General features: G+C 40.9%; 1 protein-coding gene across 1 annotated transcript; it reads right to left on the bottom strand.

Moving 5' to 3' along the window:
* Positions 1–36,426: 36,426 nt before the first annotated feature.
* Positions 36,427–59,658, bottom strand: LOC309555686 (uncharacterized protein; the record flags this gene model as incomplete). Its single annotated transcript, XM_082257726.1, has 6 exons — positions 36,427–41,910; positions 48,751–48,932; positions 51,726–51,929; positions 53,787–53,947; positions 56,488–56,647; positions 59,601–59,658. 6 exons carry the CDS (start codon positions 59,656–59,658, stop codon positions 36,427–36,429), a joined length of 6,249 nt encoding a protein of 2,082 aa, XP_082113852.1.
* Positions 59,659–72,089: the final 12,431 nt, after the last annotated feature.

The raw sequence follows: 72,089 nt of genomic DNA, 5'->3' as shown, positions 1-72,089 counted from the left end.
TGCGGTCCTCGGTTACCTGGACGACCTTTTGTTAAGGTCGAGCTCGTGTGTAACTTTGACGAGCAATCTGGCTGTGACAGTTCAGGTGGACCATCAATTTTCAGAAGTCGGCACTGACTCCCTCAGCTCGTCTTCAGTACCTGGCAATGGTCCTGGACTCTGCTCAGGCACGAGTTTTTCTTCCAGAGGACAAACTCTGGACCTTGCGGGATGAGATCAGGGCCCTCAGGGACAACTATCTCTCCTCTTTGCGGACCTGCATGCGGTCTCTGGATCTGATGGTTTCGGCCTTTGAAGCCGTCCCGTTTGCTCAATTTCACACCAGAACTCTGCAAGCGGAGATCCTGGCCAGGTGGGACACAACGCCTCAGTCCTTGGACAGGAGGAATTCTCTGAGTCGCCAAGTACGGTCGGATCTCTTGTGGTAGCTCCGGTCGCTGTCCTTGACGAAGGACCAGATCTTCCGGCCTCTGCTGTGGACGATACTCACCACGGATGCCAGCCTGTCAGGCTGGGGAGGAGTTCTGGGCCCGGTTTGTGCCCAGGGGACGTGGTCGGCGGTGGAGGCTTCCTTGCCGATAAACGTCTTGGATCTCCGAGCAATCAAGCTTTGTCTGTTCCGTTGGTCGTCTCAGCTTCAGGGGTGTCCGGTCCGTGTACAGACGGACAATGCCATGGCTGTGGCTTATATCAATCACCAAGGGGGCAACAAGAGTGCCCAGGCGGCCAAGGAAGTGGCCGAGATCCTGTCTTGGGCCGAATCGCACGTTCCGGCGATCTCGGCTGTTCACATTCCGGGTTTGGAGTCCACAGACTTTGGACCAGGGAGAATGGTCCCTGCATCCGGAGGTATTTCACCTCCTGTGTACCCAGTGGGGGACTCCAGACGTGGATCTGTTTGCGTCCCGTCTCAACAAAAAGGTGGAAAGGTTCATGACCAAAACTCGCGATCCTCTGACGGATGCCACGGATGCGTTGGTGGTGCCATGGCACCGTTATCGGCTGCTGTATGCCTTCCGTCCGATTCAACTGTTGTCCAGGTTCCTCCGCAGTTTGGCATCGGAAAGGATACCAGTCATTCTGCTGGCCCCGGACTGGCCACGTCGGTCCTGGTACGCAGACATCGTTCAGATGGTTGTCAAGCCTCCCTGGCGGCTTCCGCTGCAAGATGATCTTCTGTCTCAAGGGCTGATCTTCCATCCTGCTTTACAGTCTCTGGGTTTAACGGCGTGGCTGCTGAAAGCCAGGTCTTGAGGGATAGGGGTCTTCCACAGGCTTTCATCCCTACCTTATTAAAGGCTTGTAAAGCTACCTCTAGGAAGATTTATCATCGCACCTGGAAAACGTATATCACCTGGTGCGAATCACATGAGTTTCATCCTCGCTCCTTCTCAGTGGGGAAGGTTTTGGCCTTCCTACAGGAAGGCGTGGATCAGCGTTTGGCGCTGAACACAGTCAAGGGTCAGTTGTCGACCTTGGCCGTCTTTTTTTCAACGTCCCTTGACGTTGAATTCCTTGATTTGCACCTTCATTCAAGGGGTGCGGCATCTGGCTCCCCCGATGAGGGCTCCCTTGCCTCCCTGGTATCTGAATTTGGTTTTGTCTGTGTTACAATGACCCCCATTTGAGAACATCAGAGAGATTCCTCTGCCTGTGTTGTCCCAGAAAGTTGCTTTTCTGGTGGCCATCACGTCTGCTCGCAGAGTGTCTGAATTGGAGGCTTTGTTTTGCCGTTCTCCTTATCTGGCGCTTCATAGAGATAAAGTGTTTCTGCGACCCAATCAGTCCTTTCTTCCCAAGGAACTTGCCTTGCATTCCTTGGATGTAGTCTGGGCGGTCAGAGTTTACCTGTCTGCCACGGAATCTGTTCGGCATTCTGATTCCCTTGTTCTTCCTGAAGAACCTCGGAAGGGATCGGCCGCCTCTGCGGCAACCATTTCTAAGTGGAGCAGACTGACAATTGTTCAGGCCTATTCTATCAAGGGTCAGGTTCCTCCCGGTATTCTACCAGAGCCGTCAGCGCCTCTTGGCCTTTTCGCCATCAGGCTTCGGTGGCTCAGGTGTGCAAGGCGGCGACTTGGTCGTCCATGGACACTTTCACAAAATTCTACAACATTGAGGTTTTGGCATCCACGGATGCTTTCTTTGGCCACAAAGTTTTGAGTGTGGCAGTTGTTTGAGGGGACATAATTTTTCTGTCCTTTCTTCTTGGGGTGTTTTTTGTTGTTTCTGGGTTTTTTCCCTTTTTTTGTGGGCTCAGGTAGTTGCTGGTCCGGTTGTTTGCGTTACATTCTGAGTTGGTTGCGTTTTTTCCCACCCCCTCATACCTGCACTGCTTTGGGACGTCCCATTAGTGAAGGCTAATGTCATCAGGCGGCGACTGTCAGAGGACGTAAGAGAAAATAGAATTTTTGTAAGAACTTACCATAAAATTCTTTTCTCTGAGTCCTCTGACAGTCGCCGCCCCCACTCCTCTGGTTTTTGGATCTGGGGGTTATTGCCTTCCGGTACTGCTTGCTACAAACTAAGGTAATATGAGATCAGGTTCAGGATGGCCCCCTAGAGGCGTGCCGAGGTATAAAGGTTTTTGTATTAACCTAATATTTAATAATCCGCCTAGCCTTGCTCCTGCAGAGGGCGCCATTACCCATTAGTGAAGGCTAATATCATCGGGCAGCGACTGTCAGAGGACTCAGAGAAAATAATTTTACGTTAAGTTCTTACAAAAATTATATTTTTTACATTTTTTTTATTGGATGTCTTTTTCAAAATTCAGTCTTTTGTTTATAGCACAAAAAATAAAAATCGTAGAGGTGATCAAATACCACAGAAAGAAAGCTCTATTTGTTGGAAAAAAAGGACATCAATTTTATTTGGGTACAGCTTCGCCTGACCGCGAAATGGTTAGTTAAAAAAACGCAGTGCCGTATCGCAAAAAATGGCCTGGTCATGAAGGGGGTTAAACCTACTGGAGCTGAAGTGGTTAAAGAAGAATATTATTAAAATAACGGGGGACTGCTTAGAAACCAGCAAATGTTGCGACAATAAATAATGTATAGTGTATATGGTGCAGAAGTGTGTAAGGCAGAATGCAGAGGTGAGGAACATGTGATGCACAGAGTGCAGCAGTCAATGTCAGGATACATTACAAACAGGGGCCCAGGGTGTGTAATGCGAGTGCTGTAGTCAGTGGCGGGTTTAGGAGTACATGACACACAGAGAGCAGAGTCCAGGAGTACAGAATGCAGGGGACAAGAGTATGTAATGAAAAGTATTCAGAGTCAAAAGTACAAAGCAAAAAGAGTGTAGGAGTCAGGGGTGTGTAATACACAGTGGAGGGGTAAGGGTAGGGAGAATTCCTCCCACGAGCCATACTCTCCCCCACTTTATCCTCTCAGCAAAGATCCCCACTCCCTCCCCGCCAAAAATAAAATCCAGCAATGGGTTTGAAAGCTCAGAGTCTTCACGTGCCATATATGGATTACCTGCTTGGCCTGAGATTTGTTTAACGGTTGCCTTGGTTGAGTCCCTCTGGCAGTGTGTTGCTCCTATGGGGTCAAAGCCTGTTTGTCCGGACATAGCCTTGGTAACTGGTTGCTGAATTTGCCTTCATGGCCCTGGTTGTGGTGTGCTCCCAGGGAATGGCAGAGTACTATCTGTGCCTTGCCATGATCCGGATGCTATTGCTACAGCTCCAGGTGCACTGGGGGACCCAGATCAGGAAACCAGACCTAGGTGGCCTTTGATGTGCGGAGCAAGTCCTAGAAACCATGCAAGTTACATTGTTATGACAAGACACTTTGGTGTCGGGGTTCAGGTATTGTCACATGACTCCAGGGCAAAGTTTACAAAGTGTACAGATAACCTGTGGTACCCCAGCATTGGGGTATCTGCTGGTTTGAGGGACTTGGAGTAATAAATGCTGTACACCTCAGAGGATCTGGCCAGCAGGACACCCAGCCAGTTGCTTGACCCCAGCGGTGGGATACCAAGTCAGTCATCTGACCCAGGCAGTGGGACACTTTGCTTATTGATGGATCTTTTTAACAGGGCATCTCACTTAGAATCCGGCACTTCTTCAGCCTACAAGGAACTTTTCTCTGGACTTGTTTAACCACTTAAGGACCGCCCACCGCAGTTTTACTGTGGCAGGCAGCCCCTCCTGCGCGAACCAATGTAGGAATACGTCGGTCCCGCGGATGCAGCTAGGGGGCAAGCGCGCCGGCGGCGGCGCGATCCCGCCCCCACTCAGCAGCGGGAACTCAGATACACGGGGCTGGCGGCTCAGATTGCTGCCAGGCACCCGCGATCGCTCCCCGCTAAGAGAGAAGAACGGTGGGCTGTTGTAAACACTGCTGACCGTTCTTCTCTCTGGAATGAGCACAGAGTGCCTGTGATTTTTCTATATAGGATTACAGGTCTCTGTGATCGTTTCACCAGCCCAACCCACATACAGTTAGAATCACTCCCCTACGCTCACATTTAACCCCTTGATCACCCACTGTGTTAACCCCTTCCCTGCCAGTGTCATTATTACAGTAACAGTGCATATTTTTAGCACTGATTACTGTAGTAATGTCACTGGTCCCCCAAAAGTGTAAAAAATGTCAGTTAGGGGTCTGATCTGTCCGCCTCAATGTTGCAGTCCCGCTAAAAATCGCAGATTGCTGCCATTACTATTTGATATAAATGATATAACTCTTTACCGTAGCTAGTAGATGCAATAACTTTTGCGCAAACCAATCAAAATACGCTTATTGCGTTTTTTTTTTTTACCAAAAATATGTAGCAGAAAACAAATTGGCCTAAAATGTTAAAACATTTTGATTTTTCATTTTTTTTTTTTGGGGGGGGGGGGGGATGTTATATAGCAGAATGTTATATAGAATGTTATATAGCAGAATGTGTTTTTTTTTTTTTTCAGTATTGTCGCTCTTTCTTTGTTTATAGCGCAAAAAAAAATAAAAAAATCGCAGAGGTGATGAAATCCAACCAAAAAAAAAGCTCTATTTGTGGGGAAAAAAAGGAGATCCATTTTATTTAGGTACAGCGTCACACGACTGCGCAATTGTCCGTGAAAGTAACGCAGTGCCGAATCACAAAAAATGGCCGTTATTAAGGGGATAAATCCTTCCAGGCCAGAAGTGGTTAATAGATGATTATCTTTTATGGACTAGTTCAGCTATGGCTGTGTGGAGCGCCCTTGGGGGGGGGGGGGAACTGTCAGGAAAGGTCGCACCTGCTGGTGACACTTTGGCTCCCAGATCTATAGGCTGCAGTTCCACTGTCCAGCAGCAGGTGTCTCTCAGCAGCCAGAAGCTCATATCATTTCATGTAATCAGTCATCACATGATGCTCGTTGCAGAAAGTATATCTGTGCTTCTCCTGTTGCTTTGGTGTTCTGTCTCCATGTGCCCCTGACCTGCGTTCTTGTGTTCCTGCATCCCATTCCTGACCCTGCAGCCTGATCCCTTTCTGCCTGCTTTCTCCGTCTCCTGTTACCTTCTCCCTGTCCCGTCTTGCTCCCAGCTCCCTCTGCTTGATCTCCCGTGTATCACCCTGGCTCTGTTATGATTACGCTTCACAGTCCCTGCTTTCTGTATATACTTGGTTTGGGCAGTTGTTCATTGTGTGTCACTATATTTTTGGTTCTCTGGTTTGATTTACACAGTTTTTTGGTATATTGAAGATGTGATTGTATTTATGTAATAAACTTATATTTAAATAAATTATATTATTTTACACTTTACATGTGCCTGATTTTTTTTCTGTGGCAGTCCACACATTTCTGGTCACACTTGTTCCTGACACCCCCTCCCAAATCCTCTTTCCCCCAAATCCCCCTCACTAGCACATGTCCGATTCCCAGTTCCATCACAAACCCTCCCAACTAAATCCACCCTCCCAGTACAAACCCTCGCTCCCCTCTAAACACAAATCCTCTCCCCCTTCTAATAAAAATCCATACTTTTAACCGTCCTGGTTTTGGTGGGACTTTCCAAAGATTTAAACAAAATCCAGGGACCCCATGAATCCGGCTCTGAGTCCTGGAACCCAATTTCCGGCACTTTGCTCCACCGTCTTGCCTGTATGTGTGTGTGTAAGAAGAATCAGACTCAGAAGAGTCTGACTTTTTTTTCCTTTTAATTATCCTTTGTCTGGAGGTTTATGAAAAGCTCAGTGTCTATATTCTTTCTGCAAAAAAGCATATACTGTATATGTAGCAAGATTTCCAGGCATTGGGCCTGAGGTGGGTCTGGCATTGTTACCGGTAATACCTTCAGCCCATTTAAGCTGAATACCCAAGTGTGAAAGTTGAGACAATAACCATTCCGGCATCTTTGGTTTGTTTTGTTTATTTGATAATGGGGATGGGAGAAGGGAATGAGTTGGATACTCCTCTGGCTCAACTAGGTATAACTGGGACACTTTGCAGAAAAATGGCTGTTAGCGCTTTCTTGACGCCAGCTGGATGACGACCCACGCTTTCTGGCGCTTGAAAAAATGCTGTCTTGCTGAACTGTGCTAGAACTTGACTTGTTAACTCAAAAGATCCAGGACTGTAGGGAAACTTGACTCTTGACACTCTGTTTAGCTCAAAAGCCCTGTGAACAGCTCCCTCTAGCCCTTCATTGACTGAGGTAGCTCCTTGTAACTGCTTGTGCTGCTGCAACTCTCAACACTGTACACTGCACACTGCACGCTGTACACATTAGCTCTTCAGGGCCCAACCTCTGGCGCCCCCTTTACTCTTCAGGGTCCTCTCTCTAGGCACCCCCTCTACACTCCAGGGTCCTCTCACTAGGCACCACCTATACACTTCAGGGTCCTCTCACTAGGACTCTGACACTTCAGGGTCACACTGGCACCCCCTTTACTGCTAGCTAGCTCCTGGATCCCTTGGACCTTCACCGGAGTGGTCCCCTCTCAGCTAGGCAAACCCAAGGGCAGTTACAGTGCTCACGAACTTGGAATGCTTTCCTGAAACTGGACCCCCTCTACTCCGCTGGTCCTCGGCACACTGGATCCTCTCTGCAGCTCAGCTCAGCTCTCTGTCCCCTCAGACAAGCCACCTGGGACACCCAATCCTTCTGACAGGAAGAGAGACAGCCGTACTCTCCCTCCTGGGACTTTGCTTCCCGCCAAAGACGCTGCCTCGTGTGCTCCCCTCAAACTTATACCCACTCCCAGAATCCTGTGCAGCAGAATCTGCCTTTCTGGGGTAGATACAAGCCTGAATGTGCCACTGATTGGGTTTCCTCCACTGCCCAATGAGAACCCTTTCATGGAGCCAGTGGGGAGACTCCCCACCCTCAATAGCAACACTTGGGAGACATGACAGCCCAGCTGAAAATTATGGCCCTGCTGTAAGGCAGCCAAGGCCCACTATACTTTTGCCTAGCACCTACCTTGTAGGGTGCTACATATATATAATACAGAGTCTGAATTTTTTAAATGATCCTTTGTCTGGAGAAGTATGCATAGTTCAGTATCTGTTTTCTGTGTGCAGAAATACATATACAATATAAAGGTATGATTTTCTTTTCGTAAATGATGCTTTGTCTGGAGATTTATGCGTCTATGAGGCTTTCTCCTGTGGCACAGTAATTAGGATTTAATTTGTGGGTACAAAATCTTTGGCATATGTGTCCAGCATATTGTATATTACAAGTAGGGTGAACATACCTGGGTTCGGTTTAAGGCAGAGTGGGTGAACGTTGCTAATGTTCAGTGCTAAATTTCAACCCAGTTGAAGCCAATAGAAGTCAAATGTTAAAAATAATAAAATTACCATTTTTTTGGCAAATAGGCAAGGGATTGTCAAAAAAATGGCATGGGGGGCTGCGTTGGGGAACATGTACCAAAACAACAGAAAATTTTGCTTTCTAATTTAGTCTGGTGGGGAGCAGCAATTTTGATAGTGCTAAAAGGCAACATTAAAAATGCAAAATTCCTTAAATACCTTAATCTGTCTGTGAAGTGGTACATCTGTATTATGTATACAACCTACTAGACCAAAACTGACATATAGAAAGAAAAAAAATGCAGATTAAATTACTGGTAAATGAGCTTTAGCTCCAGGGGATTTCATTCATCTTTACTACACCCTTTTCCTCGATGAGAGTCTGGTAAAAATGTTAAAGGAGATGTACAGCTAATGGGCCATACACACTATAAGATTTTCTGAAGACTTTTTCCTTTAGACTTACCAAAACCAGATAATATGAGGTCAAACCTAAAAACTTTCAATTTGTATGCAATCTGGCAGGCCCTTGCACTACTGTACATAGAGAAGGTAAATCTGAAGGAAAAAGTCTTCAGAAAATCTTATAGTGTGTATGGCCCTTAAAGCTTGTTTGGCTGTACATCTTCTATGGATCAAAGGAGTGCAGTTGGTTCTGCACTCCTGTGACCTGTTTTCAGCAGAGTGCGGGCTGAAGTCTGCTCTCTGCTGACGTCACAGAAGTCAGTCCTGGCACTGGCACCGGGTCATCGCGACCATGTCGGGATCCACCAGGTGCCTGGATTCCTGCATAAAGAAAAAAAGTGTCCTTCCCCAGAATCCATACCAGCCTGGCCCTGGAAAGGGGGGGGGGAGTAGAATAATGATGTGGTGCATTAACTAATGTATTTGAGAATTGAGTAAACACACATACCTGTAGATACTTAAAATTATTTATATTGTAGAAATTGAATAACTACAGAAGTAAGGCAGTTTACAGGAATAGTACTACATATGTTGTAGGTCATGCACTTCTTCGGGCAGAAGAGGGCACTGTTTATCCACAAGGAACTTTCCAATAGTAATATATCAGGCACCTACAGACCACAGTATTAAAACAAATGATCAGCCTTATCCTAAAAATTATGAATTCTGCATATTATAAACACAAATAAAGTATCATCTCAACTAGTGCAAAAACATCGAAGTGCAAACGGATAATAAATAAAGTGCATCGGTGCCTCAAAAATTAATAAATGACAAAAATACTGACAAAGGTGCAATCTGAAACTGTGTTAACCATAAAACATAATGACAAACAATTAATATCAACCTAAAGTTCAAAAGTAAAAATCGCTATACTTACCTATTCTGCAGCCAATCCGGTCTGGTCCCAGGCCCAGCATCAGCTGTCAGCGGCGGCTTCTCTGTGTAGGCTGTGCAGGAGAGACAGCCGACAATGACACCCCCATAGTAACTCTGTGGGTGACCTCACTTCCCAGCCATTTCATAGTCATTGTCAGTACTCTCCTGCACACAGCTTCCGCCGATGAAAACCGTAATGGATCGGCTGCAGAATAGGCAAGTACAGGGTTTTTAGCCTTATAGGGTTGGATAGATTAGGTTTAGAATGTGGCAGGTTGTTAAGAGTTATTAAGTTTGTGTCTGGACTTACGCTTTAAAGTGTAACTCCACTTTTGTTGAGAAAAAAACATTCCCCTCTGGGTGATCTCTGCACATTGCAGGGATTTTAACAAACTTTTCTGCAGATTCCTACCTTGTGTTATTCTGAAGAAATCCCTGTGTGTTTCTCTGTGCCCCTGTGCAGTGAGTGAGAGTGTGAGTGAGTCTAATGGGGGTGGTTTCATAATTATCAATCAGCTGTGCACCAGCAGGACACTAATGAGGAGATCTGCTGGCTCAGAATCCCTTTAGACATGTTCCTATTGGGAGTATCTCACCAAAAATGAAATTTTTGGGGCAGGCGATGCCTGAAATATGACTTGTATCTTAGTGCAGACTTCTGGGAAAATTAGTGAGCCAATCACACAAGCAGGAAATTATTTTTCTGGGGTGTGGTCAGTATACATTCTTTGTACAGAAAAAACTGCAGGTAGCCATATTGCATTGAATTTTGCAGAAAATTACAGCGGCTGCAGATTGAAAGGGAAAGGTAATTTTTAATATCATTCAATTACAATATGACTTGTGTCGCAATTGTATACCCTATATTATTTTTTCTTTATTTGCTTTTTTTCCCCCACGAAAATAAGCACAAAGACACCTTCCTTGTAATTCTGTTACTGTTATTGTGACAAGAGGAGGGAACAAGAGGATGTCAAAGTCCTGGGATGTTTCTGTAGTGTTTGTGACTTTTATGTCAAGTCAATGATGAGAACATCAAAAACCTGGTTAATAGATAAGTTCACCTTTGGAAACATGTTACATGTTTCACCCGATTTTAGGGCAGAAAATGTAACATGTTCCCAGTGCTGCAGCTGCCACTCGCTGCTCGTTCTCTCTGTGGCAGCAGTACGGAGAGAAGTTCCCTGTACTAGTTGTCACTTTTTTAAAACCGAGCTCTGTGTATGAATGAATTACAAGTCCAAACACCCTTTGCGGCTGTCAGCTTGTAGTTTTCAATGAATTATCACGATTCTTCCTGTCAGAATGTATTGCTTCCTGGTATGAGGTACGAGCAAGCAGATACACTGACAGGTCTGCAGGAGACCTACATGGCATCAGCAATCTGTTTAACCTGCAGAAAAATGTGCATTTAACATTTTTCTTTTTTTTCTTTTGAACATATCCTTTAAGGTTGTCTTCTGTATTTAGGTTGACTTTTGCATCTTGGGTGTCATATGCAGCTCTGGTCTTTGTTTTTATTTGCTTCTTTTGTGGAAATGTTGCAGAAATCTCAAGTTTTTCATATACATCTGCAGCATAATTAAATATTTCCTGGACATCTACAGTATATTACACATTTTTTGAAAGGTGCGTCTAAAGCCATCAATCATTTGAGATGCCTATAGTATGAAAATCCTTTTGGCCTGGATAGCTTGGTTTCTCAACCATCCTGACTCAAGATTCTGTTGCACACAAACAGTGTACACAAAAATGATAAATAACCTACAGCAGAAGACTTTCAGCTGTAGACACAGATTCAAACTTTGACAAGTTTTCTGTAATGTCCGTAAGAGCTTCACATACTGTACATTGGTGATCTATGTAAATAAAGCCTTAATTGAACTTGCTCTTGAAGACCATTGAGTATTTGCATGACCCTTCAGAGTTGTTTTTACAAGTTTTGTTAGTGCTTCCCAGCAGGATGTGGAATTGGAGAAAAAACTTAACATGGGACAGGAGGATGCATGTGTATCATAAATATATGAAAAATTCACTAAAGAAAGAAACACACACACAGAATTTTTTTGGCATAGAAATGGCCGCGGCATTTTATTGGTTTAATATTAAATTAAAACTTTATTCAACCAAAATCCACATTGAAAATCTATCAAACCAAAATATAAAAATATATCTATCTATCTTAGTCACAGAACTCAAGCGAAATCTAATCCAGATTTATACAACAACCAAAGTCCCACAAGCCGGAACTAGTTGCAAACTAGAGCTGGCCCACCCAAACCCACAGCCATTTCTATGCAACTCTGAAGGCCCAGATTAAATATGTCCAGATCTATCTCTGAGAAATGGACTCCATCCTGCCTATAAAGGCCAGGAAAACCCCCTTCAAGGTCAACGTGATGAAAAGAATAACCACCAATTGATGGCATAAACTTGGCAATAGAGTGATTAGTTCTCTTTCTAATTTTCTCAAGAGGTTTAAACTCAGGAGAGGAAAACCATTTAAGTCGTGGAACTATTTCAGAAAATATTATCACTGAATTAGGGAAAAACAGCTCAAATTGGTAGAAATCTTTTTTAATTCAAAATAATAACTCTAAAGATTTTAAATTTCCGATGTCATTTCCACCTAAATGTAATACCATAATGGATGGTGATGGGCAGACGTGAGATAACCTGGAAATTAAACAATGAAGATTAACCCAACGCAAACCTCGAATCCCTTTCCAGAAAACATGAAATTGATCATCTTGTTTAGGTAATTTTTCAGAATAACAGCGTTGAGATGCCCGTTTGCGAGCCCAGTGAATGAAAGAATATTTAACAATCCAAACTGAAAACTCGACACCTAGGAAATTAAACATATAAATTAGGTCTGATATACAAATTAAATCTATGTGATTCCCATCTCCCCAATCTTTTAATAATGGATTCCTCTCTAAACCTAATGTGGCTGCTTCAGTGGCAGCTCCTATCCCAAAGGAGTGTGTGGTAATTCTCAACTTGATAAGACCTAAATGCTTCAAACAACGCTTCAGCACAAAGGAAAATTTAAATATTGTCACTGCCGAACAATCCAGAAGAACAAAGAAATTCTGTAGACTACTAGGCCTATAGGATAAATATTTTGAAACAACTAAATAGGGACAAATGTCAGGATCGCCACAAGCAGCCAGATGAAACCAATGTCCCTTAGACAACTGATAAGTTTTAGACTGCCTAATATAAACCTCAACATTTTCCATGCCTAAAATAACATCATTAAACCTAAGACCCGATTCATGGGTTCTACTATCAGCCACTAATTCAGATACACGAAGAGCAACGAAAAAACACAAAACAAAAGCTGCAGAAAAAAGCAGAGCTTCATATTCTGAATAGAAGACGGCGGAAGAGGCCAAGCAAAGCATCTTCAATAGTTCTAGAGAGATGAGCCTACGTGTATCTGGAAGTCATTCTTTTATAGCCTTTCAAAGCTTGCCTAACTGAGAAAAAAACTATTGCAACCTGAATAATTTTGTATTTTAAGAAAAAAGGAAACTCCTGCTATAATTTTGTTAATATGGTTATAAGAAAATTGAGAATTCATTAAAGAACACAAAAAGACTATTTGTTCCTAAGGAGACCATACAGGTAAGCCCATCTCGCCACAGAACAAGACCCATTCCTGCCTTGCGGCTGAGTAGTCAGCCCATGTATGAGGCGCAACTGAACATTTTATAGCAGCAAAAAACTGGATCTAAATTAAATTCCACAGGTGACTCGAGCAATGTGATCCCACCAAATCTGCGTTCTCTGAAACGAGCGATCTGGAAGCGAGATAAAGAGTCAGCAATACAGTTTGTTGCTCCAGGAACATACTTGAATTTTATCCAAATGTTTAATTTTAAACACAAGAATACCAGATAACGAAGTAGTTTTATTACTGAAATAGATTTTGCCGATAAGCAATTTATTGCGTACAAAACTCCCTTATTATCTGAATGCACCAAAATTCTTTTGTCCCTGAAATGAACACCCCAGAGCTCCAAAGCAACAATGATTGGGAAAAGTTCTAATAAAACTTTTTTTTTTTTTGCTGCTTTAGTTTCTACCCATGATGCAGACCATGAACCACAGCACCAGTGGGTATCCCATACAGCTGCAAAACCTCTAGATCCCGCTGCATCTGTAAATAATTTAAGATCCGCAGAAAATATCCAATAGCTCTGAAAGAAAGAACGACCATTATAGTCTTCTAAAAAACGCGCCCATACTAAAAGATCTTCTTTCAACTCAATGGTCATTCTAATATGTGAAAATGGAGATTTCAAACCGGAAATGGCCAACAACAATAGTCTTGAAAAAATTCTCCCTATAGGCATAATGCGTGATGCCAATAGTCCCAGCAAGGACTGAAGTTCCTTCAAAAGGTTTTAAAGCGATTTTAACTGCCGGCAACTGAAACTCACTCAAAACTGTATTATTGAGATTCCTAAAAATTCAATAGAAGTACTTGGAAAAACTGTCTTATCGTTGGCTAAAGGGATTCCAAAATACCTACAAATAAGAAAAAATAACTTTAATAACAGGAAACAAAGGTTAGAATCAGGGGGACCCATGAAGAGAAAATCATCTAAATAATGTAAGACTCCTTGAAACCCGATTCGTGAACGACTACCCATTGTAAAAAGTAGCAAATGCGCATGAAAGGGAGCAACCCATAGGTAAAAAATGATCGGAAAAATAAAAACCCTCAAAATAAAAACCCAGCGAATTAAACGACTCAGGCTATATAGGCAGGAGTCTAAAAGCGGACTGGATATCCACCTTTGCCAACAGAGCTCCTGAACCATATTGCTTAATCAAGCAAATGGCATTATCAAAAGTAGCATACGTTACCGATGATAATGCTGGATCTATCTCATCGTTTAGAGAACTTCCGTGAGGGAATGACAAATGATGTATAATGGGAAAAGCATTTGGTTCCTTCTTGGGCACTAAACCTAAAGGAGAAACACGAAAATTAACAAATTGAGGAGACAAAAAAGGACCTGCTTCTCGCCCAGCCACAATCTTTTCTCTAGCGATATGAGCAAAATGATCCACTGACTTTAAATTTTTTTCCAACTTACAACCTTTATCTGTAAATACTGGAAGCTTAAAACCTAAAGAAAAAACATTAATTACTGACTGCGCTTTCTCCTTGTTTGGATATAGCAGCAGCCAAGGGTACATTTTTTCCAGCCTCACTGAAGTGCAGGATTTTTGAAAAAATATCCCATGCCGATTGATTATGCTGACTTACTTTCTTAAAACACTTTGACAAGGGATGATTCCCGGAACAATATGAGCACTCATGCTTGTATCTGCAGGCAGAGGCTCATTTACACTGGGCCTCATTAAAAGCATAACAAATTCCTTTACGGTAAGCTGAAGTATTAGCGGTAACGTTTAACTGCTTCATAGGTGTATATCTCTGAGAAAGAATCAAGTTCAACCAAAGACCAACGTCTTTCATCCCCCATTTTGAATTAGGATATACTGATAGTTTTTGACTAAAACATTTGTCATAATGAAACCATCCTAAACCACCAAAATTTTTATAAGCCTCCAAAATATGTTCTAGATGTTGAAACAAGCAGCTACATCTTTCTGGGAATTTTTCTTCCATTACCGCAGAAAAAATGCAAAAGGCTTGCAACCAATTATGGAATGACCTATAAATTGGATGCTGTCGGTTATCATCTGCCGCATCATCAGATTTCTTCTCACTTTTAAAAGCAAATTCTTTTGACGAAGGTAATAAGGAAAGAAGATCAATAAATTCACCCTTCCAAATTTTGTCTTTCACTGCATTAGCTAGATGATAACCCAATGGCGACACATCACAAGGTAAAACTTATTTTAAACAAGTTTCAGGAACAGCATTAACTAACTGGTTAAATTTGGGATTCAATTCTATGATAGGTAAATTAGAAACAATAGGAGAAACATTACTTACCACTGTAGCAGTTTGTGTGTTAATAGGTGACCAAACATTAACAGGACACAGAACATTTAAAGGAACACTACTAGGAACAGAAGTGTTAGTAAAATTTAAAGATTTTGCAAATATAGATAAGGAGTCTATTAAATTATGTTAAACATTAACCTGTGACAACTCACCAAGGTTAGTCGGTAGCTTAGTGTTCAGTCCCAACACTACTGGGGAAACCTCATGCTGTACTAACAATCTATCTGCCTTCTGCAGCAGCATCTAGCGATATATATCTGCATAAATGCCTGCTGCTCCGGTTGCCTGGCAACCCTCAATGCTGATGGTCTCCCAGCCCTGTCCCGCCTTTCTCCTCTAGGCGGCGGGGACGGGGAGAGGATTCGCCGCCTCTTCGGGCATCTTCGGCTTTCCCTCGGCCTTTCCATGATGTCTTCCGGCTCCTCCTCCACTGGGCGGCTACTTTCCTCTTGACGCGAAGAGGCTGGCCTCTCAGGAGGCAGGCTCTGCTGTATCCTCCGAGATGCCACACTCTGGTTCTCCGGAGTCCGAAGTGGCGGCACGGTGCTCAGCGCTGCGGGTGGCTCTACATCCTGCATGGCTTCTTCTGGTAGGCGAACCCCTTCTTCTTCAGCTCTTCCCCGTGGTGTTCCTTCTTCTTCCCGCTCTAGGCACCTCCGGAGCCACTATTCGCCTCCCGCTTCAGCCGCCTTCTCCAGGACCTTCCGTACCAGGGTCTTCATGACTGGAAAACTGCAGGCGAGCTCTATATTATAGCTCTAAAGAGGAGCTCGCCAGGCAGCTACCAGTCAACAGTGAAGCCCCCTGAACGGACCCCCATTTATATAGGGGTACAGAAAGTTCCAGGCTGAGCTCTAAAAGGGCCCATAACCCCGTAATTTTATTACATTTTCTTTTCAAAAACTACCTTTGTGGCATCCCCAGTCCCATGTTTGATGACCCCAATTCTTGTGCCCTCTTTCCATTCTTTGAACAGTCCCAAAAACTTCTGGACACACAGAAACTGTTTGTACGCCTGCCAGATTTATGCTATGGGCTGCACATGGAACATTTCTTGCATATTGATTTTGATTCATAATTTTTGCCTGCACAACACTGTATTTGCCAGCCATGTTAGCTGCATTATCATAGCCCTGACCCCCTGCATCCTTAGGGTCGATTTTGTTGGTTTTAAATATATTAATAATTTCTGAGGCTAGCCCACTTCCATGTTTCTCTTTGGTTTGAATCTATAAATCTCTCTGTATGGAAAAAAAAATACAGTATTTGAGGCTTTTTTAATAAATCAACCATGTACAATCACTATGGCACTCATGTACCACTAGGCACATTTTTGGTAAACCAAGTGCCATTGAAGGTGCCAACCTTCTTATGGTTTCCATTTTCCAAAATCACCATCTTTTCATTTATTTTGGCCCTTTTCATTCATATTACACCTGATCTTATCCCGTCACTTCTCCTGGGACATGGTGTAGTACTTTGTTATTGAAACTATGGTTATGCATTCCCTTATGTGCTGCAACTAGATGTGTCCCCATTGACCAGACCTGGTGAGGAGGAGACAAAGGATTGGAAAACAACCTATTTGTGGTGCCTCTGACCCCTGTAGGGGTTCAGTCCTCTGGTAAGTGCGCATATGAGGGGGTAGCATGAATAGATTCACCCCCTTTTCTTCATTAGTGATTAATACTGCACCTCTCTGTTCATGCACGAGTCACTTTGCAATTGGGATCACTTATATGGACTTATGAACTTTTTTATGTCACTTATGGAACTATTTGCTGACTGATTCCCCTTTTTTTATATTGGTTTCAATACAGCATTTTTTTTTTTTTTTTTTGCACTTTATGCACTTAGAGCACTTTTGAGTACTATAATACTGTTTACATGTACATTGATGCACGGAGTATAAGAGATATTTAGATTTGCCCAATATCACACAATTGTTGTTTGTATTAGCATGTTTGCACTTTATTCATTTCTTGCACCGTATGTAATACTTTTTTTCACGTATGAGGAGTGATAATTATTTTAGCATCTACATTTAAAGAGATAGTGCACCTTTTGGACTTTTTACTTTATCATTTTTTTCTTTGAGGACTCCACATAGTAAAGAGGCAGCGCCACCTATACCTCTTTCCCTACACTTACATGAGAATGGATTGTTTGCATCATTTGGGATATAACCTACAGCTTTAAACAAAGTATCTTCTAAAGAGGGCTCACTTTTCTGCTGCTTGGGCTTCATACAACTAGTTGTCACTCTCTTCTCCTTTGCAAAAAGTCGTCTCTAAACTTTTCTCATGCTCACCATCATTTTCTCACGCAATCTTCTCTTGATCTAAGGCAATAATGTTAATATTTGTGGTTGAAGTATCGACAGGTGCAGAATTTTTGCTGGCAATTTCTTCTAAAGTGGTGGTATTCTGAGAAGCGTTGATTTTACTTTGTTTCAGCCATTTCTGCCACTGCTGAGATAACTTTGTGGCTTCCTCTTCTACTAATTTTCTTCATTTTTGGAATTCTGCTCCTGGAATTTGTGTGAAATAGTATTTAAAAAAAAATCTATTTTTTTTCTATTGCAAGGCTTGCTAGACAGGGTTGTGCTAACATGTGGTCACATCCCTTTTTCCCCCAATGGATTATACATACTGTATGTACAAGCTATTGGGATCTGAGCACAGGTACAGTATATCCAATTTCTGTTGCACTGCAGGTCAACAATCATACCTGAAGCTAGTAGAGCTCCCTCAATTTGTGCCTGTTTGTTCCATGTTGGCTTGTGTCCACTATAGGATTTGCATTTTTTAGGGCAGGTTAGGGACTGGTCAAAGAGGGCAGTGTACAGTATTAGCACTGATCATTGTATTAGCGTCACTATTGATGTCAGCGTCAGTTATTGTGCCTCTCAGCCAGCGTCAGCTAGCGCCAGATTTTCAGCCACACTATCACAGTTCCACTACATGTTACTGATCACTGCCATTACAGTATAGTGTTGATAGCTGCAAAAAATTTGAGTATATAGCGTATATACTATACTGTAGATTGTAGACACTGTAACTTTTGCACAATCCAATTAATATACACTTTTTGGGATTTCTTTTACCAAAGACATGTAGCAGAATACATTTTGGCCTAAATTTGTGTAGAAATTAGATTAAAAAAAATAAATAAATATTGGATATGTTTTATAACAAAAAAAAAAAAGATTTATCATTTATATTGCAAAAAATAAAAAACCTAGTGGTGAGCAAATACCATGGAAAAAAAAGCTCTATTTGTGTGAAAAAAAAATGATAAAAATTTAATTGGCGTAAAGTGCTGCATGACTACGCAATTGGCAGTAAAAGTAGTACAGTGCCGAACAGCAAAAAATGCTCTGATCATGAAGGGGGTAAAACCTTCCAGAGCTCAAGTGGTTAATTTATTCATGCACGTGCACTTTAGCATGGCACTTAGTTTTGCTGGAGGAATTGTACAGTGATGAGTATTTATTAGGGAGGACTTGGAACAGGTTGTTTTAGATATTTGGTGAGGGGAGTGATTGGTTTTAGCACTGCATTTAATTTCTAGGTTTATAGTTAAAAGTTTCGGGGGGATATTCAGTGTGCAGCAGCTGGTATCAATTATGGGGTCTAAAAAATGCGTAGTTTTGTATGTATGGCCAGCTTAAGTAACCTATCCCACATTTAGAATTTGTGCTTGAAAGTGTGAGGAACTGAGCTTGCACAGCTTACCTTAGCTGAATATATCTAAAGAACATCATGTTCGTTAGATTGAAGTTGAATTTAAAAGTTTTGAATGTCAGAAGTATGTTATTCATTATTATAGTTTCCGTTTTTTTATTACACGTCTGAACCACAAGTGTGGCTCCGGTATCATTCTAGGATGAGGTAGAAAGGGATTTACCTCAAAGGGGGTATAAGAGGAGGTGTTCATTGAGCTCCTGTCTTGCTAGTTTTCAAATAGTGAGAGTGGTTCTCATAGGGAGTATAATATCAGGGTGCAAGCATGGACATTAAAATGCTAAGTTACTAGAATAGAAGATCAACACAGTAATTTCTAAGCTGACTGCTAAAATGTTTGTTGGGTGTGTGAACCACCATATTTCTGCAACTAAGACCACTGCTCAGTAGTACATTTGGAGGCTGGAAAGGGCACTTGGGCTTTAGTTGTCGTAATATTGGGGCAAGTTTAATGTCAATGCGTATGATCTTGAGTAATGTTTACTCCTAGGTATGTACAGTGTGTGTATATATATATATATAATTTATATATATATATATATATATATATATATATATATATATATATATATATATATATTGTGGGAGATTAGCTCGGTGGCGGGTATGGATGACCCCTTGGGGGGTGCGTTTACACAGGGAGATAGCCAAGTAGTGGTTGCAAACAACAGTTTGGTTTATTCTTGCAATTTACTTCACACCAGTGCAAGCCTCAAAAACATCAAAATAAAATAAAACACAAAATAAATCCTTGCCACTGTGGGCGGCTACCTTCTCACATACAGGAACCTACCTACGGAGTCTGTCTCCAACCTACTGTTGGGCAAACTTTGCTGATCCTACAGCAGACACTCAATAGTCCACGTTTTTTCTTCACACAACAAATGTCCATTGATCATGTCCCTTTTCCTCTTCACATCAACATGGGGACAAGATACTTTGAGGTGGGTGTTTAGAGCCCCCTCTCCCCAATGCAACCCCCATGTTGAGGTCATCAATACTTTATTACACTTTGCCACTGTGTGGTGACATAGTTCATGTAGATAGATGTGTAGATATGTGTATGTGAATTCCTTTGTGACAAATCTCTAAAGGTTTCTTATGTATGTTTTGAGTTATTATAACACAATCTTTTAGAATGTAAGTAAAACATAAATTGCTGTTTCCACAGATCCTCCTCCGCAAATATGATACGCCAATCAGTAATTTCGCCAAGCAGACCATTGCGCGGCGGGTGAAAAATCAGCTGTGGCAGAGATTCCACCACCGGACCACTGTCCCAAACATTCAGCGCTCTTGGAGTGATGTAAAAAGGCGAAATCCAAGAGCGCTAAAGAAGGCAGCGGTGAGAATCTCTGGTAAGTCAATATGTGTACTAAATATGCATGTTCACAGCTGTTTGAACTCCCTTTAGATTTTGTCTGTAAATTATATCCTCTTCGTCTTCTTGTTCTAGACAAGGCTGATGGCCGCCAAGCAGTGGTCTGCTTCGTGAAGAAGCGAAGGAGGAGGAGGGCCATCCTGAAGTTTTTGGCCCCAGGGAGTGAGCCATTGAGAAGGCTCCAGGAAGTGGAGGGTAAGCAGAAGCATTGGAATTTTGTAATTGCTAAATTTTAAGCCCTTTGGGGGGGGGGGGGGGAGTGTGAAGCCTATATAATGTTTTATCCAAACACTTCTGAACAGTTTGGGAGCAACATTGTAAGTCAACTAAGGTTGGCGACTGATATTATTTCCCCTTAGAAAAAATTGGGATTGCTCTTCAAATGAGGACGATTGGAACAGAAAAATTTTAAACTAGCCTGAATGGGCTACATTTCTGACAACTGTGTTTGACAGTGATCGGGGCTTGCCTACACCTAATCGCAAGGTAAAAAGTGCTGCGATTAGGCCAGCTAGTATTTGCTCACTTGGAAGCAAAGAAAAACTGTTCTGAATAGCCTGGTTTCAGGACAGCTTTGTGTAGCTTGGACTAATGTGACTGCATAGTGAACACATAATCTTCAGGCTGTTTCAAGCAACCTGAAAGTGTGAGCCACTAGATACTTTATTGTGGGGGGTGGGGATGAGGGCGGGAGCGCACCATAATGGATGTACAATGACCTCCTGGTTCAAAACATGCGCAATGTACCTCATTTATGTCATTATTCCTGTATGTACTTACTGCCTGCCCCAAGGAAATGTCAAATGGACATTCCCTAATGCGTTACTAGCTGTGGAACCAAAATTGTTGGGGCATTGAGTATATTGCTGCCATGTGGATAAGTAGCTGGATGTTTGTGCCCTAAAATTGTGTGTAATTTGTGATGTTATTTTCTGTAGATTTGAGTGATGATGAGGAGGAGGAGCAGCAGGAGGCCACTTCCCTTCGGGCCCACTATAGGTACTTTGACTGTGAATGACTGTGTTCGGTGTTCTTGTTCAAACTTGGAGGACTGCAATTTTTTGGGTGTTTTCTTTTATTTTGTTGTTTATGTAGCTTCAGCCATGGTGGATAGAAGGGAGGGGGAGGAGGAGGCAGAGGTGGAGGAGGAGGGGGAGGCAGCAGCAGGCCAGCCCTCAACAGAGGACGCCCCTCTGCCTGGAGCCCACTGTAAGTACTTTGAATGTGAATCTCTTTCTTCTGTGTCCCTAGTTGAACTTTTGTGGCTCAAGGCCAATTTAAGTACCCTCCACGTGTTTGGGTCTTCTCTGGGTCCCTGTTTTAAATTGAAGGGCTGCAATGTTATTTTTTTATTTGTTTTTGGTTTATGTAGCCCCAGACATCTCAGACAGCACAGAGGGCAGTCCAGGAGGGGAGCCTGCCTCACCAGCCCACTGTAAGTACCTTCAATGTGTTTGCCTACTTTATGGGTCCCTTTTCAAAAATCCTGGAATTTGTTATATTTTTTTTTTGGCTTGGGGTTTGTATTAGCAGCCAATTTATCCCAAATGGAGGAGGAGGGAAATGACAAGGCCCCAGAGGAGGCAGCCTCTCCTCAGACCCACTGTAAGTACCCTCAATGGGATTCTCACATGTAATTTGTGCTAGGGGCATGTGTATATGTGCAAATGTAGGTTTGGTGAAGATCCGGTGAATTTTAGCTAGATGTGACAGGAAGGTTGAAGTGTTGAACATGGAGGAATGGGAAGTTTAAGGACAGAGAATATCCCATCAGGGCCAATGTAAGGCTGTCCATCCAGGATATCTTTTTACAGTGTTCTAACAATAACTACTAATTGCAAAATTATTTTTACAACACAATCAGTGTGGAGAGGATAATGGTTAACTTTGCCCTATTGGAATCTGGTAGTGGGGAGCATTTCTGACATTTTAGTCTTTAGTCGGTTTCATGAGACCACCCTCTTCTAATTTTTTGTTTGGTTTCCCTCAAGTGTACATGGCGTATTTTGGAATGTGTTCATCTCGTCTTGTCCTGATGTTTACAAATGGGGGTGGCTTGGTTTCAACATTGTGTGTGTTGATCTTAAGCTTCTTCTTAAGCTCCTAAATGCTTAACCCCTGGAATCAAACAAATTTGAGTTCACGTTTTTTTCAGTTTTTTTTTTTAAAGTTTCTTACGACCAATGCTTTACAGTTACAGGTGAAGGCGCTCCAAGAAAAAGCAGTGGTTACTTAAAATCGCCTGCGCCGCAATAATGTGCAGATTCTCGGTCTCCCAGAACGCGCAGAGGGCCCCAGGGCAGCAGAGTTTGCTGAAACTTTTCTGACATCGCTGTTAGGCCTGCAAGACCTCCTGCCTACATTTGTGGTAGAGAGGGCCCACAGGGTCCCCCCCACTCCACCGATCCTCGGGGCTCTGGCAAGACCCTTCCTGCTCCGCCTGTTAAATTACAGAGATCAAGATCGTGTCCTGGCAGCTGCCAGGAATAAACAGGATCTTCAATATGAAAATTCCAAAATTCTCCTTTTCCCGGATTACTCCCCAGAGATCCAGCAATGCATAAGATCGTTTACCGAAGTACGCAGGCGTCTCCGGGAAAAAGGTATTACGTTCAGCCTGTAATACCCTAGCAGACTCAGAGTCCTGGATGGAGATCGTACCCGATTCTTTAAAAACCCAGAGGATGCTTCCACCTGGCTGGATACCCGCTGAGTCTTATCCTGCTTATTTGTTTGGTGATGACCGGTTGTCATTTTCTACCACCTTCAATTTCATATGTAAGATACTGGTGCCTATAAGTTTTAACTGAGGTATGCTGCTACGTTTTGATCTGTGGAGGATCTGAGTTCTGAGCCCATGACTCCTATCATTTTCTGCCTGTGCTCACGCATAGGGGCTCATCTTGATATTTGGACATGGGATAGCCCACAATACAGGAGCTTGTACTATGCCTCCCTTGAACTATCATTAATACTTCTCTCAATTTTGCCTTATTATTTTCTGTTGGCTACTACAAGTCGAACGTCTACGACTTTACAGACATCTCCCTTGTCCTCTAGACTGACATAATTACCCACTTGAGCGTTAATCTTCCTTCCCCACTTATACTGGATATAGTGCACAGGATATGACCAGTTAAATTTTTTCACAGTTTTTTGGAATTAAATCACTACCTGCTCCTCCTCATTTTGGGAGACTCGGGTATGAATAGGGCTGCCATTGGATGCCAAATGGTTACATAGTTACATAGTTACATAGTTACATAGTAGGCGAGGTTGAATAAAGACAATAGTCCATCCAGTTCAACCTGTGTAGGTGTGTGTGACTGTAATCATCTAACATAGCCCTCAATCTCCTGATCCTTGAGATGTAAGTCTAAGAGTCTTTTGAAAGTCACCATACTACCCGCAGAAACCACCTCTTGTGGTAGACAATTCCACAATCTTGTAGCCCTAACAGTAAAGAACCCCCCACGTTGCCTGAGGTTAAAACGCTTCTCCTCTAATCGCATTGTATGTCCTCGAGTCCTCATGCAATTCCTTCGAATGAACAGCTTTTCTTCTAAGCTGAGATCCCCATTAAGATATTTATAAATTGCAATCATGTCCCCTCTCAGACGTCTTTTCTCCAGGGAAAATAAATCGAGCGATTGCAGCCGCTCTTCATAGGTAAGGTCCTCCAACCCCCTAATCAGTTTAGTTGCCCTTCTCTGGACTTTCTCCAGCTCCAACACATCCCTCCTGAGGACTGGCGACCAGAACTGGACAGAATACTCCAGATGCGGTCGGACCAGAGTTTTATAAAGTGGAAGGATTATAGTCTTATCTCTGGAATACATCCCTTTCTTTATGCATGCTAATATTCTGTTGGCTTTGGAAGCTGCCGCTTGGCATTGCATGCTGTTGCCTAATCTATCATCAACTAAGACTCCCAAATCTTTCTCCATTTTTGATTCCCCCAAGGGTTCCCCTCCTAACGTGTATTGTGTTTTTATGTTTTTGGTCCCCAAGTGCAAAACCTTACACTTCTCCACATTAAACCTCATTTGCCATGTCGTTGCCCACTCCGTAATTTTGTCCAGGTCATTCTGTAGGATATCTGCTTCATGCTGTGCAGTTATTGCCCTGGCCAATTTTGTGTCATCTGCAAAAACTGATAACGAACTACTGATCCCTTCCTCAATGCTGTTTATGAATAAATTGAACAAGGTTGGTCCCAGGACTGAGCCCTGGGGCACCCCGCTTACTACCTCAGACCAGTCTGAGTATGCGCTGTTTATTACTACCCTTTGGACACGGCCTTTTAGCCAATTCCGTATCCAAGAGCAAACCCTGCTGTCGATACCTGCAGACCTTATTTTATAAATTAAGCGCTTGTGGGGAACTGTATCAAACGCCTTAGCGAAATCCAAGTACACCACATCCACTGGTCTCCCCCTATCTAGCTCACAGCTCACTTCCTCGTAGAATGCTAAGAGATTGGTTTGACAAGAACGCCCATTTGTAAACCCGTGCTGGTTACTACTGATGATGTTGTTGTCTTTAGCATACTCTACGATATAGTCCCTTATCATCCCCTCCAAAAGTTTACATATTATTGATGTCAGACTGACAGGCCTATAATTTCCCGGGATATGTCTCTGGCCCTTTTTGAATATCGGAATCACGTTAGCCTTCCTCCAATCCCCTGGTACATCTCCTGTCCTAATACTGTCAGCAAAGATCAGGAACAGTGGTCTAGATATAACCATACTGAGTTCCTTGAGCACTCTCGGATGTACGCCATCCGGGCCTGGTGATTTGTTTGTGTTAAGTTTATCCAGTCTTTCCCTGATTTCCCCCTCTGTTAGCCATAGTGGCAAGTCCTGTGTATTACTACTAACCATACAGTCATGGTCAGTGTACCCTTCCTTTTCCTGCGTAAAGACTGACGAGAAAAAAGAATTCAGCACGGTTGCTTTTTCAGTGTCCTCTGTAACCATCCTCCCATCATCGTTAATTATGTGTGCAATATGCTCTGCCCTAGTTTTTTTGCTGTTGATATATTTAAAGAATTTCTTTGGGTTTTTTTTACTATCCTCCGCTATTTGTCTCTCAAAGTTGATTTTAGCCATCTTGATTTCGTGTTTACACTTCTTATTTTCCTCCTTGTATTGCTGGAAGGCCGATACTGTGCCCTCTGATTTATATTTCTTGAAGGCCAATTTTTTTCCCCTAATAAGTTTTTTAACGCTACGGTTTAGCCAGCCAGGTTTGGCTTTGTCTCTTCTAAATTTATTCCCCATAGGAATGCACTGCAAGATGCCTTTGCTTAATATTGTTCTAAAGCATTCCCATTTTTCCTCTGTGGTCAGTGATCCCAGGGTTTGGTCCCAGTTTACCCTTTCCATCAATGAGTACAATTTTGGAAAGTCTGCCCTTCTGAAGTTTAGGGTTCTTATGTTCCCCACTTGCCTTTTTATATTGTTATTTATACTAAATGTGATCATCCTGTGATCGCTAGAGCCCAGGTTGTCCTGGACTCCTACCTCCGAGATTATGTCTGGGTCATTAGTGATCAATACCTGTTGATATTTTATTTTCTTTTTTTTTAATTATTTTGGTGCAGTTTTAAGTGCTGGTATGGCAATGGCTCGTGTCTGTTTTGCTGCCTCTCAGATGCTTTTGTTCCCCTCTCGCTCACGCCTCACATTATCTCTCTCTTCCCTCCAATATGCCTCCACACGCTTTTGAGGAACTGAAAGTCATATCATGGAATGTCTTAATTCTAAATGCAAATGGACTCTGATGTTTCAATACCTCAAGCATCATGCCCCTCACCTGATCCTATTGCAGGAGACACATCTTACAGGCAGCAAGATAATGAAACTGAAAAAAACCTGGATTCAAAGGGCCTTTCATGCCACACTCTCAAACTATGCCAGATGAGTATCTTTACTTGTCAGCAAAAAATTGCCATGTGTCATTGACCAGGTTCACACAGACCCCTACGGGAGGTATATGGTTGTGGTAATGATGTTGTGGCAACAAAAATATGTGATAGTTGGTTTGTATGTTCCTCCTCCTTTTTCGTCGGCTGTCCTATATTCCATTCTGGAGAAGATTGCCCAGCCAAATTATTGATAATGGGAAATTTCAACTCCACTATGTCTCCTACCTTGGATAGACCCACTCCATTTAAACAATTCTCAGATGACTTATCTAACTGGGCACAAGCAGTGGGCCTTATGGATGTGTGGAGGTGGAGGAACCCTGAGAAAAAAACCTGCTTGTGCTTCTCCTCCTCCTATAAAACATCCTCACGCATAGACCTGGCCTTTACCAACCCCTCCCTCTTGGCAGATGTTTTGGACATGACCTATCTGCCTAGTGGGCTGTCTGACCATTACCCCCAAGTGGTGACCTTTCACACTTCAATGGATCCCTGTGGTGTCTGGGGGCCCATTGGGATTCCCGTCCAGACAAAAATATTAGGAACTTAATGGGGGTACATCTTCTCTGGACGTGGTATGGGATGCCTTTAAGAGAGGTCATTACATTTCCTCTATAGCTGCTGTTAAGTGAGATCAAGCCTCTGAGGTACATACTTTGCAGAAGATGGTACTTGAGTATACAGCTCGTCACAATGCGACCCCTTGAGTCAGCAAAAAGGAACTGCATTTACACTTAGCTGAAGTCACTCAACTGAATCTTCTAAAATGCAAGCAAACTTTCTTTGAACAAGGCGATAAGAACGCTCGTTTTTTAGCACTGTTATTCCAAAATGAGATTCCCTTCACGCTGATTGCTGAGATTAAATCCCAGTCTGGTGGCACTTTAACATCTTTGACAGAAATTTTAGAGGAGTTTAGACAATACTATGCCAAGTTATACACCTCCTCTTTTCCGTTAACAGGTGGCCCACAAGACCTCACATCTCTATTAGATATGGTGGCTCTTGGCTGGCTTTTGGATGAGGAGAGGTCCATATTAACGCATCCCTTCTCACCAGAAGAAGTCTGTGTAGTTATTTAATCCTTCTCTAATGGGAAGGCACCAGGACTTGATGGCCTGCCCATAAAGTTTCACAAAACTAATGGGGACCTTATGGCCCTACTCCTGTAGTCTCTTTTCACAAACTGTTTGGAGAAAGACACACTTCCCTTTTCCATGAGTGAGGCTCATGTAATTCTCATATATAAACCCCCAAAGACCCTACAGCATGTGACTCCTACAGACCCATTGCCCTGTTGAACAATGATCTTAAAATACTCACCGAACTCCTTACTGGCCAATTTAACTCTCTTCTACACTTGGTGATTGAAGCTGATCAAACCGGGTTCATGGCCCATAGAGCCACAGACGTTAATTTGTGGAGATTATTCACAAATATCCATGCCCCACATAATAACATAGGCTCCAGGGTGGTTCCTTCCTTAGACATTGAAAAAGCTTTTGATACCATTGAGCGGTCTTATTTATGGGAGGTGTTGCGGAGAATGGGATTTCCCCGTCTTTTTATACGGTGGTTAAAAATTATATATCAACACCCTACAGCGGTGATTAGATTGGGCGGAGACCTTTCAAAAAAAATTGCTTTACACAGGGGCACGAGGCAGGGCTGTCCTCTCTCCCCAGCTCTTTTTGAAATCGCAATGGAGCCGGTGGACGAGGCCCTATGAGCCTCCCCACTTATATGTGGGTTGAAGGTTGCCTGGCTGGAGGAGAGGGTAGCCCTATATGCGGACGACCTGCTGTTGTTCTTAAATGATGCTGGTCCTTACTTGGAAGGAGCCCTTCAGACATTGGAGGCGTTCTCCACCATTACGGGTCTGAGGGTAAATTGGTCCAAGTCTCTGTTTTTCCGATGGACCCAGACACCCAATAGTCTGCATCAACAGTGTTGAAGTTGCAATGGGTACAGCAATTTAAATATCTGGGCGTGATAGTGTCCTGAGATGCTGAGGATTACCTTAGGCTTAATCCCCTCCCAGTGTATCAGAGTACAAAACTCAGCTGAAAGCATAGGAGAACTTACCATTGTCAATTGTAGGGCGTATAAACCTAATCAAAATGAAAATGCTCCCGAAATTTACATATCTTTTTAGGCACTCGCCCCATTGGATCCCTAGATCCTTTTTTTCCAAACCAACTCTTTTCTTTCTTCCTATGGGGTTCCCAATCACCTAGATACAAAATGACAACTTTGATGAGACCTGCCTCAAGGGGAGGTCTAGCTTTACCGGATTGCTACAAATATTTTCTAGCATCCCAGCTGGTCACTGCTATGTCCCGACGGATTTAATACCTCTATGATTCTAGAAGCAGCAGTGCTGAACTCTCTGGAGGCCCTACAACACCTTCTCTTTAGAGGTCTTAAGGCTCCTTATCCCTTGACTCCTTCCACAGTCACCACCATCAAGGCCTGGAAAGCTGGGTTGTCATTTGAAAAAAACTCACAGGAAATCATCTCTCCAAATACCCCCCTGTGGCATAATCCAACGTTAACACATTTATACAATCTTCCGGACCCTCAGGCGTGGGCTAAGTACAAAATTAAAACCACATCCCACATTCTAACTAATGGTTCCCTGCGATCCCTCACATCACTTTCTGCTGATTATAATGTCCCAGCCCCCCATTTGTTTAGATATCTCCAGTTGTTCCGTGCTTATTTGCATAGGCTGCATATTATGAACCCCCCTCGATTCCTCAGGAGTGCTGGAGATGTGACTATTCTCCAGCGGATTTCTCTCATGTCTTCTGGGGCTGTCCGGCCATAGTCACTTATTGGGAGGAGGTGGTTGCGGTTATCAACTCTATTGCTAACATTTTCTTGAAACCCTCTGTTGGTCTGTGTTTGCTGGGGTTGGTTGAGGCAGTAGATCCTACGGTAGCGGGAAGGACCATGCTCAGTCTACTGCAGTTTTATGCCTGAAAGGCCATAACTATGTCTTGGAAGAAGACTACTCCTCCATCCCTTACCTTCTGGAAACATTTAGTTAACATCAACTTGCCCTTAATCAAATAAACCTATATTAATAGAGGCTGTGAAAGGAAATATGATAAAGTGTGGTCTAAATGGTTAGATGATGCATCTACTGCTGTTATGCAAGACAAATAATGATCTCACCATTGCTCAAACCTTGATTTGTCTAATGAGGATGTGCGGTGACACCGGGGACACTTTCTTATTAGTAGTATCACTGACACACATGGGGGGACGGCATCTAGGACACGGGCCATGTCTAGTCTCAACAGGGTCGCAGAAATGCTGAAATTTATCGTAATGTATTCTTGGACCCGTGCTTGGGCAATGGTGTCTTGCTGAGACTTCTGTTTGTTTTGCAAATAAAAAGTTATGTAAAAATATATATATATATATGAAAGACCACACCTCAGCTTCCTAGGAGCTGGGCCTCCTCCCTTCCACCACACCTGATTAATCAAACCATTAGGTCAATAGGAAACTCTGATCCTGTGTGGTTCGAATTGGACAGCATTCCCAACATATATATATCCATGGAGATTGAACTTAAAATTTTAATCTTGTTGGCCAAAGAATTCAGCTTACACGTTCCCTAAAAATTTTTTGGCATTAAGCATGTGAGTCGGACTATATAGACCAGCAATCTATCATGTTTGAGCAAGAATGTATGTAAAACACGGCAAATATGCTACAGTGCCTAGTTTTTTTGATGTAGTGGTTTTGTGTTAATTTCTTTGTTTCTCCAGGTAATTATCTTGTCTCTTTTTCTCCCCAGTGATTAAAGACCCCACCACAGCATCAGCAATCAAGCTGCTGTGGTGGGCCACCCGCTGCATTGAGGCTTTAGAGCGGAAATATGGGGCTGCTCCTGCTGCTGACCAGCCCTTGCTTTTTAATTTCTTTAAACAGTGATTTTATTTTTTTATTTTTCTTTTAAATTATGTTTTATTTTTTCTAAATACATTTTTTTCAGAAAAAAAGTTACTACTTTGTGTGTTTTTGATAGTTGAACAAGATTGCCTGGCCACAGCTACAATATTTGCAGCTGCTGACTTGCTTTTTCTAGGGGTTGGATTCTCTTGAAGCTTGTTCTGTTGAGGTTAGAAACACCAAGTTGGAAACTATTGGCAGGGCAGACCACCAGTAGAAAATAGAAACCAAATCCAACACAGAAGCAATTTCAGCCCCACCACTCCAAATCAGTTGTCTGCTCTATGAGAAATTACTTTTTTGACAATTAGAAGGGTCACCTTTTATGATTTTATTATGTGAGAATTGGGATTAGCAAGCAGAAATAGAAACACATGTTTGCAATAATAAAAGCACCTGTGTAGAAAGGCCTACATTACTAAGCCAGGGACATTTCTTCCCCAGCATTTTTGAACAAGACAAAAGGCAAGTTATTTTAATTTTTAAAAATGTTTTATTACAAACATCTTACAAACAAACGTTACAAACAGTAAGGAGAACCCCCCCCCCCAAAAAAAAGGAGAAAAAAAAAATAAAAAATAAACACACATCAATCAGGAGGTGGGAGCTGCTGCTGGTGGAGGTGTTATGGGGAGATTGAACATAGTGTAGGGACCGGAGAGGGTTGTGTTGTAGGGGCTGACAAGGTGGGGTGATGGACTGTGATGAGGGGCTGGGTTTGGAGGGCTTGTGTTGGGAGAGCATATTGGGGGTCTTGGAAGGAGGGCAAGGGGAGTTTGGAAGGAGGGCTGGGGAGGGTGGGGCTGAGCAAACTGGGTTTGGAAGGAGGTGTGGTGTGAAGAAGCTTGTGAAGGGTCGTGCTGGGGTGTACATGTGTGGAAAGGGGTGTCAAAAGTTGGGGTCGGGTGAATTTGCAGTGTGGTTGGGGAGGGGATCAGTGGGTGTGGAGATTTTTGGGTTGTTTGGAAGGGGAAGTGTGGAATTGGAGAAAGGTAAAGGTGTGTGTTAGGGGTGTGAGGAGAAGGTGGGGAAGGAGTCTTCCTGGTTTGGGGGGTCAACATTGGGAGGGGGCTGGGAAGTGTTGGGAGTGGCTAAGTGTTGATTAAGCACTTCCCCAGCTGTGTGTGGTAACATTGTCGTGGGCCTCAAACCAGCACTACTCGTGGGTTGTGCAGGTTGTGCAGGTTGTGTGGGTTGTGTGGGTTGTGCGGGTTGTGTGTAATTGTGCTGATTCCAATAGCTTAATGGTTAGCACTCTTACCTATAGGTACTCTCACCATGTGTTCAAATACCAAAGATGGCATTACTTCCATTAGGCTTAAATTTGAAAATAAAGTATGTACTAAAAAAGGCGAACGCCTAATTACCCCCACCACATCAATGTCGGGTGTTAAGAATATCATCAATCTGTAATATTGAATCAGACAGTATTGAACATAGTTCACTGTGCTTATTTGTATCTGTGCAATTGCTCCTGCGCTTACAGATTCACCAGAGCTACATTTAGGTGGCTGGTAGCATGGTTGGGATTTGAACTTATGACCTAAGTGCTGCTAACTAACAGTGAGTGCACTTTTTACACTGATCATGCATGTGAGCACAATATATATTTATGAGATTTATGTAAATTAATCAAGCATGGCACTACTTAATATTCAAAGCATAATTGTGCTCAGTTCAACGGTTTCGTGGTTAGCACTCCTATCTATTAGCACTGCAGCCATGGGTTCCTACTTGAATTTTAGTCAGCTGCGAATGCTAAAAATTTGCGAACGCCTAATTGCTACTGCCACATCTACATGAATGTTTATCTCATGTGCATGCAACAATAAATTATTTAACCAAGGTATTACTTTGTGGCTAAATAATAATCACACACCAGTGAACACACAGGGTGTTAGTGTGGTTGGGACTAGAACTCATGACTTAGCAGTCCTTGTCCATGAGCATAGACTACTACACCAACATGCTGAGTATAATTAGAGATGCCTGAAAGTTTAGGATGAATAAAGAATGAATGTTGATAATTAGAGATATATATATATATACAGAGATGTATAGTAACGAAGTAGAACTACTTAAGTACTGTACTTAAGTACCGAAATGCAGTATCTGTACTTTCCTAGAGTAGAATTTTTTTCTCCTACTTCTACTTTTACTTCACTACATTTTTTCGATGATTTCGATACTTCTACTCAAGTATTTTTTTTTTGTGCTGCATAGTTACTCGTTACTTTTAAAAAAATTACCACTGCCAGAACAGTAGATGGCAGGTTGCATAAAGCTCAAAAAAATGTGTATAATGTCATTTGTAAATCAGCGCATACGAAAATAAAGGCTGTGTATAATAAAAGCTGCTATACCAAATCTTTCCAATAAAAAGAAAATATGAAACAAACAAATAAATTGTGCTACAGCGCTTAAAGTGCATCAAGAAACTACTAACAAACACAACTTGGCTGTGCGAATAAAGTGCCTGTGCAATCGATATAATATCATCGGTACCCCCAGTGCCCTGCCCACACTCCACACAGTTTAAAAAATAAAGTGACATGAATGTGCTAAAGCCTAAATGCAGTGAAAATAATTATTCCCACAATGTAACAGTAAATTCAATTCATATAAAATATGACAATAAATCACAATAAAATAAGTTATGAAATAAGTTAGGTCAGGTGCGTGCAACAAGTTAAAGTGTGTAAAACTATCTATAACGAAAAGTCCATAAATGAATTCCAGTGTGCAAATCTAAAGTGTGACTTCACTTGTCAGATGCTTCCACCTCCTTCAGTGCTCGAGTGACCGACCAACACACTTAATGGTGGTGGCACTGGTGGATAGCGTCTGGGTGGCACTGTGGCACTGACTGCACTGGTTCAAAAAGCCATATATATTTAATTATTTCAATTCTCAATCTCATTGGTCCTCTCCTCATAAGATATTAATAACTTAAGATTAGGTGATGAACTTCTTGGCGGCCCTGGCAGGATGACGGGGACACCCGCCACTTCTGGAGCCGAGCCGCTGTGATTCCCCAACATGTGACAAAGTGACAGCCAGGAGATCTAGTGGCTAGTAGTGCTCAACAATACCGCTTTTATATATAAAAATGAAATAAAATATACTGACTCACAATTTAGTAGTAGGTAGCGTGTAGCAGTAGGCAGCACAACTCAATTCAATCAATCCCACAGCCTCGCTCGCGCCGCGGCCCGCGGAATCACTGTCATGATCATCAAGTTAAGACCGCACAGGAGGAGCCATGCTGCCGTCTTCCCGCTCGAGGTCTCTGCCTCTAGACGTGTTGTGTGTCACTCAGACTCCACCCCTTAGGGCCCTTACTGAGAGGAGTTGTGACACGGGCGGCGGGACGCGGGAGCATTTTCTTCGTCATCTCATCTTCTTCTCTCTGTGAGTGAGGTGGACCGTGGAGAGGGCCTAATCCTTGCCATGGCAAATGTGCCATTTGAGAATCAAATAATCAATATAAAATATTAATATATTATATACACACGGGTCATGGGTGGCTTTTTTGAACCAAGAAGAGTGAGACTGACGACTATGATGATTATCCGACCATCCATGGTCCATGGACCATAAGTGTTGTGTTGTGGTGGTGCCTGTGCTTCCTGCGGCCTGCCTCTGCCTGTGCGGCTGTGCCTGCACTGCAGTGGCCACTGGCAGTGGCACTTGACTTGAGCAAAGCAAATGAGCACTACTAGTGTGAAGGACAGGTGGTGGAAGCATGTTCTGACAAGTTCTTATAATGAAAATAATATAGACAGCTTTTTGAACCAGTGCAGTGCCAGTGCTACTAAGGTGAGAGGCAGAGAGAGAGGCTATCCAGTCCACCACTTTACTTGAGCAGATCACAGAAGAAAGGTGGAAGCATCTGACAGCCAGTGACAAGCACTTCTTAGATTGCACACTGGAATTCAGTTATGGACTTTTCCTTATAAAGTTTAGTTTACACACTTAAACTTGCACCTAACTTATTCACAATCACAACTTATTTTATTGTGGTATTGTCATATATATTTTATATGAATTACATTTACATTGTGGGAATAATTTGAACTGCATTTAGCACAGACATGTCACTTTATTTTTGATACTGTGGGCGATGATTTTGAATACAAGAAGAATATATATATAATTGCAGGCACTTTATTAGCATTTTTAGCACAGCCACTTTGTTAGTAGTTTTTGATGCATTTTTCACTTTAAGCGTTGTAGGTTTGATGAAGCTGGCCTGGCACATCATCATCAATTGAGCAAATCAAATCAAACCGCGATTAAGAAGACTGCGCATGCTCCTGTTCTGCCTTTTGATTAGCTGAAAAGATGGACGAACCAAAAAGACCACCTTCCACCCCTGGCCCTTCAACTTCAAGTGATCTGCCTGGCTGTGAGAGCGAGGAAGCTCAGGAAGGAGACCACCCCTGGCTTTAAAAGGTGGATGCTTTAAAAGGGGAAGGGAGGGACATACTTTATCTGTTTTTTGTTTACAAAAAGTTACAGCCTAATGAATTGTGATTGTCCTTTAGGTTAATCATTTGAAATAATAAAAAACAATATGATGTTCAAACTTTTGACTTCTTTCTTTAATAACTACATAACACAGTACTTGTACTTCTACTTTCAGTACTTGAGTAGAATTTTTTTTTCAAAACTACTGGTACTTTTTACTTTTAGTACTTAAGTAGCAAATTTTTTGAAAAAACTACTTGCAATACTTAAGTAAAAAAAATGTTGAATACTTTAGTACTTCTACTTAAGTAACTTTTTCTGCGAGCACTTCCACTTCTACTTAAGTCACTTTTTGATCGAGCACTTGTACTTTTACTCAAGTAGAAATTTTGAGTACTTTATACAAGTCTGTATATATATACTGTAACTATACATAAAAAATAAATGTCACCATAATAGCTGACATTGCTCTGTAATATTCATTCAGAATATAGGAATTCAGTTTATGAAAACGCGACTGCGAATTGGTATACTCTAATCAGAATTTACTATTGCATCTAGATGAAATTTTACATTTGCAGGTTCGCCTAGTTGAGGTGTTAATTAATCTAGATGGGAGTAGTTAAATGGGGAGTGAGCATTTCTACTCCTTCCTTTTAGTGAATTAGGCTCATAGTGCCTATGAAAGTGATTGGATTAAGTTACAATATCGTGGATATTATTCATGTGTATATTGATATTTTAATTATTCTAGTTTTGCAATATCAGGCCATAAAGTACAATTATCTAAAACAATTTATATTGTTCATGTTGCTTTATTTTGCTCTTAACTTGAACAAACATAAAACAAAACATTAACACATTGGTAATGTGACCAGGGCCTTACAGCTGCATCCTGGGAACTTCCTGTCACATGCTTCAGGAGGCAGACCTAGAGTTCTGGACAAAGTTTCAGGAAGTAATGGGAGATGGATTAATCTGCCCTTAGTAAAAATGGCCACTGTGAGAAGAATAAGGAGGAAAACTAAAGTAGAACTTTTTTAAAATTTTGGACAGAGTAAAAGAGGGTTATAACCCCTGTCCATTTTTTTGCCAACATTGGGGAGATTTACCTTAACTTCTTGTCCCATAGCCAAAACAGGAAGTGAAAGGAAATCCCTGCACATTAGGAAAGGAATTATTTTGGGGCCCCCAGGTTTTCTTTATTGGAAGATTTCCTCTCTATTACCTTTCTTGGGACAACCCAAAATTTGGGATTTTCTTTCACTTTCACTTTCAATAATAATAATAATAATAATAATAATAACTGGACAAACAGAGAGGGTGAATCTCCCTAAAGGGGGCACAGACAGCAATAAAAAGCAAAAATGACATTCTGTTTGCAGTAGATGCCTGAAATCTGACTTGTATCTTTGGGAAGACTTCTGGGAAAATTGTTGAGCCAATCACACAAGCAGGAAATTATGTTTCTGGGAAATGTTCTGTAAACATTCTGTGTACAGAACACCTCCAGGTAGCAATATTGCAATACATTTTTTAGAAAATTACAAAGCTGCAGCTTGAAAAGGAAATGTAATGTTTAATACCATTTAATTATAATATGAATTGTGTCGCAATTGTATACGCTCAATTATTTTTTCTATTTTTTTCGCCACTAAAGTGGAGTTACCCAGTAAGGTTTGCAAAGAATAAAATGCCTACAATTATCTATAGGTATCTGTTTGTAGATTGCCATTACCAAATGAATTAAAAAGTTTCTTTCTTGTAATTTGTATGAGGGGGAAGATCCTCTTTAATATATGTCAAATCTTTGCATTACAGAAAGGCAAATAGACTAGTATAGTCTCATTAGAGCTTAGATTGCTGTTCTGATTTTACCTCAAGCTCTTGTTTATCCAGAGAGTTTTCTTTAACCCATGACACTACATCCAAAACAGATGTGTTGGGATCTAATAACCTAACAAGAGGAATGTTGGCATTCTTCTCTTCTAAAATACGATATTGTAATGTCATTGCCAACATGGAGTCTATTCCCAGAGACCACAGATAACTATTCATAGTGATGTCACTCAGGGTGAGATTTGTAAGTTCACTTACTAATGACATAATGTAATCTTCAGGGCTTTGTTTGTTGTTCTTTAATTGCTTTGTTTGGCTTATGCCCTGGCTGTTGTTCACATATTCCAAAACTAGTTTACTTAGCCGCTTTTTCATTACTGGATTGTATGAAAGAAGGCTGCTAGACAGAATTTCAAAGTCAAATTTGACTATGGCCTGTTGGGTATTGTTTAGTAAGAGACATTTCTTCAAGTGCACATGAATCTCCTCTGTGCTGAACAGAAGTATTCCTTTTGCTCGTAAAAGGTCATGAATCCACTGTTGATTAAGCAGTAGTCCAAGATTGAGGCCGCCCCAGTTTATTGACTGAGCAGGAAGGCCAATATTTCTTCTGAAGTGGCAGAAAATGTCCAGAAAGGAGTTGGCAGCAGCATAATTAGCTTGTCCTGTGTTTCCAATGAATGAAGCAATAGATGAGTAACATACAAAATAATCCAGTTTTTGGTTTAATGTGGCACGGTGAAGGTTGACAGCCCCATTGACTTTTGGGCTAAAAACCTTCTCGAAGAGTGACAAATTTAACTTCTCCAAGATGCTGTCATGAAGGACAACAGCGCTGTGAAAGACTCCTTTGATTGGAATATTTGGGTAGGTTTTTTCTATTAAATCAATAGTTTTTTTCACTTCAAGGTAATGGCCGATATCACATGACATTGTGATTATGTTAACATTCTCCACTTCACTCTGTGCTTTCAATAATTCTTCTTCAATTTCCTTAGTTGGATTTCTCTTTGAAAGAATCAAAATGTGGCCACCTCCATTGTGTAGAATGAATTTCACTGTTTCAAAGCCCAAGCCAGTCATGCCACCTGCCACAATGTAAAGAGCATTGTGCTTAAAAAGCACTGGATCATTGGAAAACATTGGTATCTTTAGCGTTGTGTTTTTGTTAAGCTCAATTAGATTTAAAGTCTGAGCTCTAAAGTAGCTGGATATTGTATTATCCAAATTAGATTTACTGTTAGATGGCTGAATTATGGCTTTTGACTGGATGATGGGGATGTCTGAAGACAGTGACTGTACCCATTTGTATATGGCTTTTGCAGACTCTTGTAGGTATGCTCTTTGGAAAATGGTAGCAAGGTTAAGAACATGTATGTAAATGTCTTTTCTGCTGCTGAGTGCTAAATTGTGGAAATCTGCAAAATCTTTATAGTCATGTAGGATAACAACATCTTTAAGAAGGGGGAGCTGGGTAAAGTCTTGTCCTGAGATTACTTCTGATGTGGGAAGAATAATCATGGCACTACACATTTTGCTATTACCTCCGATTCCTGGAGATATCGTTGTTTCCCAACCTCTTTGTTTTGCTGCCATTAATAAAAGTTTACAAAAAACTGACATTTCTTCCGTTGTTATGATCGTCAATTTAGGTTTATCCTTTGGACATGGTAGTTGCTTATGGAAAATTTCCCATGCTAAAACAAATAGTGAAATGAAAGGTGAATCTCTTAGCACTGGAACCTTCTTCATCAAAAAGCAGACCCTTTCAGGAATCATCACTTTGGAGTTGGCAACTGTTGGATAGCATGCAGCAACTCTATCCCCAACTTGAATTTTCTGGACATCTCTTCCAACGGCTGTTACAGTTCCTGCTAAATCTAGAGCAACTAGCTTATATTTATTAGAAGCCATGTCATTCCAGTACAATGTGTTTCCATATTGCCAGCTATATTGACTAACTGGAAAATAGTCTTTAGTGTGGGCACCTATTATGTCAATTTTTATCTCTACATCTTTGTTTGAGAGCTCACTGAAGCCAGACATATTTGGTTCAGCAGAAAGATCAGTCATAGTATGAATATCTGAAGTACACAAAGTAAAATTGTCTGATATTTCTAAAGGTTCTGTTTTTTGTCTTATGTTTTCAGTATCAGAATATATAATTTCACCTGTGAAAATACTGCCCTCTTTTATCCATATCTCTGGATGATCTTTTGGCTTGTAGTGAAGAAGAACTTGAGCAAGTGCTTCCACATCTTGTGGACTTGAAGAGTTAATGTCAATCATCTGAAAGGTAATGTCTGGCATTTCAGTTACACAAGCATGTGTCATCCCATTGAAAACAAAACCAGGGTTGATGTGATCTACTGTACCTTCTGTTGTTCTAAACGTGACTGTCCTGATAGAAGTTCCAGAGCCCTTCTGTCTTACTGCCAACATCAGCTGACGGTAAACCTCACAGCATTTTGCTAGATATTGTGTAGGATTGTTTGGAACAGCATCACTGAGTCTATGAATTCCCCACATAAATACCACATCTTTACATTTACTGCTGAGGATTTTGTGTAACTCGATGTCTGAATCCCAGCTCGTAAAGTTAATATAGCTCAATCCCTTGTGTATGTATGTTGATAATTGCTGACTCACTCCATGGTTATCTGCATAAATTATCATACTTGGATTTTCATTTGATACATTCTTCAAGCTTGGTGCTTGAGTCCAATTCATTTGGAAAAAGGCGTTATCCTGTATTTTCATTGCTTGTCTCACAGATACCAACCTGACATTCTTCATCTCTGCTAGAACTGAACCGCTGACATCTGCAAAGCATCCACACAGTTCAAAATGATTTTGTGCTATTTTTGTTGTTTTCATGTAGATCACCATTTCTTCCTGTAGTGGATGAAAAATTGTCAGGCTTTCTATGGAGGATGGGAAGACAGCAGTAGCTCCTTTGATTTTAGATCCTAATAGACAAACCATTTGAAGGAAATAGTCTAAAATCACTGGGTGTATGTGGTATTCGTACATTGTTTCTTTTATTTCTTCACTGACTTTCACTCTGGCTACCGCTTCATTAAACTCTTCCCCATAGTAAACATCATACAACTGTTTGTAAACTTTCCCATACTCAAACCCAAAGGCTGACAAAAGTTCATAAATGTCTTCCTGTTTGAAAGCAGTCTTGCACCTCTTGACAACATTCTGAGTGTCAATGTGTCTGTTACTGTCTATTTTACTGTTATTTGTGTGGAGTTTTCCTTTTGCATAAACATGTGAAGTTAAAATTTCAAAATGAGTGTCTTGATCTTGTTTGTGTAGCTTTACTTTTAGCTCCTGAGATTCTCCTTGAAGAATACATGGATTGAGCAATGCTATACTGATTTTCAAGAAGTTTAATGGCACCCTGGGCTTCAAGATCGCAACCGTAGCTGCCAATCCAAGTTCTACAAAAAAAGCACCAGGAACAAGAGTAGACCCCAAATTTTTGTGCTCATAGACATACGGTGTCAGTGATTTTGATAGAGAACATTTAAATTCAGTGAAATCCTCATTAACACTGTGCAGCAGCGGATGAATGGCAGAAACTGCTAATTGGTTTCCTTGCCTGATTTTCTCAAAATTGGTATCTTGGTGGTTGTGCTCAAAGTGATACCTTGGAATTGAAGATGGAGAAGATTTATACTTTGAAAAAAGATTGCTCCAATTAGGATTGCATCCCTTTTTGAAAAGAGCAGTCAGAAGGGAAAAAATAGTCTCATACTCATTTTTGGGATGCACAGCAGGCATAACAATTGTATCTGGTCCAAGAATCTCAACAATGTTTTTATGTAGTGCTCTGCGGGGCCCAATTTCGATAAACACAATGTGTTCTTTATTGTTGGCAGAAGCTTTTATTGCTTCATCAAATACAACTGGCTCACGAATATTTTTGGCCCAGTAGTCTCCAGTTGTAAAATCTCCTTTTGTTGCTGGCTTGCCAGTCACTGTTGAAATTAGTTTACATTTCAAATTATTTGCATGTAAGTTCTGTAAATTGTTTTTTATGTCATCCAATATTGGTTCCATCAAGTAACTGTGGTATGCAGTAGGGACATCTAAAACATGGAGAAATATATTCCTTTTGTTGTATTGTTGGGACAATTGATCACTTATCCTCTCTATAGCTTCTTCAACTCCGGAAAGTGTGCATGAGGAAGGACTGTTGTATGCAGCAATGCAAGCTTTTTCATTGTATGACAGGATCATATTTGATATTTCTCCTACTGGTACATTTCCAACCACAAGCATTTTCCCTCCAGAAACCATATGTTGCAATTTGCACCTGTGATAAATAACTTTAACAGCATCTTCGAGTGAAAGAACACCAGAACAATATGCTGCAGCAACTTCTCCAACAGAATGTCCAACAACACAGTCTGGATTTACCCCCCAGTGTCCAAGAAGATACACCAATGACACCTGGATAGCAAAGAGCAGCAACTGTGCAACATCTGGGCGGGAAAAGTCATCATATTCATTCTCCAGCAATTGTACCACAGAAAGGGAAGTGTAAACTTGAATCATCTTGTCTACCTCTAAACATTTTGCTCTAAACACTTCCTCGTTTTCTAGCAAAACCTTGCACATTCCTTTGGAAAGGACTCCATTCCCACAGAACACAAACACAATGTGAGGACTTTTCTTGACTGTAGTTGTCTGTGTATTTACGGATGAAAGCTGTTTCTGAAGATTAGGTAATGAAGACACTAGAAATGCAGCTCTGTATTTGAAATTAAGATGACTTCTTCTGCAGGCAGCCGTGTACACCAGGTTCTCCAGAGATAATGATGATGGCATTTTGCTCAGCTCTTCTTTGGTATCTTTAATGCTGAGTTGAAGTGAATTGTCGGAGGCTGCTGAGAGGATAAATATTTCAGCAGGTCTGTTTGAGTGATGTTTGGGGTTATCCCCTTTGTATTGTTTAATGACAACATGAGAATTAGTGCCTCCAAAGCCAAAGCAATTAATGCCAGCCATTCTTCCACATTTTACATCTTCGTGCCATTTTTCAGGGGCTGTTGGAACAACTAATTTGGATTCCTCAATTTGTTTAATACCAAGTTCTTTAGAATAATGTAAAGATGGGGGAATCACTGTGCGGTGCATCATGAGCAGAACTTTTATCAATCCAGCCATTCCAGCAGCTGATTCTGTGTGTCCAATATTTCCTTTAACTGATCCAATCATCAGAGGCTTCATTCCACTTGAGCGCCTTTTTCCAATGACATTTCCTATACTGGTCACTTCTATTGGATCCCCAACAGGTGTTCCAGTTCCATGAGCCTCAACATACTGTATAAAACATGGATCTATAGCTGTGTAGATTTGCTTTAACAGTGACTCCTGTTGATTTTGAGATGGTTTGGTAATTGGTGTTACTGACCGCCCATTTTGATTAATTGAGCATGCACATATAATGCCCCAGATTTTGCTGTAATCGTCTTTGGCCTATAGAACGGAAAGAAATCAGTTTATCTTACTTAATACATAATATGGGGAAATATTTTAAATAAACCACGTAACAAAGTTGATTTTTGTTCATCTACTAGTTGTTAGAAAGTAGTGAAATATTGCAAAACAAATTAGAAATTACATTGGTTACTTTTGTATACAAAGCAGTAGCTCCCAGATTCCAGATTTTTCTTTGCAGCAGGAAAAAATATGTTACAGCCTTATTCCAAAATGGATTAAATTCATTATTTTCCTCAAAATTCTAAAAACAATACCCCATAATGACAATATGAAAGAAGTTTGTTTGAAATCTTTGCAAATGTGTTAAAAATAAAAAACAAAAAAAGTCCCATGTACATAAGTATTCACAGCCTTTGCTCAATACTTTGTTGAAGCCCCTTTGGCACCAATTACAGCCTCAAGTCGTTTTGAGTATGATGCTACAAGCTTGGCACACCTATTTTTGGGCAGTTTCTACCATTCTTCTTTGCAGGACCTCTCAAGTTAATCAGGTTGGATGAGGAGCATTGGTACACAGCCATTTTAAGATCTCTCCATAGATGTTCAGTCGAGTTCAAGTTTGGGCTCTGGCTAGGCCACTCAAGGACATTCACAAAGTCGTCCCGTAGCCTCTTCTTTGTTATCTTGGCTGTGTGCATAGGGTGGTTATACTGTTGGAAGAGGAACCTCCAGAGCGCTCTGGAGCAGGTCCCTGTACATTGCTGCAATTATCTTTCCCTCAATCCTGAGTAGTCTCCTAGTTCCTGCCACTGAAAAACATCCCCACAGCTTGATGCTGCCACCACTATGCTTTATTGTTAGGATGGTATTGGCCAGGTGATGAGCGGTGCCTGGTTTCCTCCAGACACGACGCTTGCCATTCAGACCAAAGAGTTCAATCTTTGTTTCATCAGAACAGAGAATTTTTTTTTCTCATGATCTGAGAGTCCTTCAGGTGCCTTTTGGCAAACTCCCGACGCACTGCCATGTGCCTTTTACTGAAAAGTGGCTTCCGTCTGGCCACTCTACCATACAGACCTGTTTAATTGAGTGCTGCAGAGATGGTTGTTCTTCTGGAAGGTTTTTCTCTTTCCACAAAGAAACGCTGGAGCTCTGTCAAAGTGACCACCGGGTTCTTGATCACCTCCCTGACTAAGGCTCTTCTCCCCAGATCGCTCAGTTTGGCCGGGTGGCCCACTCTAGGAAGAGTCCTGGTGGTTCCAAACGTCTTCCATTTACGGATAATGGAGGCCACTGTGCTCATTTGGACCTTCAGTGCTGCAGAACTGTTCCTGTACCCTTCCCCAGATCTGTGCCTTGAGACAACCCTGTCTGAAAGGTCTACAGACATTTCCTTGGACTTCATGGCTTGGTTTGTGCTCTTACATGCACTGTTATCTGTGGGACCTTAAATAAACAAGTGTGTGCCTTTCCAAATCATGTCCGATCAACTGAATTTACCACAGGTTTTTTATTTTTAATAAATTCGCAAAGATTTCAAACAAACTACTTTCATGCTGTCATTATGGGGTATTGTTTGTAGAATTCTGAGGTAAATAATGAATTTAATCCACTTGGAATAGGGCTGTAACATAACAAAATGTGGAAAAAGTGAAGCGCTGTGAATACTTTCCGGATGCACTGTATATACAGTAAAAATACTGTATATTTATACAGTATCTCACAAAAGTGAGTACATCCTCACACTTTTGTAAATATTTTATTATACCTTTTCATGTGACAACACTGAAGAAATTATACTTTGCTACAATCTAAAGTAGTGAGTGTACAGCTTGTATAACAGTGTAAATTTGCTGTCCCCTCAAAATAACTCAACACACAGCCATTAATGTCTAAACCACTGGAAATAAAAGTGAGGACACCCGCGGTCCCAGCAAATCAATGATTGATACCAGGAGGCGGCCTCGCATCGTTCTGGCCGTCAATGGACCGCGGGCCACCATTTAGTGACGGCTGCTCTACAGCATTGAAGATCTAAGATTGCCAAAAGATTTACATAACCTCAGTGTGTTAGATGCCTCTGTGCTTCCTAGACACGTGCAATTTGCAAATGTGCAAATTTGGACACATTTTTTTGTTATTCGGAGATTCTGATTGTTCCGAATCTCCAAATCACAATAGTAACAAATTTCAAAAAATCCAAAAATAATTATAACAAAATAACAAATTAATTTATAATCATTAATTTAATAATTCAGATGGCATGATGCAGTAGTTTGAGCCTTTTGTTAGTGTTTGAAAGATCTGAATTGATTTGGATCCATTTCGTTTTTATTTTGCATTAATATTTTTCACTATTATAAAAAATTAACTATCTATGAAATGGAAAAATATTACAATAAATACAGTAAAGTATAAAAGTGAAATACAATGATGATTTATACTTATTGTGTTTATTGGAGGTGGATCTATCAGAACCTCCAAATCATAACAAAACAAATGACTCAGAAATTCATTACTTTAGGATGCATGTGACTCAAGTTGATATTGCCCAATTAGCTCATTCCACTTCTATTTGTGGGTTGGACTACCAAGGATGACTTAGAGTGCATAAGTAATCTCCCAAAGTAACAAATTAACACGTTAAAATAAATATATAGCCAATCTTCTGAAACATACTAAACAAATCCGAATATACAAAACTAATCTGAATATACACAACTAATCCGAATATACAAAACGAATTCAGAAAACAAATATGACAAAACGAAATGATTAATTTAGTGAATGAATCCGAAACTAAACACATTTTTTCGTTGTGCACATCTCTAGTCTTCCTTCTTCTAGCCCCTAAATCACTACAGTGTCCTGTAGTGATATAGGAACCAGCAGATGGTATTGCAGAGCATTCTGGAAAGCATTGGCATCCGACACTCCTGGAATTATTCAATGTAGATAATTTTTTTGCAAACTGTGGGCCAAATTTAGCTGACTAACTCTTTAATGTGACCAGTTCATGTCTAATGTGAGCTGCATTGTGTCCACTGAGGGCCACATTTTTGCTAAAGGCTAAGCTCAGCTTTCAGGAAAAAAACATTAAATGCACATATTTTTTTCCACGATAAATGTGCATTTATTATTGTTTCCTGCAGGAGCCTTCAAAGCATTGCAATGCAGGTACAATATCAGGCTCCTGCCGACACATCCTTCAGCTTTCTTGCTCGTACCTTTTGTACAGGCTTACTTCTAGAAAGATAGAGGGAGTGTCAGTGGACTACAAGGGCGCTCATTAGTGCACTTGTGGTACATTGAGAACTACAAATCCATCGCAACTTGTAGTTTCTTTATTCATAGATCCTTGTGAATGAATGACACCAAATGAGGAATCCCCACCTGCAAGTAGTGAGAGGGTGAGCAGGGCAGGTACTGGAACATGTCACAACCTAACTACGGGTGTAACATAAAACATGCTCCAAAGGTTAACTTATACTTTAATTCTAGTAAGAGATTTTGGCACTTCAGAGCTAAACTCGCTAGTAAAATTTTGCTTCATATGCAAGTGCACTTTACATTTTGCCTATATATGGTTTCTAAGTTCTCCAAATATATTGATTTTCATAGTTCTTGCCTGATTTTTTATGGTCTGATAAATGACTGTTCACGGCAACCTTGATCATGCTATGATCTGCAAAGCACCTTGCTGGGATGAAGTCAGGCCTTCCCTCTGGCATCAGCTCCCACCCTCTTGGTATATACAGTATGTGGGAGTCTAATATTACTTTTGCATATATCCTCCTCTGTTTGCCATGGAGTTTGCTTGTGAGGTTGACTGCAATGTTATAAAAATACTCTAAAATTAGGGTTGGAAGAAGGTACGTGCAGTGAGTAGGAGACTCTTTTTAGGAAGTCTGCACTGGGAATGATCAAAGATGGGGTCAGCTTTGACTAGAAGGAGGACTGCTTGGCCTGTTATGCCATGCCTATCAATCCTTTTTAACTGGGTTTCTAGTACTTGGTACAGTTGACTTGGCATGTGGGAGTTTAACCTTTTTTTTAACTGATAAATTGCTCAATTTACTTCTGCTTGAACATTATGTTAAAAATTGCAGTTTATTATACGTAATCCCAGGAGAAAGGAGCCAATTTATTATTTATTATTTAGCTACAAAATGGTGTAATACTGTTTAACTTGTTTTTAACTCATCATTTAACTAGAGAGCTATTGGGAGTGCATTCCTTTATTTTTCCTTGTTAACCACTAATTGCTGCAGAACAGGAGCGAGAGCCCTGCATTTGGCCCATAAAACACGAGGTTGGCATGCCTGGCTTACATAGAGGATTATCTTGGTTTAAAAGTAAAGAAGGACATATTATATATTACAGGTAGATGAGATCTAGAGATTATGATTTTAACCCACAGTCTCCCATTTTTTTGAGAAAATAAAATTCGTTTTAGATTTGCATACAGTCAGGTCCATAAATATTGGGACGTTGACACAATTCTAATCTTTTTGGCTCTATACACCACCACAATAGATTTGAAATTAAACAGACAAGACGTGCTTTAACTGCAGACTTTCAGCTTTAATTTGAGGGTATTTACATCCAAATCAGGTGCAAGGTGTAGGAATTACAACAGTTTGTATATGTGCCTCACACTTTTTAAGGGACCAAAAGTAATGGGACAATTGGCTGCTCATCTGTTCCATGGCCAGATGTGTGTTATTCCCTCATTATCCCATTTACAAGGAGCAGATAAAAAGTCCGGAGTTCATTTCAAGTGTGCTATTTGCATTTGGAATCTGTTGCTGTCAACTCTCAATATGAGATCCAAAAAGCTGTCACTATCAGTGAAGCAAGCCATCATTAGGCTGAAAAAACAAAACAAACCCATCAGAGAGATAGCAAAAACATTGGGTTTGGCCAAATCAACTGTTTGGAACATCCTTAAAAAGAAAGAACGCACCTTTGAGCTCAGCAACACCAAAAGACCTGGAAGACCACAGAAAACAACTGTGGTGGATGACCGGCAAATTCTTTCCCTGGTGAAGAAAACACCCTTTACAACAGCTGGCCAGATCAAAAACACTCTCCAGGAGGTAGGTGTATTGATTGTTGACTTTGACACACAGAGAAGACTTCAACAGAGTGAATACAGAGGGTTCACCACAAGATGTAAACCATTGGTGAGCCTCAAAAACAGGAAGGCCAGATTAGAGTTTGCCAAACAACATCTGAAAAAGCCTTCACAGTTCTGGAACAACATCCTATGGACAGATGAGACCAAGATCAACTTGTACCAGAGTGATGGGAAGAGAAGAGTATGGAGAAGGAAAGGAACTGCTCATGATCCAAAGCATACCACCTCATGGCGTGGTAGTGTCATGGCGTGGGCATGTATGGCTGCCAATTGAACTGGTTCTCTTGTATTTATTGATGATGTGACTGCTGACAAAAGCAGCAGGATGAATTCTGAAGTGTTTTGGGCAATATTATCTGCTCATATTCAGCCAATTGCTTCAGAACTCATTGGGCGGCGCTTCACAGTGCAGATGGACAATGACCCGAAGCATACTGCGAAAGCAACCAAAAAGTTTTTTAAGGGAAAGAAGTGGAATGTTTTGCAATGGCCAAGTCAATCACCTGACCTGAATCCGATTGAGCATGCATTTCACTTGCTGAAGGGAAAATGCCCCAAGAACAAGCAGGAACTAAAGACAGTTGCAGTAGAGGCCTGGCAGAGCATCACCAGGGATGAAACCCAGCGTCTGGGGATGTCTATGTGTTCCAGACTTCAGGCTGTAATTGACTGCCAAGGATTTGCAACCAAGTATTAAAAAGTGAAAGTTTGATTTATGATTGTTAATCTGTCCCATTACTTTTGGTCCCTTAAAAATTGGGAGGCACATATACAAACTGTTGTAATTCCTAAACCGTTCACCGGATTTGGATCTAAATACCCTCAAATTAAAGCTGAAAGTCTGCAGTTAAAGCCCATCTTTTTTTCATTTCAAATCCCTTGTGGTGGTGTATAGAGCCAAAAAGATTAGAATTGTGTCGATGTCCCAATATTTATAGACCTGACTTTATGTGTGCTAACTGTTTGACCATTCACAATGGGGTGCATGATGATATAAATCTTCCTAGACTTCTGTTTAAAGAAAAGATGGTCTGTATTCTGGTGATCTGGAGCATTCTTGCTTGTGATGCTGTGACAGTCTTGCAGGCACCTTGCACCCTCTCACATAAAAAATAAAAAATGTCACTTAGAGGTTCCTTACAGCCAACAATTAGAATCAAACCTGCTTTGGAAGATATAACCTGTTCCCACTAGTCATGTGCATATATGTCGCCACTTGGTGGGTGGGTGGGCTTTTTACGTCAAGCTGCCACATATATTGGTCCATGGGAAATGGGCTTCTGTGGCGAAAGCGTGCTCACTGCAGACTCACAGCACAGTAAGTAAAATTTAACAGGAAGCTCACGATGCATACTTGTGATTGGGAGCTTGTGATCATGCGACTTCTGTGACAGCCAATTACAAGGTTCCCATGATTGGAATGCCCGCCTCTGCCTCCCTGCATTTGAATTTCCTTAAAGAGCCGGGGAAGAGGCAGCGGGAAGAGGGCTAATGTGATTAGTTACTTAGCCTGTTAGATGGTATGTAAAATGGTATGTAAAATCTCAGTGCAGCAGATTTTTAACTTTCTGATTTTAGCCCAGTTCAATGTTAACCGGGGCATTATTACCGCACTGAAGATAATCACTGATTTCACACTGATGAGTTGTTTATAAGCTCAATAGTTCATATTTGGCAATCATTTTTTTTTTTTTTTTTTTTTTTAGCACATGTAGAGGAAATGAATTATAGTTTACCTGCTTTAAAGGTTTGAGAACAACAACACCACATCCTTCCCCTCTTCCATAGCCATCTGCCTTTTGGGAAAACGGTTTACTCGTTCCATCAGGGGAAATCATATTTGCCTTACTGAGAGTGACATAGGTATGGGGATCAAGAATGCAGCTGGCACCGCCACATATTGCCATCTTGCAATCTCCTGTAAAATGATTATTGCATAAAAAAATGGATAATGCATTTACTTTTTCAAAGCCTAAATAAACCTAGTAAATAAATGGCAGGATTTGAGATTAATGACAGTTCTTAGTCTTGATATTTTATTTTTTGAGGACTAGTTGGAGGTTAAAGTGGTTGTAAAGTATAATTGTTTAAAATAAAATACAAAGGTATTGCACAGAGTGGCCCAAACCTCTTCCTCTGAGGTTCCCTGCCGACACCCCTGCTCCTCCACTTCTGCGTGTGCCCCAGTGGCGGAACTACCAGGGTCGAAGGACATGGCTCTGGTATACCCCAGGCTTCCTCTTCCACCGCTCAAATTTGCAGTCGCTTTTAAATTCACCTGACCAGTAGACCACCACACCCCCGGGAGCCAAGCTCAGCCGATTGCGAACTGGTCAGCTCCAATGCTGCGCATGCTCGGTTCCAAAGCTGTCAGATTAGTAATCGGCTGTGCTCGGCTCAGGCTGGTCAGGGTCCGCAGAGTTCCCCTTTACATCAGGGTCCGCAGAATTCCCTTTTGCATCAGAGTCCACAGAGTCCCCCTTTACACCAGGGTCCGCACAGTTCCCCCTTGCACTGTAAAGGGGAAGCCTGTGGGCTCTGATGTACTATAAAGGGGAACTCTGATGTAAAAGTGGCTCTGGGAACACTGGGAACTCTGATGTAAGTGGGAACTCAAATGTAAGGGGCAGTTCTGTGGACTCTGATGTAAGGAGGAACTCTGTAAAGGGCCCCAAGATGGTTCTAGGTTTGCCCCTGGTGTGCCCCATAGCAAGCAACTTGCTATGGGGGCACGCCTGGGGGCTCACTTCTGAGCCGGGCTGTGTGCATTCACAGACACACATGCCTGGTTTGGCCCTGCTCCCTCTTCACATCTCTGGTGCCAATGTGTTTTATATATTTTTTTCTTTTTTAATACTGTCACCAGAGCACTATGGTGACATTGTACTACTCTGGGGGTAATCAGAGACAATGTCTGGCTACACTGGCATACTGGCATAATGCATACCTGTCTGTTTTTGAGATGGGAATGAGGGACACCTATTAGCAAGAGTATGTAGGCATAGGACACACCTCCTGCCACGCCCCGTAAAGGGAGCATCATATAAAAAAAAATGATTAGTTAAACCCACAAGTGCTTTTTTTTACCACTACTGTTCCTTTATACTGGCTTTTGACATTTATAAATGCAACAATTTATGAATCTCATGAATATGAAAGTATTTTATCTTGCTCAGCTTTAACCTTTACTTGTTTTAAGGAAAGATGGAGTTTGTGGGAGGCCTACAGGGCTTCTTAAGGCTACACTTATGGCTGTCATTGTTCTCTTCCTCTTTTTGTTTCTCTTCCTTGTATTCTTTTATTTTTTTTTCTTCATCAGTCCTTGCACGGGGCGGAGGTGGGTGCAACCTTCCGGGGCTACAAATGTTCCCAGTCGGGTGTCACGGGAGGGCTGCACTTGCCAGCGAACTAACGCTCTCATAACCTTATTGAACCACGAACTACTCACATGGTTGTCTCTAGGAGACTAATGTTCGAATATGTTTATCATCTTTATGTTCACATGTTGAAACTGTATATATGGATGGTCTACCCCATCTGGAATTACTTGCTAATCTTGTTTACATGCACGTGGTTACTGTTTGATGTTGTTACTCTGTGCCTTGTATTTTGGAAAACCCAATAAAAATGTATTTAAAAAAAAATAAATAAATGCAGCAATTTAGAAATTGGATAAAATGTTTAGCACTGGGAAACACATTTTGAAAGATTAAAAGTGCATTTTATATACAACTATATAGATCAGACCAAAATGAGGAATAAATGAGGAGGAAAGAGGGACTTTGTTCCAATCACAAGTGTGGGACAGCTGCATCTCAACACTGGTGCTGCAGCATGAAGGTAAGTATTGTTGGCAGAGTATTGAAATGATGCGCTGGAAGCTTCTTGAATACATTACACTATAATACTACAGCAGCACCTGCTGCATAGACAGGTATAATGCATATGTAGTCACAATATAGAAAAGCAACTTGCTGCTTGTTCTTCCAACAAGTATGAAGGTTTGCTTGTGTTTTTACTTAACTCCTACTTCTCCTATAAGGATCAGTCTATTCAGAATTTTCAATAAATCAGTTATTAGTAGATGCTGTAAAATAAACCACCTAATATTTTGGGGAATGCAGTATGCTTTAGTTTTTGGGTCACACAATCCCTTTTGAATTTTTTTAAATCTATTTTATATTATAAAGCATATAACACGAGGAGATGAAACACACAAAGGAAACTTTCAAAACCTCCAAGTTAATAGGAACAGAATTTAGGAAATATGACAGAGGTATCTCACTGTTGGAGATAAATAAGGCACCGGGGCAAACTGAACCCACCAAACTCCAGCTATAACTAAATTATCACTTTTGATTGGACTTAAATAAAGGCAGTATTTACTACAAATACAACCTGGTTATCACTGTCAATGTTGAAATCACTCTATTTCAAGTTCATTTTAATTTAATTTCTTTTAGTGTATGGTCAACTTATTAGGCACTGCTAAGTAAGGGAATTTTACCTAACCTTTTCTAAATGTACACTATTGTGTAATGATGATAAGCTAGTTTTGGAGGCATCTGTAGTTAATTGCCCTAAATTACAAAAACCATGAAGGAATTTACAATGCAGCTATTTGTTTAGGGAAGTATTGCCCTAAACAGTTGCTTGGGAGGCTAATACAATCCAATCACCCACTGCTATGGTGGCCTTTAGTATACAGTACCTTGTCTGATGGATTGGCATGCATAATATAGTGCAACAAGGGAGGAAGCACAGGCAGCATCAATTGACATAGAAGGTCCTGTAAAATTGAATTGATATGATATCCTGTTTGCTGCTAGGCCTGTTGCAGTGCCTGTTGCACTGAAGTGATTGATCGTTTCAGGATAATTATTATAAACAAATTCTGCATCTTTGTTCATGAGACCTGCAAAATAAAAGGATTGTTTAACAAAAAGAATAAGGAATGTGCATTTTGTAAATGTTTACTTAAAATTAGCCTAAATTGGATGTAAACCCTCTCATATACCCAGTGAAGTGAACAGCCTCAGATGATACACAGAGATTAGTTTTACATCCATATCTGCTGTCTTCAGCTTAATATATTCTTTAGAGTGTGCACATCGTGTTAGAAATTCACTCTTCCTGTTCTGCACTGGGAGTGTTGTGTTGGTATACATTATGTGACAGCTGATTGAAGGAAAAGCACACACCTTAACTCCACATAGGCAGAGCAAGGAAGGAATGTGCTGTAAATAGACCAGCTCTCTGCTAATCTATGTATAACACCCATCCCTACACCAAATTCAGCCTGGTTTTATCTCAGTTGACAGAGAACTTGTCAGAAGTTATCAAGCTGATAACAGAAGGACGAAGCAGGAGAAAGCTACAGGACTTAGTGCTTTGGAGAGATGTAAGAAAACACTGCACATAGATGTGCCTAGGTCAAATTTCGTGAATCAGGTTTCCATCCACTTTAAAGTGTTACTGCGCCTTTATACTTATAGTAAAGCATCCCTTGCCCCAGCACCCCCCACCCCACTTCCCTGTCTTATGCCACCCTGTCTTCAATCCAGAAAGATATCACTGGCAAAGCCACAATGCCACTTGTCAATATCATCTTCTATTCAATATTATAGAAAATTATTATGCCATGACTGGAGGAGTGAACCGAACCTTTGCTCAATTCAATCATCCAGTTGTGTGCAAGTAAAAAACCTCTTTGGTAAATGAATCTGACTAGTTTCCTAAAATTCCTGCAAACCTAACTCTGCCAGCCATGTTGTAGTGTCCCTCCCTCTACTGAAGGAAGAGCAGTCCTACATTCTCTAGACTGTAAAATAAAATAGACTTCTCTATGGTAACCCCCAAAGTATTCAGACATGGGGAATCAAGTGCATCGACCTCACCAATAGAGTTCTTAAGAGATTTGAAAAACTGTCAGTTAATTTAGTTCTCAGCTGTTAGTTCTCAAGTAATTGTCACCACAGTATCACCTGTATAGAAAGTTCATATCCTGTAGGAAGGTACGAGTCGGTGAAAAGAACTACAGCATGTGGTAAGAGCAGCAGGTGTTTACACATCTGAAGGCGGTGGAGTATGAAGACGGTTGCTAGAAAGGAAAGTATGGGGGGTGGGGCTAAAATTTAACTAAAATAAAATGTAAAGAGCACTTGTACTAATAAATGTGTGGATGCTGCCACTTCTCTTGCTCTGAGACATTCAATAGAATTCCTATTGGTTTCATGTGTTTGACCACTTTACCAAACCCAAGGGAAACTCTGAGCCATAAACACCCTGAATATTTGAACTTATAGATGAACTGTAGTTCTGACCACACCTTTGGAAAATGAAAGATCCCTGGCTGCCATGACAACTTCAGTACTTTATGTATCACTAAACACAGATAAAACTGAAAACAACTATGTAAATTTGGAATTCTGTCTTTACTCTGACTTTCCTTATCGCTATGATTATTCCAGGTCTGTCTAAGAAAGTACTGAAACCAGAGACAACCAGGCAACTAAAATTTTCAAAGGGAGGTCTCTCAGTATATGTTTCCTTTTAGGAAGAAGCACATCTAAAAAAGAAAGAATAAGTATTTCAATACAGTGGGCTGAATGTTTGTTGCCAGCCGTAACTGAACTTTTCATATAATTCATGTTCTTCACTGTATTTTACAAGCCAAGCATGTCTGACCTGAATTACTGCTAAAATTGAGAATTTTCAAAAGATGTTATGAACAGTGCAGACATATAATTCAAGTGCCTTGTACTTTCCCTACCTATGAAGACTCCGGTGTCACTTCCACTGATGCTCTCTATGGGGTACCCAGCATCTTCGAGAGCCCTATATGTACATTCCAACAGTAGTTTGTGCTGTGGATCCATGTGGTCAGACTCTGAATTATGAATTCCAAACAGTTTGTTGTCAAACATATGAACTCTAGGATGCAGAAAAACAAGGTTCATTGTATTATTATTATTTTTTTCTCTTTGGGTTGATTTCTTAATGTTTGCACTTTGTTGTATTTTACATAATAACAAATGTTTATATATATATATATATATTTCCAAAAGGTCTCCAAGTCAGATATTGGAATTGACATAGTCTCCCAGGTGTGCAACCAATAAGTAATTAAATGGTGACCGCGCTAAAACTAATCGATGGTCTCTTTCAAATCTTACTTAAAAGTGTATGAATATCATCTCATTTCAATCAACAGGGGCATAATAAATTCATAATCGAAAACATTATTCAGTATGTTAAAAAATAATAAACCATCCCCTCCTTCGCTTTTATTTTGGAAGGGGACCTACGTATCTAGGGGTTGCCCCAAGAAATTTGAGAAGGTTTGGAGGGCGTGGGTTGAATCCTCAAATACGGTGGGTTAGATGTATTCTATTTATCAGTTAAATTAGACACTGGCCCTGCGTAATGTAGTTTGCATTCTACAATTTGAATTGTGCACTAATGTATCCGATATTCTGTACTTTATGTTGCTGATGAGGTTGAACTTTGAACTGTTTCGATATTGTGTTTAGCCATGTGCTGAAGGGGGCTTGATCATTTGAAGCTTAGGGGAATTCACCTCCGGGGGCCGGTGCTGGCCTGTGTTTTTTTGGCATGGGCCTGCACTGACCTTCTGAACTCGGTTCTCCTGACTGATGTTTAGGGTGATGGTGCCTGTTTGGGGGGGGTGGACACTTTTTTCTTGTCTACTCTGTTTGATGTTCTTTTGTAAACTGTATAAAAATAATTAAGAAAATAAATAAACCATCTGGCGAAAATTGTGAATTGTCAAAATGAATAAATACACAAAATAAATGAAATCTCCACAAAAATTAATTTATTTCAAAGTCCGTAAAGGATATAAATAATAACATGTCTGAAATGTCTGGGCACAACAAAATCAAAAGTTCATGATCTCCACTCCATGGCAAAGTGTAATGTGCTGTGCAAATCTTTAAATGCGCAAAATTAGCACTCGTTGTCCTTCACCTCCTGATGACAACAGATGTCGAAATGCGTAGTGTGGAGCCACACTTTAAGTGACTTCATCTCTCAAGAGCCCATTCACTCACAGCTTGTGGTCACGTCTGGAGCTGACTGTGCTAATACATCATATGAGCTAAATACTGTACCTTAGTGTCGGGCATGACACTACAGCATAATGATTTGAAACACTGACCTTAGGAATATTGAAGGTAGTTAACCCATGAGCTGCTAGAAGGAACAATTGGTTTATGTGATTTTACCTGTTTAAGATTGTATTGCCTATGTGGTTATCTCCTAAAATTAATTAATTTTTGTGTACACTTTTGAGGAGGGTGATTATTTCTTTTATCCTTTAAGGTGAAGGACACCGGGTACTGATTTTGCACATTTAAAGATTTGCACAGCACATTGCACTTTACGGTAGAGTGGAGATTATGTACTTTTGATTTTGATTTGCACAGACATTTTGAATATTGTTATTTTTCTCTTTTATGGATTTTGAAATACATTTATTTTTGTAATGGTTTTTCTTTATTTATTTTGTTTATTTATTTTTTTATTTATTTTGCCAATTCACAATTAATACCAAATGCTTTATTTATTTATCATATTGAATAATGTATTCGATTATACATTTATTATGCACTTGTTGATTGAAATGAGATGATATTTATGCACTTTTAAGTAAGATTTTAAGGAGACCATCGAAAAGTTTTAACAATTTGATTATTTAAAAAAAGTTAATGTTGTTTGAGAGAGTTTAGTTCTGCTTTAAGCACTTAGTCATGGGGGTCAGTTTACCAAAACAGTAGAGAAAATCACTTTGCTAAATGAATGGCTGCTTAGCAAAGAAAATACAGTGAATCTGCTTTCACATCATTCATGTGTAATTAAAACTCTTAAAAGAAAATTTGCATGTTCAAGGATATTCTAAGTTAACACAGCTTTGCTGTATTCACTAGCTTTGTGAGCATTACATTTAAAAAAGTGATCAGCCTCATAATGAGCTTGAAATACAGTATCTGCAGTGCAGAGTAAAAATTGCAACATTTAGTAATTATAGAGAACAATTTTTTGTTTCTCCTGAAAGTTCCTGTTTACTCCTGATTATATACTTATATTTCCAGTTACTATTACTATTAAATATTATGTATTTTTACTGGCAAGCAATTTAGGCCCCTTTCATTGTAGTGCGACTTGTCCCGCGATTTTGGACCGCAAAATCGCATGACAAGTCGTTTTCCATTATTTTCAATGAGCCCCATTCATATCAGTGCATTTTGAAGTCGCACCGACTTCAAAGTAGTTCCTGCACTACTTTGGCATGATTTTAATGCGTTTTGAGGTATATAGCCCTGAGCCATTGCTCAAAATCGCGGCAAAGTCGCGTCAAAATCACGCAGCGTTTTTGTGGCAAAATCGTGGAAAATCGTGCCGCATAAGTGTGAAAGGGGCCTTAGGGCTGTGTCCCAAACCTTACAGAATACACTTGTCCTTCTAGAAAAGCCCCTCGGCTGGTGCATATTTTTCCTGGCTTGGTATTATCTAGATCACACCAACGTTTGGAATTAAATCTTTCCTCTGGTATCTCACTTGTGCAGCTCCTTCCCTCAACAATAACTTTCCAAAAGTTATCAAGTCCTTCCCCTGTTAAAGAAATCATTACAATAATTAAAAAGCATAGTTGCTAAAACATAAGCAAACAAAAATATCTAACAATATATTGTTGAAGTGGACCTAGCATCTCATATATTACTTCATGGTACATAAATGCATACTACCCTTGCAGGTATTTATTCCCTCTCAAAGATATCATAATACTCCCCTGATAATGCCTTCATCTGCTTTTCTCTGTCTCCACAAGTGCCATCTTTGTTCAGGCATCATTCAGGGTCTGCATCTACTTCCTGGACTGAGATGCTGGGTCAGAGATTGCACAATTAAGTAGATCCTGGGGGCCAGGCAGTTCTTGGCTGAGTTCACATATTCTGACATATACAGTATAAGCCTCCTGTTGCAGCCTATTAGCTTTTGACAGAGTTATAATGCTGGGATCTGGTCACACAAGGAGAGGAGACTGAGGAAATTCTATTTTCTGTCTGGAACTGACTAATGATATCATCTCAGCCTAAGGAGAATAACTTTACTAGTACTCAAAGACAGCTTTTTTATGGAAAAAAATGTACAGTTCTTTTACAAAGGCCATTCCTCAAGAGGTAAAACCTTGAAATTGTAATGGTGGAATAGGCGGACCGCTACTTGTTTCTCGTAGACCTGCTTCTGTGGTCAACAGTGCCTCAGAACATCAATGTCCCAGTGGTGGCTATGCTGGTGTGGACCCTCTAATTACACTATAAAGGATACCCAAGAGAGTTGGTAGGCATACCTAAGAAGTGTTTTCTGAGAGCAGGTTCACGTTAGAGCAGGACACTACAGGGCAGATTAGCCCTGGAAGTTGTAACATGCTGGAGGACTCTAAGAGAGAATGGTCCCTCGTGAGAGCAGGTGATGCAGGATTTCCCAGGGTATAGAGTCTAAGGGCCAGTCAGTATTTATCACGGCTCCTGAAGATGGAGATGGGCTTTGCTGCTTGCTGACCACAGGTTCACCCTATTTAAGACAAGGACTGAGATATAAGAAGGTACCAGGAAGTAGGTCTGGAGCTGGAAGGTGCACTGCAGTGACAATCCAGGTGACAAAGTTGGTTGCAGACACAGTAGGGAAGGTACAGGTCATTGCTCAGTTCCGGCAGCAGACTTGGATTACCAAGAATTAAACAAATGGTCAGAGCACGTAGCAAACTTGGATAGTCAAAAACAAAGCCTGTGATAAGATAGCCAGGCTGGGCAGGGACTGTTTATATTAACCAATTCCATACCGGGCCAGTTCTGACATTCCTCTCCTACATGTATAAAACATAATTATTTTGCTAGAAAATTACTTAGAACCCCCAAACATTATATCATTTTAAAGCAGAGGCACTAATATAATGGTGGGTGTTGCATATTTTTATGTCACACCGTATTTGCGTAGCGGTTTTTCCAATGCAAATTTGGAAAAAATACACTTTAATGAATTTTAATGCACAAAATCATACCCAATGTTGGTAGATATAAAAGATGATGTTATGCTGAGTAAATAGATACCAAACATGTCACACTTTATAATTGCATCTGCCTGTGGTACAAGGCCAAACTACAGTACCTAAAAATCTCCATAGGCAACAGTTTAAAAGCCTTTACAGGTTACCAGTTTGGGGTTACACATGACATCTGAAGCTAGAATTATTGTTCTTACTCTGACATTTGTTGCAATACCTCACATGTGTGGTGCAATCGCCATTTAAATATGCGTGTGGGACTAGTATGTGCTTTTGCATTTGTGCACAAGCACAGGCGGAAGAGGGTGTGTAAAATTCTTTTTATTTATTTTTTATTATTATTTATTTAAAAAAAAAAAAATATTTTTACACTTTTACATTTTTTTTTTATTAACTTAATTGCTATTACAACGGATGAAAACATCTCTTGTGACAGCATGGGCCATGACAGCTACCCTTTATGGAGAGATCTGGGGTCTTTTAGACCCCAGAGTGCTCCTATGGCTTCCAATGTAGCCGATCAGACGCAGATCGGTCTGATCGGCTGGTGACTGGCAGGTAAACAAACAGCCAAAACTGGAAGGGAAATAATTGTTTTAATTTCTGGTTTATGACGTCACACAGTGGGAGGAACAACATCAGTTGTTGTTTACTTTCCCAACTTTACCAGGCTCCCTGATCGCACAGGAGAGCCCCATAAGGGCTGTGGCGGTGGGAGGGGGTGGGACCCCCTTCCATCGCCTGTAAAAGTAATCCAGCGGCTGTTCAGATTAATTTTACTGGCATCAAAATTGTTGGCTGGAAATTCTGATACCTCAGTCATCACGGCAGCTGCAGCAATGACTGAGATATCACCCTTACTTTCCATCAATGTACCGGTATTTTGCTGGACGAGAAGCATTCAAACAGCAGGTAAGACCAGCTGATGCTGACTCAATCAGTTTGCATAATGTCTTACAATTATGCTGGTGACCATAGGTGTGCGCAGCCTACTGCATTAGAATGTGCCACCCTAAGTTCAAACACACATACCTTTCTTTGCAGCCTCAGCTGCACTGGTCAGTGAATGAATAGAAAGTGCTCTGTGCTGAGCGACTTCCTGTTCATTCTCAAACAAAAGCATAGTAAGCACAGTTTACTATTCTTCAGTTATAAATGAACACAGTGAGTGAGTGTGCTCACTATGTTCATTTAGAAAAGGAAGGGTCCGGTAAAAGACTTATTAACTAGCCCTTTCCCCCTGCTCTCCAGCCAGAAACTTCCCCCGCAGCAGCTTGGGGCAGAGGAGAGAAGAGGAGAAAAAGCCAGCAGCACTTCGGGGGGAGGGGGAAGCAGTAGGTGGAGCTGGCACTGCACAGAGTGAATGGGGTGTGCCCAAGCACATCTGGCACACCCCCTGCGCACACCTATGCTGGTGCCCTTTATATATCAGAAATGTGATTTAACTTTCTATTTATTTATTTACATTTCTTATAACATCTTTTGGTTTCATACACTAACCTCCAGGGAAATTGCATCCTATTCCAACTATTGCTATCTGATCTTCCTGTTCATCCATCTCCTGGTATTCCTGTAAACAAAATTCTGAAAAGAGTGAGAAAACCAAAGGAAAGTTGTATCTCATTTATTCATGGGAGACAAAGGGAAGTGTAATTCTTTATATATACAGCACCTGTGAGAATGTTTGTGGGGACAAGATTTTACATTTTACATTGCTAATTTATTTGCAAATTTTCTGTATTGTTTTCTAGAATTGTTACATTGTATCTCCTGTTTGAAACCCTATGCATTTCCAATGCTCCTCAGCTCCATGTAGCTGCCTTAATGTGGTATTTTACTACTGCCCATAATGAAAGAACATTTGTTCAGAAGAGAAAATAGCCTAAAGAACATTCACTCATTCGTGTCCGATGCACACAGAAAACATGTACATGCAGATTCGCTGGAGGAATGGTTAATAATAGGGATAAAGGGTGGTTATGCTAGCTAGCTATAAATAGATCTTGTTTCTTCTGCACCAAAAGATTTTATCTTCCTCTGTAAACTGAACTAAGTAGACAATTCTGTAATCTGATTGGTGCCAGGATTAAGTAATTCCAATACGCATGCGAGGGAGTTATGTCACCCTAGCAAGGCCAATAACGATGGCCAAACATCCTGAAGCTGGCGAGAAGATGGTGTCAATGAGGGAGTTTTCATTGCTGGAGTGGAGGTGAGTATAGTTCTGCTTTAATAAATTGTTGAAATAAAACAATAGGCTGAGAAACTCATGAACTCGTCTTATATTGACCACTACCTTAACCATTTAAGCCCCGGAGGATTTGGCTGCTCAAAGATCAGGGCCTATTTTGCGATTTGGCACTGCGTGACTTTAACGGACAATTGCGCGGTCGTGCGATGCTGTACCCAAATGAAATTGACGTCCTTTTTTCCCCACAAACATAGCTTTCTTTTGGTGGTATTTGATCACCTGTGCGATTTTTACTTTTTGCGCTATAAACAAAAAAGAGTGACAATTTTGAAAAAATAACAATATTTTTCACATTTTTTTTATATGAAATTCCCCAAAAAAATGTAAAAATCAAAATTTTTCAACATTTTAGGCCAATTTGTTTTCTGCTACATATGGTAAAAAAAAACCGCAATAAGCGTATTTTGATTGGTTTGCGCAAAAGTTATTGCGTCTACTAACTACTGGAAAGATTTCTGTCATTTTTATTGTTTTTTTTTTTTACTAGTAATGGCGGCGATCTGCGATTTTTTTTTTTTGCGGGACTGCGACATTGCGGCGGACAGATCGGACCCTTGACTGACATTTTTGACACTTTTGGGGGTACCGGTGACATTACTACAGTAATCAGTGCTATAAATATGCACTGTTACTGTAAAAATGACACTGGCAGGGAAGGGGTTAACTTTATTGGTGATCAGTGGGTTAAATGTATCCCTAGGGGTGTGATTCTAACTGTGGGGGAGGGGGCGTGGCTGGTGATGTAACCACAGAGACATATGATCCTACATAGCAGGATCGTATGATCTCTGCAGTTACACCAGGGAGAATGACAGGCGGCTTTGTTTACATTAGCCGTCTGCCTTTCTCCCTGTTCAGCGGGAGATCGCGAGTGACCGGCTGACATCGGAGCCACCGGTCACTCGCGCGGGGATATTAGTGAATGAGCAGGGGCTGGCGCCCGCTCGCCCCCTAGAGGCTCGTGGGTGAGCGACGTAGCCCTACGTAGTTTTGCCTGTAGGGGGCTGACTGTCGCAGTAAATAGTCGTGCGGCGGTTGGCAAGTGGTTAAAGCGGAGTTCCGGCCTCTAATACCTTTTTTAACTAAAAATACCCCTATAATACTAATCGATTGCCCTTTACAGAACCGCTATTCTCATACTTACAAGGTGTACAGTATTGGATTTTAGTCAAAATCTTACTTATAAAAACGCTGTCTGTGCGTGGCCATCTTGGATGTGGGCATCTGAAGCCTCAGTGTAATCTGCTGTATCCTTCTTCCTGATTCCAGGGAGTGTTATGGGAGTTCTTCCTGATTCCAGCCTCCTGGAAGTGATGACAAACAGCTCCCAGGATGCAATGCAAAGGCGGAAGTGATGTCGGTAGCCGTGGCCACAGAGGGGGGAGAAGGAGGAAGTACAATCAAAAATGCCCTGAAAATAAGGTAAGGGACCCCCGAAAAAAATTGAAAATGCCCAATTGTTGATCAGCATAGCGAGCACTCCAGGAATCACTAAAGTTGCAAAATAGGCTGGAACTCCGCTTTAATAAACATTTCCAGCAGCTGTTGATGAGACCTGTGCAGTGGCAAGAAGGTCTTCTGTCACACAACAGTTTCAGCTCTTGCCTATTGTAGGATGTCTTGCTGAAATGGCCTGCTGCTGATTGTGCCATAGATTTCATTTGTACCTAAATGTGAACTCTGGCATGGCCATTTCCATAATACTGATTTTCCTCTGTCTTGAATCATTGTTATATTGGAGGGCTTAACATGTTTGTGTTTTAAATACGAGGAGATCTGTTTACCAAAGACACAAACAGCAATAAAACCCCTTTCCCTGCTGGCAAAATATTCTCCCATTTCTAGTTCCACTGACACCTTGTTAATCAAGATGTGATAGGATGTCACCGAGAAAGAAAGTAAAGAGAAATCTTACCAACAGGGAAACAGGCATAATTAAATATCTATGTATTATAAAAGTGTAGCGCTAAAACATATCCTAGAATGTGAAATCTTAGTGTCATCCATACATTTAAATACAAAATGTACAATAAGGTGCAATGTGCAAAATATTCCAAAAAAAATTCAAAGAATATATATAAACATTAGTCCAGTTTATGTGATAAATAAAAGGTCCCCAAAAAAAAATAAAAGGATCCTGGTGCGATCTTGTTGTTTATGGATGTCAACAATCACAAATTGTGTAACAATCACCTATGTGTGAACATCCACCACCAAAGGAGATATTGCACTTACCAGAGTGTGTGGACTCAAGTACCGTAGCACTGAGTCAACCACGCTTATATAGTTGAAGAATATGGTGGTCAGCAGACAATTCTGAGGGTCTCACATCTCAATCTCATGATAGGGTTATCTCTTAGTTGAATATATCATGTGTTCCATGGGACCATAAAAATACAAGAAGCCTCCACATAGTGTAAAACTGTAGCCACTGAATTTATTTAAAAAAGTAGAACACTTACATTATATAAAAAGAACAAACGCCTGTCATAATATCCAGTAGGGGATTGACATCTGGAACACAATGGCCTGGATAACACTGAAACTATCAGGCCATTGCGTTCCAGATGTTTATCCCCTGCTGGGCAAAATTCAGTCCCCATCAGAAGCACATATGACAGAATGACTATGATGACAACTTGGAGCCAGGGATAGAACATAGTCACCCAGTCACAGGAAGTGGGTGAACAAGGACCTTCACGGCGGAGTCACCATTTAAGGTTTGCACCTACAGTACAGGTAACTTATTTAATTAATATGCTTTTTAGGGGGTGATAAATTAGCTTTTGCAAGCATGATTAGTGAGCAGTCGTAAATACACAAAACAATTTTATGATGCTTTTAAACTAACATATTGGTAAGGGGGTGTCTCTGCTGCTTCTTTAGTGAGTGTAAATCATGAGAGAACAATGGAGCACCACAATACTGTCACCAATAGAGTACAGTGAGAAATCTTACAGCTGTACAACCTGTACTTTCACATTATTGAAGGACATACTCTTTTTTTGTTAAACAGCACACAGCGACATATTGAAAATGTATGCAAAACTGCAATATTAAAAATGTAGGTGAGTTTTGGTCTCTTGTCAATTTTATCATGGGTTAGGATAGTATAATGTTAAAGGATGTTGGAGGTTTTGAAGAGCCATTGTAGGTTGAAAGAACACCTATGTGCTTGTGGTGGCACGTTAAAACGTATTGTGGTAGAATGAGCTGTATCTGAGTGTTGCAGTGCATTCCCAATAATTCTGAACTAGATCCCAAAGCACATATACAGTAGTAAGTAATGCACCAGCCCTACGACACATAGCAATGCACAGATGTGAACGATTTGTGGTGTTTTTTGTTTTTTTCTTGCAACTAATTCATTGGAGATAGGTCTCCTCTATTTTAGCTTATCTATCGCGGCATATCTGTTAGCAGAACAATTTATTATTTATCTGGTTGGTTTTGTCCACTGTATTGTATACTGTTGCTTTTTTAGTACTTCATTTCTGTCTGACACTATTGTTTTAGATCTAAATACATAACAAAATTAGACACAATTTTCCTTTACAGCTATCATTTTGGGTGACATTATTGATCAGATGTATCTTCGATACTCCCACGCTATATCTACCTTTTGTTTGTCCCCCTGGGTCCTCGCGGTCCCATTCCCACAGCTCCTAGGTCAGACGTCCCTGATGGTCGCCTTTGGGAAATAGTGCCATGTGCATTGAATTCTAGCTGATTTGTAAATATTGGGTCCTTGGGGTGGCTCTTGAGCATTGAATAATACCATTTATTACGTATTGTGTGACATACTTCAAATTGATGTTTTACTTTACAGACATTCATATATGTAGAGGACACTCATCGAAGTAGAGTAAGGTGTCAGTTGGCCAACATCCCCAACTGCGATAAACAAAAAGAGACCCCCCCCTAAGGGAAATGGGACTTTAAAGGCCAAAGGAACACCACAATTATATAAAAAGTATAAATTTAATATTGAAGGTTAAAAATCACAGCAATACATGTATATATAGAAAAAAACACTATATGGTAAACACAAAAATGAAAAGGAATATAAAACTCATATCCTGATCATGAAAGTCTGGTGATAAAGCACTGGTTTCCAAACACCCTACGCGTTTCGGGAGATAACCTTCGTTAGGGGTGTGGCTATGGAAAATCATATGCATAAATCGCTTTTCTGTAATAAAGAATATAAAAGTAGTAGCGTATGCAAAAAGGCAATATACACAATCATTTGTCATATATGACTTTGTCCCAATATGTAAATGCACAAAAAAATGATTGTGTATATTGCCTTTTTGCATACGCTACTACTTTTATATTCTTTATTACAGAAAAGCAATTTATGCATATGATTTCCCATATCCACACCCCTAAGGAAGGGTATCTCCCGAAACGCATAGGGTGTTTTGGAAACCAGTGCTTTATCACCAGACTTTCAATGATCAGGATATGATTTTATATTCCTTTTCATTTTTGTATTTACCATATATTGTTTTTTTTCTATATATACATGTATTGCTGTGATTTTTAACCTTCAATATTAAATTTAAACTTTTTATATAATTTGTGGTGTTCCTTTGGCCTTTAAAGTCCCGTTTCCCTTAGGGGGGTCTCTTTTTGTTTATGACATTCATATATGGATCTACTCTTGAGAAAGCAAACCGAGATTTGCCAAATGTGTTGGGTTTTTAGGATGCATTTTTCAACTATATTATGCATTGACATTTGGAACATTTTTATTATATATGTAATTTATTATGGAAATATTATGAATCAGCTTGACAATATTTAATTGGTTTTTCATGTATTGTAATGAGGAATTGTACTAATTTATTAATACATGTATTAATAAATTTGTATAAAATGCATTTAGTGGCTGTGTGTTGCACCTCATTTAAAGTCCCAGGGCAAACTTTTGCTTTTTTAGATATGTTTATGCAGGGATAGAGGCGCATCACTGTAAGGGCCCTCTAATTCCTACTGTAATAAAGTGTTTTGTATTTGTTCTGTCTACCCTCAAGTTGTAAAGCGCTGTGTAAACTGTCGATACCACATAAATCCTTCCTGTATAATGATAATAATAATAATCATATTAAATAATAATCAGACCACATAACTTATTTTTCTGTTTCAAATTATTTGTGCTGTGCTGTGCTGTGCTGTGCTAGGCAAAAGCAGTGCCCATTCATTTATTCACACTTGTTAAAGTAAAACTATAGCCATTTTCCCAAAAATTATGAACAGACATAGGAGTGAATTTATCAAACCCCTAGCAAACAGAATCTGGAGCTGCTGTGCATGGAAACCAATCAGAATCTATTTTCAGCTTGTTCAATTAAGCTTTGAAAATTTGAGCTTGCAGCTGATTGGTTGCCATGCACAGATGCTCCAGATTATGGCTGCTCTAGTTTTGATAAAGTCCCCTCCTAATCTTCTGCAGTAAAGGCTTCTTACCTTTACGGGTGTCTAGTGGCTAGTTAGTGGCTAGGTTTAGATCTACCATAAAGGATAACTAAAAACAAAAAAAAATTACATTTCAGCTTCCCAGTCCTTAGGGCGAATTTACACTATATGTGGTGACAGACGTTTTACCGCATGATAAAATGCCTGTCACCACAGGGACACACAGGAAACAATTGTTTCCTATGTGTCCCATTCACACTGCAGTGCAGTCTAGTGCTTGCTGCGGTAACATGCACACATGCTGCATTTTATTGCAGCGCACCGTGCTGAATCGCACTGCAATGTAAGGCATCGCTCTGCCCTACATTGCAGTGAATGAAGTGTACATTCTGTACACTTAGCAAAGTTTTTTGAAAACAAAAACAAAAAAGGGAGCCGCATGATGCGCTGAATCGCTTCTGCTGCTCGGTGTTGCAGTGTGAATTCGCTCTCAGAAGGGGTGGCTGCATTCGTTTTCATAGATTATGCTTTTTTTGGGGGGGGGGGGGATCAGCCATTGGGCACATACTGACAAACATACTGACTACCCTTGGGAAACTTTCTGGCTTTACAAGCACAGTCTGGAAAGCATGGTGGAATGAAAGTCTAACACTGCCTTCATGCTGGTTGGCAGCCTCTCTTTAACTGACTGTGTTCCCCGTCCCGGGTTTTTAGAAGACTATGTTATCTGATCTCTCCGGATACTAAAATATATTTTATGACACAACCACTGGCTGCAAAGTAATAGTTTATCCAACTTTAAAAAAAGTAATTTTTTGTGCTTGGTAGGTGAAGGTCAGATCCAGAGAGTCAGCAATTGACTTCTTTGTGATTCACACATACGCTATATTACCAAAAGTATTAGGACGCCTGCCTTTACACACACCTGAACTTTAATGGCATCCCAGTCTTAGTCCGTTGAGTTGGTCCACCCTTTGCAGCTATAAAAGCTTCAACTCTTCTGAGAAGGCTGTCCACAAGGTTTAGGAGTCTGTCTATGGGAATGTTCTAACATTCTTCCAGAATCACATTTGTGAGGTCAGGCACTGATGTTGGACAAAAAGGCTTGGCTTGCAGTTTCCGCTCTAATTCATCCCAAAGGTGTTCTATTGGGTTGAGGTCAGGACTCGTCCAACAGCAGTGCATGATCTCACAAATGCTCTTCTGGGAGAATGGTCAAACATTCCCATAGACACACTCCTAAACCTTGTGGACAGTCTTCCCAGAAGAGTTGAAGCTGTTATAGCTGCAAAGGGTGGGCCAACTCAGTATTGAACCCTACACACTAAAACTGGGATGCCATTAAAGTTCATGTGTGTGTAAAGGCAGGTGTCCCAATACTTTTGGTAATATAGTGTATAAATCTTATAATGCTGGGTAGCTGATGTCCGCATCCCCGATCAGAGTCAGTGATTCTCTCTTTTTCTATTTATATATACAGTATATCAGACATAAGTTGACAATATTACTATCTATGGATAGTAACACTTGTGTATCAATATTTTTACACTGATTAAGATTTTAATATCTGAGGCAAAATATATTTCAACACACAACTGGCCAGTGAAAATTGAGAAATACTCAATGAATATTAACTTAAAGAGGTAAAATGTAACCTTCACATACCTTGAGAGTGTGTCGTCCAGCTTGTATCAGCAGTATGGATTGTCTAGTCTGCTCTGGGTAGTCTTAAGTAACCTAGCTGTTATGTTGAAATTCTGCCTGGAGTTGTTAGATACCTTGTTAGCATTCTTTACGTAAAGATTTATCTATTAAATACACAACCCAGTGTTTGCTTCAAACTACTGTGCCAAAAATAACAAACTATGTATGTGGTTTATTTGTTTGGGTGGAATGATGAGTTTATGCGTCTCATGCATGGACATTCAAGACTTTTCCATGCCTCTAAGCAAAATCAGATGTGTGGTCCCTAAGGTACCATCACTACTTTGCTTTGTTACATTAGCAACTGAACCAACATCAAAACTATACTATGTGTGTCATAAATATATAATACATTATTGAAGCATAAATTGTGCTTAAAAGGCATTTTAAGTATTTATTTATTACAGGTACTTATATAGCGCTGTCAATTTAAGCAGTGCTTTACACATAAATTGTACATTCACATCAGTCAAAGCTCTCAAGGAGCTTATAATCTAAGGTCCCTAACTCACACACATACAGTACACATACTAGGGCCAATTTATACAGGATCCAATTAACCTACCAGCCTGTCTTTGGAGTGTGGGAGGAAACCAGAGTACCCAGAGGAAACCCACGCAGACACAGGGAGAACATGCAAACTCCAGGCAGGTAGTGCCATGATTGGGATTCGAACCAACGACCCTAGTGCAGCTACTTTAATAATTGTTTTTCTAGCATGAACAATTGCCAGCTTGACAGTTTTAAATGCCGTCTGTGTATCTGACACTGGCAGCCATTTAATGGACAGCTACCACTTGGTTGGGCTTCAGGAGGAGGCCACCTCCCTTGTTGCAATGTTTCTTCTCTATTAGCTTTTATGCATCGAAAGCTTTGCCCACTGAAGGCTGGACAGAGTAGAGGCACAAGGGCTGCTGGGAAGTGTAGTCCCCAGAGAGGCACAGACCTGGACCATAGAGGAAGAGAGCATTATATCTCCCAGAGGGACTGGCAGAATCCCTAGTTATTTCACACAAAAAGTAATGCAAAGAGAAGAAGATATTGTTAACTACAAGCACATGGTACAAAAGACACATATCAGGAACATAGATTGTTATGGGAAAAATACAATTGAACACTCTTTTCTTTAGCCAAGGCAAGACATCCATCCAGAAGAATCTGTGGAAGTACAGCACTTATAAAGTTCTGCACAGAACTTTATATGTTACTTTGTGAGAAAAGTGTGCCATAATACCTAAGCAGGCTAGCTTTAAAAATCCCTGCTGTGCTGAGAATGATTAGTTGCACTGGGGATTAGTATTAATCAAAAGATGGTCTTCTCAAAAGTGTCCAATTTCCTATATAGCGTTTTCTTTCCCTGAGCTGTGCATATATTGTACATTTTTATATGAACTTCCTTTGGACCTGTGCAGTGACTAACACTTGAATATTCTATCAAGGAAAGGGTGACAACACTGCAGTTGAATTGAGTAAACGCTGTCACCTTAGGAAGGGAAGTGTCTGTGGATACACCTTTGCCTTAAGATAAGTAACACAAGTAACACACAGAAGAAGGTAGGGTCTGATAACAGATCACAGAAGCTGACATCACTCAGCAATGATCATGAGCCTTGCAGTGCATTAAATAGGCCACTGGGTGCCCAAGTATATTCATATGTGCACGCAAACGTGTAGATGAGTGTACAGTCCTCATTCTGTGCAAAGGTCTGTGGACAGTTCCGCACAGATGCGCAATTCTTGACCTCGGTTTTCCTAAAAACATTGCTGGTAGAATCACCAGGAATTGCTTAACTGAAAGCAGGAAATATATAAAAAAGATTCACAATGTTGACATTACATGAAGATGTAGGGGATTTAAGAGGTGTTTAAGTTTGGACTCACTAAGAAGAAGCTAAACAGCTCTCCATCAGCTGAGGTCTTCAGTCTGCAACTACTGACTTTGCCAGAAGTAAGGAACCCCTGTTCCTATTGTATTTTTAAAGGCCTGGTATGCATTGTTTTTTTAAGTGTCTGTAACCTTTGGCATGTGTTGTGCTGGGGGGGCTATTCCATTCTGTTTTATAATACATATTGTGCTTCCCATTTAGCTGTCTTTCAAGTTAGTTTTGAAATGTTTTCTACTGTTGTCAGCATTTAAAGGCACAGTCCACCTTTAACGCCATGTTTCATGTGTATCGCAGACCCCAAGCTGGCCTCACTGTTTGTCCTAGGTTCTATTCCCTATTGGGTACACAGCAGCCAGGTACACAGCAGTTACTCAGTCTTTCCACAGAATAACCATCCTTTTAGGATTTCTTGCTTGAAGAACTTGGATAGGGTACAGGGGGAACCTAGAGATACTCCAGGACTTGTGTAAACTCTAACAGAGAACGCTTTCTAGTAGTAGTTAACCTCAAGATAGATCTTTAGTGCAGGAGGATGTAGACACATAGCTCAGGGGGATCCCACATTGAAAGCCAGCAAATCTGGAACAGTCTCTCAAAAAACAGGTCAAACAACATCTGTCTCCCTAGGATCTCTCTCTCTCAGTCCTCTACTCATTATGTCCCTGTGCACATGGATGCCTCCTTCCAGTACCAGCCAGACCTTGTACTGTGAGCCTTTAGACCAGATCCTCTGCAGACTTTCTCCCAACTGTTTTCACAGCTTCAGCAATAAACCCCCCCCCCCCCAGCTCTCCCTGAGCTGGGACCTTGATAAACCTCCTGCGGTTTTAAGCTAAGAAACCGAGGAGGGCAGACAGCCCCTCTAGGCTAGTTCTCTCTCCACCAGGACAAGGACTCTGCTGTTCTAGGCCCCAGGCTATTTATGACATCTAGGACTCCTGTTGCTCAGTCTCTTTACCAGGGATTGGCTGAGGCTGCATGAATATTCAGCTCGGGGTCTGCCTCTTCCAACCCACTATGTTCCAGAACTTTCCAGAATACAGGGGAGGAAGTAGTTTAGCTTGTAACCAGCAAAACCTAGAATAACCATTACAGAGGAGCCAAAAGCAAAATTTAGCTTAACCTATTAGCAACCTAACCAGGAGGGTGCCACACATGTTATACCATATTTAGGATGTAACATGAATTATGGCTGCATACAGCATACCTAAACTATCTCCCTTCCTTATCTGAATCCCGAGGTGAATCATACTGGAGTACCTTTTTTTTTTTTTTTTGGTGTTACTGTGTGTGGTTTTGTCCACATCATCCACTGTTCTCCAACATTACTACAAGTCTTATCTGTCACTGAGGTAGAGGGCACATAATTGGGGATATAATTCTAATAATTCACAATACCAATGTGTAAGAAACTAAGTTGGTGTTCTGCCCTGTCATCCAAATGCATAAACAAAGAAAGGGGGAGCGGTTAAATCCAAGTGGGAGTACAGCTCCCTCAATAGATAACCAAGTGGGTAATTAGGCAAGAACTAGACTTAATGGTTTGGATATATCCCTGAAAAAAACAATATCGCCCCTTGAGCATGGTTGTAAAGTTCATACTTCCAAGACAGTCCCACTGGTATGGCTTGGAGCATCATTTCCCAGACATTCCTAGATGGAGGCATGCGTAAGCAGGTGCCAACAGTGCCCCCATCGAGGTTCTTCTAATCTTCTGATAATTTCCACCTGCAAATTGGAAGAAATTATTCTCCAAAGCAAAGGACAGCAGATCAAGAAGGAGTTCATTCTGTGGGCCCACTTCTGGGAAATGATGCTTGTAGAATTATATTATATTGGAATGTGGGATAGATGTGTAGCTGTCTCTCCCGGTCTATCTCTAGCATCCAAATGGTACAATGTAATATTTAGTTAGTTGAAGAATTTGAAGCAGTTACTGTTGATATCTGGTTAAAAGAGGTAAGATGAGCATTCTTTAAACTAAATCAGTACCAGTGAGAAGTAACAGAGAAATCAGGGAGCCAATCTTTTCTATTGAGGATAAACATTTTCAGTTTTTTAGGTACACTGTCACTTTAGGAAATAAATGAAAGGACAGCCTCTCCACACCATAGCTCCGTACTTAAGGAGATTAGGAGAGGAGGCATGTTATCCTGATGAAGCTACGCGTGGACTTAACGAAATGCCTTGATGTCACAATTACGTCACCGCACTCATGGAACAGTATGCCCCAGTGGACATGTGCATGACCTGGGAACCTGGATGAGTACCTCCGATGGCATGCTATCACTAGCGACGAACAGCAATCTCTACAACTCTCACTACTCTCACATATGACAGCCGAGAGAGGACCCAGGGAACCCACTATTGTGGATGCACGGTCATGCATTGTGGATGCACGGTCATCATTACCTTGATGTAACCACTTGGCACACAGTAGATAAGAGCTAGAGCAGAGAGGGATACGAATGATCACCCGCCCTTTACTGAACTAGTAAGCTTCAAACAGTCCTGACCAGCCTAGAGGATTAGCAAAAGCAGGGTAAAATCACTCGCCCTGTTTATCCTGTGATTAACCATAGCAGTGGGACTGTATTGGAAGTGTTACAACCATGCTCAAGGGGGTGATATTGGTTTTTCAGAGAAGCGCTTTTTCTATGCTTTGTCTCTACTGTAAGCAGGGATAAGGATATCCTACAGCAGCCCATTTCTTGGAAATGATTACAG

The sequence above is a fragment of the Pelophylax lessonae genome (genome assembly GCF_965119305.1).
Source record: "Pelophylax lessonae genome assembly, chromosome: 5".
Lineage (NCBI taxonomy): Eukaryota > Metazoa > Chordata > Amphibia > Anura > Ranidae > Pelophylax > Pelophylax lessonae.
The sequence above is the reverse complement of the archived record's forward strand: the minus strand, read 5'-3'. Positions and strand labels throughout refer to the sequence as shown.